Below are 72,089 nucleotides of genomic sequence, written 5' to 3'. Positions count from 1 at the left end.
GAAATCACAGGCAATCAAATCACATAAAACAAGCAGAATATATAACATAAGCTAAATAATAAACTCACATCAATGAAATAACTCTGGAAATTTCTGTCTCATATCTGATTCAGTTTCCCAAGTAGCTTCTTCAATGCCATGACGACTCCACTGAACTTTCACAAGCGGAATAGTCTTCGTTCTAAGCTGTTTTTCTTTACGATCTAGAATCTGGATCGGTTTCTCAAAATAACTCAGATTTTCATCAAGTTCTGCCTCGTCTGGCTGAAGAACATGAGAAGCATCAGGAAGATATTTCCTCAACATAGACACATGAAAGACGTCATATATCCCAGATAGAGAAGGAGGAATAGCGAGTCGATAGGCATGAGTACCTATCTTCTCAAGAATCTCATACGGCCCAATATAACGAGGAGATAATTTTCCTTTCTTGCCAAATTTGACAATGCCTCTGAAAGGATAAATCTTCAGGAATACTTTGTCTCCTTGCTCAAATTCCAACGGTCGACGTTGAATATTCGCATATTTGGCCTGTCTATTCTGAGCTGTCTTCATTCTCTGTTGAATCAGCTTTACTTTCTCAGTCATATCTCGAATCATATCAGGTCCAAGTTCAGGTACCACAGATATCTCATCCCAATAGAGAGGGGATCTGCATTTATTGCCATACAACGCTTCAAACGGAGCCATCTCTATACTCGTCTGATAGCTATTGTTGTACGAAAATTCACAAAGTGACAAAGAATCCTACCAACTAGTGCCAAAGTCTAGCACTACAGCTCTCGGCATATCTTCCAATGTCTGGATAGTCCGCTCTGACTGTCCGCCTGTCTGAGGATGATATGCAGTACTCAAATGTAATTTCATACCTAGAGCTTGTTGCAAACTGTGCCAAAAGTGCGAAGTAAATCGAGAATCACGATCTGATACAATAGACTTAGGACACACCATGCAATCTGACCACTTCTGTGACATAAATCACTGCCATCTGGTCGTGTCTGTATGTCATTCTGTAAGGAATAAAACATGCTGATTTGGTCAATATGTCAATAACGACCCAAATCGCATCACAACCTCTGAAGGATCGTGGTAGCTTCGTAACAAAATCCATGGAAATGTGATCTCATTTCCATTCTGGAATAGATAAGCTATGCAACAGACCTCCTGGTTTCTTCCTTTCTGCTTTCACCTGTTGGCAATTCAAACATTTGGATACAAACTCTGCAATATCTGCTTTCATTTGTTTCCACCAAAACTGTTTCTTCAGAATATTGTACATTTTTCTGCCACCAGGATGAGTACTCAAACGACTACTGTGCGCTTCTGTCAAAATCTACTATTTCAAATCTGAAACATCTGGCACAATAATTCGATTATTCACATATGATACATCATCACGAACCTGATATTCTGATTTATGCCCTTATCTGACCATCAAAATCGAGTTCTGAACATTCTGATCAACTTTCTGTGCTTTTTTGATTCGAAAAATAAACTCTGGTTCAACTTGAATAGCATAGAGTCTCAAAGGTTGACAATCTGTCTCAAATATCAATCCAGAAAGACAGCAATCTTCAATCAAATTCGAAACACCAATCCAGAAAGACAGCAATCTTCAATCAAATTCGACTCAGTGCATCAGCTGCTGCATTTGATTTTCCCGGATAATATTTGATTTTACAATCAAAATCTTTCAATAAATCAAGCCATATTCGTTGTCTCATATTCAATTCTGACCGTGAAAATAGATATTTCATACTCTTATGATCAGAATAAATTTCAAATTTCTCACCGTATAGGTAGTGACGCCAAATCTTCAATGCAAATATGATGGCATCCAATTCAAGATCATGAATCGGATAGCAAGTCTCATGTGGTTTCAATTGTCTCGAGGCATAAGCAATAACATGTCCTCGCTGCATCAAAACACAACCTATTCCTCTGTGAGAAGCATCACTATAAACAACAAAATCACCAGTATTTGACGGAATAATCAACATAGGAGCACTGGTTAATCTCTTCTTCAACTCCAGAAAACTTGATTCACAAGCTTCTGACCAAACAAATGGGGCATTCTTCTAGGTCAGTTGAGTAATCGGCTTCGCAATACTGGAGAAATCTTTAATGAATCGACGATAGTATCCTGCTAAACCAATAAAACTGCGTATCTCTGGCACTGATGTCGGTCTAGGCCAACTGATCACAGCCTCAACTTTGCTAGGATCCACAGAAACACCATCTCTAGATATAATGTGTCCCAAAAAGACAACTTGTTTAAGCCAAAATTCACATTTAGACAGCTTTGCATACAATTTCTCAATTCTCAGAATCTTCAATACGGTTATCAAATGCTCAGCATGATCAATCATATTCTTGGAATAAATCAGAATGTCATCAATAAAGATAATCACAAAGTCATCAAGATATTTCTGAAATATACGGTTCATCAAACCCATAAATACAGCTGGAGCATTCATTAAACCAAACGGCATGACTATAAACTCATAGTGGCCATACCTGGTTCTGAAAGCTGTCTTTGATATATCAGAATCTCTGACTCTCAGCTGATTATATCCAGATCTCAGATCGATCTTGGAATAAACAGAAGAACCCTGCAACTAATCAAATAAATCATCAATACGAGGCAAATGATATTTATTCTTTATCGCAGCCTTGTTCAATTGCCGATAGTCAATGCAGAGTCTCATTGAACCATCTTTCTCTCTGAAAAATAGTACTGGAGCACCCCAAGGAGAAACACTCAGTCTAATGTAACCCTTGGCCAGTAAATCTTCTAACTGATCTTTCAATTCTTTCAATTAAATCGGTGCCATTCTATATGGAGTTTTAGAAATAGGAAGTGTACCTGGTATCAATTCAATGCTGAAGTCTATCTCTCGGATTGGATGCAAACCCGGAATCTCATCTGGAAAGACATCAGCAAACTCACATACCACTAGCAAATCTGTCAATGACGGGCTCGATTTCAGTACATCTACTGAATACACAAGGAACCTCTATGCTCTTTTCTGTAATAATCGAGTCATAGACAGCACAAATATCAAAGGAATTCGAGCTCTGGAACCCTTACCGTAAAATTTCCAATCATCAGCCATCTCAGGTCTGAATATTACAATTTTCTGGAAACAATCTATGGTATCTCTGTACTTGGTCAGCATATCAATATCGATAATGCAGTCAAAATCAGACAAACCGAGTACAATGCAATCTAACTCAATCTCATTACCGTCATACTGTAGCATACAACGTTTAACAGACTTCACTGATATAAGACCTCTCCCCAAAGGTGAAGAGACAAATACTACAGTAGATAATGACTCAACAGGCAAATCATGTATCAAGGCAAATCGCTCAGATATAAAAGTATGGGATGCACCCGTATCAATCAATACATAAGCAGGATAACCACAAAGAGAACATTTACCTGCAACAACATCATTAGGTGCTTCCTGTGCCTGTTCTTCAGTCAATGCAAATACTCTGGCCTGCTGTCTCGGAGGCTGGCTAACAGTCTGGCTTCCTCATGGCCTCGGCTGTGACTGAGTAGTAGGTGGCTGGAAAGAGTGAACAGCAGATGATCGTCTACCAGTTTAAGCCACTGATCCAGATGATTCTGCTCCCTGTGATCGTTGAGAACCTCGCTGTGGACAGACTCTGGCAAAATGTCCTTGCTGTCGACAGATATTGCAACTACCAAACACTCCTTAGCATTGCTCTGTGGGATGTCTTCCTCCACAAGTTCTGCAATAGACCCCTGCATAACTCTGATTCTGTCGTGAACCACTGGAGCTAGATGAACTACTACCAGATTTCTTAAACTGTTTTCCTCGAGCTTTCGGATTATCTTTCTTTCCACTGCTGCTACCACCACTATCAAATTTGGGAGGGGATTGGTAGAACTGAGCAGAGGGTTGTTGCTGTTTCTGTGGCTGGGCAACATACGAGGCTCCTTTCTGTTTAATCAGGCCTGCTTCAGCTCCCTTTGCTCTGTTCAGAGCATCAGCAAAATTATTGGGTCGCCCTGCATTTATCATTGTAAAAATATCTGGATTCAACCCATTAATAAACTGATCAGCCACTATTTCATCATTCTCAGCAATATGAGGAGCAAATCATAACAAGGTAGAGAATTTGGCCACATATTCTTCAATATTCAAATGATCCTGTCTCAGATTAGCAAACTCTACACCCTTGTCTTTTCTGTACGATATTGGGAAGAATCGTTGATAGAATTCAGCTTTAAAGATCTTCCAAGTAATAACTGTACCTCGATGCTCCAACGCTCTCTTAAGTCGTGAGCCACCAATTCTTTGCAACGTCATGCAACTGGTGCCCAATCAGTCTAACTCTTTGTTCATCTGTGTAATCAAAGAAATCAAACAACATTTCAATATCATCAAGCCAACTCTCACAATCAATAGAATTCTCAGTGCCCTTCAAAGTCGGCGGTTTGAATGATTGAAATCTCTTCAGTAATGTTTCCATAGGTGCCGCTGTAACATCCATTGGATTAGTTGAGGTACTACCTTGTTCTGGGATTCTTCGAGGAGGTATATATGATTATCAAAATGGTTAGTAACCAAATATAACAAATTTGTCTCGGTCCTTCTCTGATCATCATACCTCTGATCAAGAATCGGTTCTGATTCATTCTTTCAATAATACACATTTCTAATCAAATCAGATAATTAGGTAAACATGTATTTTCTAAAGCAATAAAACACGTTGTCATGCTATGATGCTAGCATTACAAAAGCAGGAAAGAAAACTCAATCTACCCCACTCACTCGCTTCTATCTTTGTCTAAGGAACATACAACTATCACTCAGATACCACCTAGTGTGGGGACCCGGACGCTAACTCATTCTTTTCAATCGTCATTAGGATTTAATGGATCAATTAAATAAACTGGGTCGTAAAATTTTTATTTTTTTAAAAATGTTGAACACCTTATAAACAAGTGTACAAATTCTATAACAAGTTAGGTCCCATCTCATTCAAATTACAAGATCAAGTTTAATATCTACAACATGATCCAAAGTACAAGTCTTGTACAAAAGAAAATCATAACAAACTAGGGTTCAACAACTACATATCAAGTGTTGAAAGCCAATTCTACTTCTAGGCCCGGATCTCCACTCTAATCTCGCTCTTCATCCTCTTCTCGACCCTGATCCTGTCCCACCCGTTGTCATGCACACATGCAAACACAACAACAGCCGGATAACTCCGGTGAGAAATATATTCCCAGTATAAACAACGTATACATGCATTTCATATAAACATATACAAAAGCATATAACATTTATAAAACAACATGCATCGTAGTCTACGAAAGCATAAATCGATACAAAGAAATAAATCAAACTCTTGAACTCTTATTCTTTGACTCGACTCTTATCTAGGGATCCCGGTTGAATAAGAACGTAACAAGTCTCCCACCTACTCTCCCCAGCTAGATGATGGTACAATCTTATTCTCAAACATTGGCTCTCTATATCGAATCTCTACAATAGGAGCCGATCTACTCCTAAGCACATCGATATCCACCAAATGTCCAGTGACTTGGCACCTCTGCCAAAGACTCAAACTCATGCTTTGCTATAAATCAATAGACTAAGCATATCAATCTCATGAATTGCAAACATCAAAGCAATTACAATAAAGTATGTGGTTTTGGAAACTCAAGCTATTTCTTACTCGAGTCGTATCTTCCCGGTTTAACATTGATTTATACCTTTCTTTTCGTAGATCAGTCTGGTCAACGAAATCAAATATCAGTCTGGCTCTGTTATTTCTTCGAAGTCTTCAATACCAACTCTGGAATGACATATATTCGAGAAGTACAATATCAATATACAACTCAAAGCAATACTGAATATGATCAGAACTCAATCTAATTCTGTTTCGACGGCATAACAGCACAATCTCAATATATCCAGCAACTCGATATCAATAGATATCAATCCCAACTCATAATCAACAACAAACAAGCTGATATTCTCTAAATCTGCATAATCTCAATCAAATCAAATCTGGAAAATGATAACAATTTCATACGGTGTCTGTTCTTCGATTCGATTTCGATTATACGATTACTACAATTTCAGGAATACATAATATAGATCAAATTATTATTCCTTCAATACCATATTTTCAAACCATATTGAAAAGTAGTAAAACTTACATCCTCATGAAGCTCTTGACAAGAGAAGCACAGAACTCAACTCGGATCGAAATTCTGACGGTCGGATCTTGCGCAAATCAAATTCTAGAATATAAAAGCTTGAAAATTTCTAGGAAGAGCTCTCGGTTCTTTCATGTAATTCTCCATTATGAATGAATTGAAGAGATATATACATGTCTCCATGCATGGCAAGACAAGTGGCACAAGTTCATACATTACTACTCGCGCATATGCGCGCCCTGTCTTCGCGCATATGCGCGAGACCTACTGTCTTGGCACTTCTGCATTTCACATGCTCGCATATATGCGCGCCTAGTCTCGCACATATGCGCGAGGTCTTCTGCCTCGGCACTTGCTTCTCGCGCATATGCGCGCCTCGTCTCCGTGCATGTGCGCGGTGCCTACTGGATTTCACGCATACAAGACTCATGCCTTTCCAATTCTGGTCTCGGAGTGATCCTTCTATAATCATATCAATTTATCAATTAATAATCTCGGATTAACAGAACAAAATCTCGGGCATTACAATCAGAGAGTCGAACTTTCCCTGTTCTGTAATTTCTGGAAGATTGAGATCATGTCGCATTTGAGCGACTCTCATAGCAAGTGACAAAGCTTCCATCTCAAGTTGAGAGATGACGGCTGAATCATCCTTGGCCGTAGGACAGAAAGGATCAAAGTTTTTCCTTTTCAACTGTATGATGATTCGGAGAGTGCTTTCTTTCATCTGAAGTTCCAGAAAGTCTCGTCGACGAAGAGCGGTTTGAATATTAGCTGTTTCTGTCCATTCCAAAATGGACCATTCAAGCTTAGCGGGTGCTTTTATTTTGCCGGTTTGAAATAAAGAATCAAAAGTTACCGCAGTCCGATATTGAACCCATTTATCGAACATCTTTATTTTCTTCTGGACAGCCTCATTGACACGCTCGGTTGTTAGTACTATGGCTGTATGAACTGAATTGTTTTGTGGTGGATTTTCAATCATTACCTGTTTACCCTTATCTGAGGAGAGAATAATAGGTACTCCGGAGTAAGAGGACTCAATCTGTGGTTCTGTAATTTGAATCCCTTTTAACTTAGTGACTGATATTGCAGGGATTGGGGCAGGAACGAGCGGTGCAGAAAGATGTTTCACCAGTATGATCTTTGTTGGTTTTGAATGTGTAGTTCTGTCTTCTTAAAAACTTGAGCGACTGGAACGTCATCCTTGGACTCATCATCGAACTTGTTTGTAGAACCAGCTTCCTCTTGGTTTCTTTGGCTGTCGAAGCGGTTTTGGATGTTTTCTTCTGTCTCACAAATTCTTCCCCGGTTTCGGTCTTGATGGAGATTATTTCCTCATCTGCCGGTCGATTCTTTTTGATAAATTTTTCAACTGATACCCAGTTGAAGAGCTTAGTTTTTCCCACTTCTATCATATCAACCGGTTGAAGCCCGACATCAATCAGCATATGGAGCGATTGATTTTCTTTGTTTATCATGGCCACCAATATCCTGAAGAGAACGTCAGACCAGTTTACTCGCAATTTGGATGAGATAGTGGCCATAACAAGAAATTTCTCCAAAGTGATTTTATCATAAGCACTAGCTTTGGCAAGAAGTCCTTTTGCAATGATATCTGCCAACAGTCTGAATTCAATTTTTAAGTCGTGTTTTTGACATGTTGGATGAGAGATTGGAGAGTATGTGTCTGAGAAGGCACTACGCCAGATGTCAATATTTTCGACCGGTAGTGAGGAGAAATCAGTAATTCCTTCCGTGGGTAGGCTGAACAATTCAGCAAACATCTTCTGTGTGAACAGGAGGTTTTTGTTTTGAACGGCACAAACAATTTCTCCGTTTTTCATATATGCGGAATCAAAGAATTCCTTCAGTAGTGTGTCGGAGTAGCTGTAGCGGCAGCCCAGAAAAGAGCGAAGCCCAGACTGTTCTATCGTGCGAAACATGGCTTGCATCAATTTGTTGGGCATGGAAAATATTGACGCGAAGTTAACAGCGACTGTGTTCTGAGCAATAGAGGCATCCATTTCCTTGATTTACCGAGAGGGTTTGAATTTAGCACCTGCAAGTTAGATGAAAATGCGATCGAGTGTAATAGCAAGGTAAACTCAATGAGGTTGCAAATGTAGAGTATGTATGTGCGGTTCAGATAATCACCAGTCAGTCCATGTGGAGGACTGTTAGTGGAGAGAATTTTGTAAGTTTTGAAAAAAATTTGGGCGGCGGTAAACTCATTGATTTTGAAAATTTAAAAATAAAAATTTTCACGTCAATCAGAGACAGTCAAAAAGTTTGAGTGATTTTTACGAAATGACATGGGAGTATCATGCCCAAGTAAAATGAACCGTATGAGTAATGTAGTTAGGAGGAAACGGTCGAGAAATCTATTTAATTAATGACTCAACCATTTTTCCCCCTAAGGATATGGATTGAAAACTAGAACCGTCGATGGCTTAGACAGAAAGCCTCTTTAAATCTTAGTGTCTGTCAATATGAGACAGAGACCCTTCATATGTTATCTCATCTATAAATACAGGTAGAGGGGTTAGTTTTACAAACAACAGAGATAAAAACAACAGATATCAAGATGGCGAAGGCAGGCAGTTCAAGTGAGCCAGATCTTGTGAAGGAGTTTATGGAATCGGTGATAGCTTCCCGCAAGGCTGCTCTTGAAGATAGCATATTTGAGAAGACGCTGGCAGTCTGGACAGAGGTCCAGGAGCTTCAGTTCTCCCTTGAGGGAGGACTAGGTGTTACCTCTAAGGAGGTGGCACTTCTGATGAAATATCAGCGACTTCTTTATGTCGCTGATGCATCATACTTCTTCTTTGATGATGGCGTATAACTCCTCATGCTCCTAAAAGAGCAGAGGACTCTGAGAAAGATTGCTTCCTCAGATGACTTTTTACGTACCTCCACCGGTAGGCTGACCGCTTGGTTGGATAGCTGGTCGAGGGCGGTTGAAAATGAAATTAGGGATGTACGTTGCCGGCTGTTTTAATGAAATATTTCTATTTTGAATTGCTGACTGTCTCTTTATATTTCCGTTTATTTCCTGCACAATAAGCGGAATATACGCAAGAAATAATTATATCAAGATAAATAAATTAATCAAGCATATTACGGAAATGTAAAAACTTAGCCTCTGGTAATGGTTTTGTGAAAATATCGGCAGTTTGTTGATTTGTATGAACATATTCAAGCCGTATTTCTTTCTTCATTACGTGTTCTCGGATGAAATGGTGTCTGCTGTCAATATGTTTTGTCCGAGAGTGCATAACGGGGTTGTATGTAATGGCTATTGCGCTGGTATTGTCGCAAAAAATGGGCGATTCAGCAGCTTGGATGCCATAGTCTTTTAGTTGTTGTATCCATAGCATCTGAGCACAAAAACTTCCAGCCGCAAGGTACTCCGCTTCAGCAGTTGATGTAGCAATTGATGTCTATTTCTTACTAAGCCATGATATTAGTCTTTCGCCCAAGAACTGACATGAACCGCTCGTACTTTTTCTATCGACTTTGCAACCGGCATAATCTGCATCTGAGTACCCTACAAGATTGAGACTTGAATCTTTGGGATACCAAAGACCCACATTAGCAGTACCTTTAAGATATTTAAGGATACGCTTAGAAGCAATAAAATGGTATTGCATAGGTTTAGCTTGAAACCGTGCACATAAACAAACCGCAAACATAATATCTGGTCGACTTGCGGTCAAATATAACAAAGAACCAATTAACCCTCTGTACATTTTTGTGTCCACAGAGATTCCTCCTTCGTCTTTATCCTGTTTAATTGATGAACTCATTGGGGTGGAAGCAGGAGAGCAATTTTCCATGCAGAATTTCTTTAGCATATTTCGAGTATATTTGGGTTGATTGATAAATATACCATTTTCGGACTGCTTGACTTTCAGTCCTAAAAAGTAATTTAATTCGCCCATCATGCTCATCTCAAATTGCTCCTGCATCATCTTAGAGAATCTTTCATACAGCATTAGGGTTAGTTGATCTGAAAATAATATCATCCACATATATTTGCACAAACAGTGAATGATCATTTTTGAGAATTTAAACAACGTTTTATCAACCGTCCGATTGTGAAGCCATGCTCAAGCAAGAAGTTGGTTAAGGTGTCATACCATGCTCTTGGGGCCTGTTTTAGTCCATATAGAGCTTCGTCAAGTTTGTAAACATACTCAGGAAATGTGTGATTAACAGAGCCGGGTGGTTGTTCTACATGAACTACCTCATTTAACAATCCATTCAAGAAAACAGATTTAACATCTATTTGATATACTTTGAAATCTTTAAATGCTGCAAATGCTAAAAATATTCTAATGGCCTCTAACCTGGCTAGTGGGGCAAATGATTCATCAAAGTCTATACCTTCTTCCTGTCTATAACCTTGAGCTACTAGTCTAGCTTTGTTTCTTATAATCAAACCGTTTTCATCCATTTTGTTCCTAAATACCCACCTAGTTCCAATCACATGAGTGTTATTAGGCCGAGGGACTAGATGCCAGACCTTACTCCTTTCAAACTGATTAAGTTCCTCTTGCATGGCCTCTATACAATTTGTGTCAAGTAGTGCATCATCGATTTTCTTAGGTTCTATCTGAGAGACAAACGCAGCATGCATAAATTCATTTATCATTTGATTTCTAGTTCTAGAGGAGCAGTAGGGTTACCGATGACCAGCTCGAGTGGATGATCCTTTTTCCACTGAAGACATGGTCTATATGGATTTAGCTCGATTGGATGAGTGATTTCTTCTTCTTGTTCCAGTGCTCCTTCTTTTATTTGTATGTTTTGCATTTGTTGGTTTTCTTTCGGTTCGTTCACCAGTGGAGTTTGTTCTTGAACGGTTGGATTTTTTTTTTTGAAATGCTTCCACCTGTTTTTCTCATATCTACCTCATCATCACTGCTTGTTTCAAGGTTAGTAGCATCAAGATTATTTATTAAATCATGTATACTGCTACTACTATTGTCATGACATATAGAAGATTCATCAAATACAATATGCGTGGATTCTTCAACAGTGAGAGTTCTTTGGTTATAAGCTTTGTATGCTTTGCTCACTGCTGAATATCCTAAAAATATGTCATTGTCAGCTTTTACATCAAATGCAGTGAGATGTGTTTTCCCATTTATATGAATAAAACACTTACAACCAAAAATGCGAAAGTATCCAACTTCTGGTTTCTTGCCGGTCCAAATCTCATATGGAGTCTTTTCATGATTTTTATTGATCATGGACCGGTTTTGAGTATAACAGGCAGTGTTAATAGCTTCTGCCCAAAATCTTTGTGAAATACTAGATTCGGCTAGCATAGTTCTAGCTGCTTCCTTTAATGTGCGGTTTCTTCTTTCAGCAACTCCGTTCTGTTGCGGTGATCTAGCCGCTGATAATTCATGTTTTATTCCATGATCTTGAAGATAGGATGATAGGAATTGGTTTAGAAATTCAGTTCCTCTGTCACTCCTGATTCTGTCAATTGCTTCGCTTTTCTCGTTCTGAAGTCTTTTGTACAGCTTGATTAGTTGATCGGTTGTTTGATATTTGGAGTTTAGAAATGTGAACCATGCAAATCTGGAGAAATCATCAATTACTACGAGAGTGTATTTCTTTCCCCCTAAGCTTGTTACGGGTATTGGCCCAAATAAATCCATATGAAGAAGTTCCAGACATCTTGCTGATGAGTTTCTTCCTCTGCTTCTGAATGTAGAGCGAACTTGTTTTCCTAATTTACAGGCATTGCAAATTCTATCTTTGGCAAAGTCAATGTTAGGCAAACCAGATACAAGTTTAAGTCGGCTAATAGTAGCAATGGATTTAAAGTTGAGATGGTTGAGTCATTTATGCCAAAGCCAATTTTTATTTCCATTCAAAGCAATAAAGCATGTAGGTGCATTAAGATAATCATCATTCCATTTGACTTTATATGTATTTTGCTCTCTATGACCAGTTAACATGATATTACCAGCTGAGGTTTTAACAGTGCATAAGAGTTTTTGAAACTCAACGGTGTAACATTTGTCACATAGTTGGCTTATGCTTATCAAGTTATAACACAGATTTTCTACAAGAAGTACGTCTTTAATGATGACTTTGCCGTGGATAATCTTACCTTTACCCACAGCTCTACCTTTAGAATTATCACCAAAGATGATTGTTGGACCTTTGTAGTTGACTATTTCTGATAAGAGATATTTGTTTCCAGTTATGTGCCTAGAGCAGCCACTATCCAAGAACCAGATGGATTCTTCCAGCCCCTTTTTCTTTGTTGCCTGTCATTATTTAAATAAGAGATTGGTACCCTTTTCTATTTGGGTCCTGAGTTTATCAGTCCTTTAGGGATCCACACTTGAATTATCCTGAAGTATTTTTCATGATGTGTCCGAAATTAGGTGCAGTTGTGTGCATAATCAAGTGGTGTATGCAGCCCTTTTTCTTTTCTAGTATGTTGTTTCGACCGTCTGTCATTGTCACTCAATCGATATCCTCTTTTGAATAGGTCGGCTGTTGTGGTAATGGTTAGGTCTAGTTTTTGAATGATTTTCAGTTGACCCTGACTTTCTGCTGGCCCAATCTGAACCGTTGTGAGCGGTTTTGTTTGGCCTGCGTCTGAGCCATGATCTGTTGGTTTTAGCATTCTCAATTTCGACGTATCCTAAACCATGTCGCCTTCTGTTATTTTCAAGATTTGCATTCTGAGTGCTTTGATCTTCAGTCTTATCATGTTCATATACCATACTAGATCTGACAAATTTAATTGGTTTTAAACTGTCTTTCTCTAGTAGCGGTTGAGTTGATGTTTCAGAAGTACTACATTCATTAATGCTATAACCTATTCCGGTTCTGTCTCCGGCTGGCTTTCTGCATTTCATGCATCTTGTTAAGAGAAACAGAGGACTTGTTCCAAGTGTTGACTGTATTTATCAACCGTTTGTTTTCTTTCAAAGTAGCATGGAACAATCTTCGCAGGTCATCGTTCTCAGCCGTTAGCAGACTTAACTTTACTCTCAAACCGTTAACCTCTTTTTGCTGCGAACAGTTAGAGAGAGTTAACTTGTTTTCCAAGTTTGTTTTTCTGTTTTGGCTTCATTGAACTGCTGTGATAGCCTCTTCAACTCATTTACCATGTCGTGAAGTGCGGTGACAAGATCTTCTCGTGTGAATTCATCAGAGTTAAAGTCAAATACCATTTCATCAGTAGATTCTTGATCTTCTTTGGCCATGAGACACTCTACTTTCTCATCTTCACTTTCACTTGAAGATTCTTCAGAAATAGATTTTTCAGATTCTGATTCAGCCCATTTGCCTTTATCTTCTTCTGCAATTAAGACTCGCTGACTCTTCTTTTTGATGAATCTTTTGTTGTCTTTAACTCGTCTTCTGTCACTTGATTTCTTTTCATCTTTTCTTGGCCGGTTGCATTCTGCAATAAAGTGTCCTTTCTTTCCACAGTTAAAACAAGCTTGACCATCATCAGTATGGTCCTTGTTGAAGTGAGGTTTATTCATCTGTGATTGATTATTACGCATGAATGTACTGAATTTTTTAACGAATAAAGACGTGGCTTCATTGCTTAATTGCTCAGGCCGATTTCTTACTTGTGGACTCTTCGATCGGAAGAGTCACTGTGGTAGCTGCCAATGCCTTTGTTTGTTGAGAGGTGGATGGTTCTTCTTCAGTTCGTATCCCAAGCTCGAACTCATATGCTTTAAGGTCGGCGAAAAGGTCATGAAGTTCCAGCTTGTTTAGATCTTTGGATTCTCGCATTGCTATAGTCTTTACATCCCATTCTCTGGGAAGAGCTCGCATAACCTTTAAGGCAATTTCACGATTAGAATAATCTTTTCCTAATGAAATGAGTTCAATGATAATACCACTGAACCGTTCATCAAATTCTGTCAGAGTTTCTCCTGGCTTCATTTTCACATTGTCAAACTTCTGAATGGCGACAATTAACTTGTTTTCTTTTGTCTGATCGTTGCCTTCACATAATTGAGTGAGTTTTTCCCATATTTTCTTAGCAATAGTGCAAGTTTTGATTTTGGCAAACATATTTTTGTCCAAAGTCTTGTAGAGGATGTCTTTGGCAACGTTATCCAGATTTGCCTTCTTTTTGTCTTCAGCTGTCCATTCGGATCTGTTCTTTTCTACCATTTGAGGAGCACCTTCGATTGTAGCGGCAGCTGTGTTAACTTTCAAGATTTTCATCGGCCCATCAGTGATAATATACCACATATCATCATCTTGGGCTGCTAGATGTGCCTGCATACGAATTTTTCAATCATCATAATCTTCTTTACAGAACATCGGAGTTTTATTGAAAGAAGCCATAAGTATTCAAAGAGAATATCAGTGTTTGAGAAAACCCCGCTCTGATACCACTTGTTGGGATCGAGAAAGAGTTTAGAGGGGGAGTGAATGAACTCTTTCAAATTTTCTCGTGTAAAATATTGGTTTCGACCGTTTTTAGGCGGTTGAAACAATTTTTCTCTAACGGTTGGAAATGTGAATCACTATTTAGTGTTGAAGACGGTTCACACTTTCCAATAAAAACTTGAACACGTTAACAGGCTTATTCAACAATTAGAAACAAAGAGAATGCTTGCGATAAGTAAAGTGACACAATGGTTTTTATGGATGTTCGGAGAATGAATACTCCTATGTCACCCCTTCTTCCCCTTGGAAAGGTTTCCACTAAAAGACTTTGGCTCTACAAATTTTTTGCAACCGCCCACTCCAATCAGGACTTATCACACTTTCTGTTTTGGAACTCTTAGTGATCACTTTACACTACTGGATTTTAAGAACACTTTGTTCACCAGAAACTGAGACTAAATCAAATAACCAAAATGTTAATGATATGAACAATTCAGTTTGCTTTGAGTAACACGAAATTGATCCTTATGAGATCGAATGCAACTATGTTTTAAAGCGTGCTGAGAGAGCGATGAATTATGTAAGCTTGTGATAGCGCTCTGAGATCTTTGTGTATACTAGCAACAAGATTTTTAGCTGTTGATCCAGAGATAAACTTAGCTAGCACACCCCTCCGTTAATATATATATGATCTTCTTAACGGTCGGAAAAGATGTAGCAAAGTTAACCTGATCCACTGAACAGATGAGTTGCTGTCGACTTGATGAGCATTAAATGATCTTTCATAGAAGCATTTAATGTTCCTTTTGCTCGGCATAGTTCTGAAGCGCTTTACCTGAAGAGTTCCTTTTATGGTAAATATCTTCTTTAATCAGAATTTGAAGTCTATACTTGGTCTACCTTTTTTGGGATAAAGATATAAATGCAGATCATTCTTGTAACTGATGAAAGTATACGTTGACTTCAAGGCGGTGTAATATTTTGAATGTATCAAGCCGGTCAGAGAATGTCGTTGAGCAATAAATAGTTCTCTTTGATGATCCGGTTCTGAGAATCATTAAAGTCCAAGCTGAATCTGCTAACGGTCTGAAGTAAGCGGTTGAGATTTCTTTGAGCTTTAGCCGGTTAGGAAGATATACCAACTGATGAGCCGAGCGGTCGAACTGATGCATATCTCATATACGAACCGCAGCTGATTTCGAGCTGACTTGTTTTTGTTATACACCAAAATTCTTGGGAATAATATTTTCTTAACAGCATTTTTACTTCACAAATGTCATCATCAAAGGCCACTCAATATTACCTTGAAACTATGTATTTTTGACATAAAAAATTGAATTTTAGTATTTATGGAGTAAAATCAAGTATTGATATACTCGAATTAGATACTCATTTTATCAATTTAGGAATCACATTTTAATTTCACAAATAACACATCAAATTTCACTCAATATTACTTGAAACTAAATTTTTTTATATGCCAAAATAATTAAAATTGAGTCTTAAAAAGGTAAAAATCAAGTATGTGTAGGATCAAATTAGGTATTATTTGTACCAATTTAGGTACCACATCTTTAATTTATGAATATCATCATCAAAAGCCACTCAATATTAACTTCAAATTATATATTTTGACATTATTGAATACTCGAATTTGAGTATTTAAAGGATAAAATCAAGTATGTGGACTCGAATAAGGTCTTATTTGTATTAATTTAAGTATCAAATTTTTACTTCATGAATGTCATTATCAAACTATATTTTGACATCCTAAAATAATTGGATATGTGTATTTAGGGAATAATGTCATGTATTTGTAGAATCTAATTAGATACTCTTTGTACCAATTTAGGTATCACATTTTAACTTCACAAATGACGTCATCAAAAGCCACTTAATATTACTCGAAACTCGAGTATTTTCTTACACATTTGAAGTATTCAAATAGCCAAATCAAATATTTAAAACCCCAAAATATGTACTTTATCGGCCAAAACAAGTATTTTTTTTAATTCCATGATTAGTGAGAAACTGTGTTTTTCAAAAATTAGATGACATGAATAAGTCATCCTAACGCAATTTCAATGAAAAGACTAACAATTACAGAATTTATGGTGATTGCTCGAAGACCCATTATTTTCCTACACATTTGGAGTATTCAAATAGCCAAATTAAGCATTTGGAACTCCAAAATAGGTACTTTCTAGGTCAAAATAAATATCTAATCTTATTTCATGATGAGTGGTGAACTATGTTTTTTTTAAAAAAATAAAATGACATGAATAAGTTATCCTGATGTATTTTTCATGAAAAGACCAACAATGACCGATTTGTGGTGATTATTCGAAATATAGTATGTTTCTTATACATTTAGAGTATTCAAAGAGCGAAATCAAGTATCTGAAATCTCATAGTAGGTACTTTGTATGTCAAAATAAGTATTTACTCTTATTCCATGATAATTGAGAAATAATATTTTTTTTAACATTATATTTTAGATGGAGAAGACATATGTAATTTTTGTGAATAAAATGATATATTTTTTTAAGTAATAAAAGGGCAAATATTAAATGTTATTTATTATAAATTTTATTTATTATTAATGATTAATGGAATCCAGAAGATCAAATATGCATAATTTAGATTTGTTTCAGCACAAAACTTTTGTGAGATGGTCTCATCAATTAATTTTGTGAAACAAATTTTCTATTTCAGTTATCTATGAAAAATATTATTTTTTATTGTAAATATGGTCGGATAACACTTATATATTAGAATAAGTATTTTTTGAAACAATCTTATATATTTATATCCATGAAATGAGTTGACATGAAACGATATTATAAAAGCTTATATATATATATATATATATATATATATATATATATATATATCACTAACGAAAATAGTTACGAAATTAGTTCTTTTCAAGCATATATCAAAGTCGATAATTTAAAATAGTTTGAGTGATAAGATGGTAATCTAATATTCTATTAAAATGATGAGTTGAATTATGCATTTTTTAAATTGTTTTTGTGCTTAATTTATTGTCTTAAATTGGTGTTTAATTTGTGTTTGATTTATTGTGTATGTTAAATTGAGTTTAAGTGCTTAATTTATTGTGTTTATTTTCTAGATTATTATTAGTTTTAAGTTTTATTTATTTTGTTTATTTTAGATTATTATTAATTTTAATTTATTGTGTTTATTTTTGTTTAATTTATTGTTATAATATAAAATGGTGATTTATTGTCTGTACCAATAAATATCATCATTAATGTGGATGTACTTTATGTTTAATTTATTGTCTTAAATTGATGTTTAGTTTTGTGTTTGATTTATCGTGTATGTTAAATTTGTGTTTAATTTATTGTGTTTGATTTATTGTGTTTATTTTTTATTATATTATTAATTTTAATTTATTGTGTTTCTTTTGTATTTATTTTATTGTTCTAATATTACCTTTAAAATAGTGATGTATTTATGAGTTGTGTATTTTCAAAATTATCTTTGTGTTATTGTCTTAAACTGGAGTTTAATTTGTGTTTGATTTATTGTATGTGTTAAATTTGTGTTAAATTGTTTGATTCATGTGTAAATTTCCTTAAATCCCTCAAATCCAAATTTAAATTTACATTCATTCTATGTCAGGAAAAATATATGTTTTCATTTGCAGATAGACAACAAAATGTAATTCCACTATCTGTGTCATATATTTTTTCTCGGATGAAAATCGATAAACACTGAAAATATAGTAATAATTTATGATATACGAGCACCAACTTTTTCAAATATGGCATTAATATATTATTTTTGGGACTCAAATATGTATGCAAAAATTGATAATAATGACATATTTGTATTTTTTGGATGAAAATCGGTACAAAACATTAGAAATATGGTATTAATATATTATATTTGAGTACCAAATATTTTAGATATTGTACTAACATATGATTTTTAGAACCCAAACCTTAATTGCAAGTGTTGATATTAATTAAATTTATTCAAAATTTATACTCCAAATCTTATATTTTGTATCTGTTTTAAATTAGTTATTGTTCAAATATCATATATTAGCATCATATTTTTAATATTTTGTATTGATTTTAACCTGTGAAGTACGTGTGGGTTCAGGAAGTGCATAAACATTTTTTGTGGATCAGTGAGTGCAAACACATATTTTTTCTGACAGAAACTGAATGAAAATTTGAGTTTTGGGATTTAAAGAAAATTTACCTTTGATCTATTATGTTCAATTTTTATATTATTATTATTATTATTAAGTTTGATTTATTGTATGGTGTTTGCAAGATATTATTTTAAATATTTCACTGATTCAAACCAATGAAATATTTGAAAATTGAACATAGAAGATAAAAAAAAAAACATCACTAAATGTTTTATTCCAAAAAAATAGTTTTATTGTTTCAAAATTCATGAGTTTTAAATTTTTTCATCTATATTTGACGTAAAAAATGATCATTTTTTATTTGAGAAGCACGAGTCTTTAAAACATTAAGCATGCTCCAAACCTTCTGAAGTTTTCGTGATTTCATTGATGTGTTTTCAATCATTATTGTAGCATTAAATAAAAATCCAATTAAATAACCATTATTATTTTATTTATTATGATATTTATTATTACATTTACTGTAAATTTATGTCTTTTCATTTTTCAATATCTATTTTTATTTTGTGTTGTTATATTCGTGTGATTGGCTCTATTTTTTCGTTATGTTATTTTTGTTCTTGCCCTTGTTTATGCTATACGGGGTCAAAAGTGGTCTTCTGTGTAATGTGGGGATTGCAGTTTTTGTTGCAAGCAGAGGACTACTTTGAATTCAAGTTTAAATTTCATTGCTATAAAATAAAAAAATTTACAATTTCATCGCGCACTAAGATAAACAGAATCTGAACTAAAAATATAAAATATTAACATAAAAATACTCTTTAGAATATAAACATATAGACATGCAAGCAGAGGTGGACCGAATATTTTATCTTCGTGTATGTTAAGTGTAACATCCCAAAAATTTGAGGGTTCACGTGAACCACATATGCAAGTTATCAAAATTTCTTAGGTATTTTAAGTAATTATTTTTAATGCATAATCGTGATATAAATATGTGTTTTAATTCTTGGCACATTAAGATTTCATTTACTAGGGCTTTTAGCAGTATTTCACGCTCGAACGAGGAACGAAGATCGGGCACAGTCGAAAATGAGCCTTGTTAAGATATTTTTACTCAACGAGCCATATTTTAAACCGATACGCAAAATTTTGCAAGTCGGGGACTTTTTGAGGATTCAGGCAATATTTTCAAAAACGTATCTAAACGAAATATTTTACGGGAGTGTTTTAGGGTTTAATGAGATTATTTTATTGCATAATGGGTCCAAAATTCTACTTAACCTCATTAATTTTAATTAAAGGCCCATTATACTACTTATATTATATACATCCCAAAAACCCTAATCTCCTACACTCACCTTCGGCCGCCCCCTATCCCAACTTCAGTAGCCATCTTCGAAATTTCAGCGGCTTTCTCCTTAGGTTTTCTCAAGTTTCTTTCAAGGAATCTCTTCCTCGTCTTTCCGGTGCAAGTTCTACGCGAATATCTCAAAGGTTTCGAGTGTAATTACGCAAAGACACGCCCTGAATCTCGTTTTTCTCATCATTCACATCATTATATGCTGATTTGTGTGTTTATGCATGAGAAATTCTTAGACCTATTATGTTGCATCCGTTTGGCAAGGTTTTGTCACGAAATTTGCATACTATTCTACATGTACCTCACGTTTTCTATGGTTTTGTACAAGGGGCTGCTAGATATAGGTCCTAAAGGGCTGTCCACGTCGAGAACTAGGAGGACGAGGGCCGAGAACACGTCGAGGCATATTTAGACAAGGGGGCCGATCGGTTTGGCTTGGGAGCGTGCGGGTTGGCTAGATAGGGAAAATAGGAGGGTACCGATGTATAGGACATGCTAGGGACGTGGAGTAGGCCTTGGTGGGTCTGAGACATGTCCTAGAGCAGCTCATGCAAGGGTGGAAGGAAGATCGAAGGGGCTAGCCGTGAGTTAGGGTTGTGCGATCAGGTTTCGGGCTTGCATCTTGTGGATCTCGTTCGCTGCGTGCATGTGGCTGAGGGCAGTGGTTAGGTCAGTCCGGTAGGGTCCAGAGGTGGGCTTGGAGTGGTTGGTTTGAGGCTGGTCCGATCTAGTTTGGGCTAGGATCTAATTCTTGAGGGTTAGGTACCGTAGGGTTTGAAGGAAGCAAAGCGTAGAAAATTCCAGCAAGTGGCAGCTATGCTTAGAGCGATCAAAATGGCCGGAATGGTGTTTTTTATGGGCTGGTAGAGTGTGAATAAGTTGTGGTTAAAATTTGGAGAATTTTGGTTGAGTTTTGTTGATTAGGGTTAAAACCGGGATCTCGGTCTAGGTTTTAAAACGAATCGTAAAAGTTGCGGAACGGGCTCAAGTTTATGTATAGGAAATGATTGTAATTATGTTTTGAGGTGTTTTAAGGAGTTTGGTTGGCTTTAGGTCGAAATTTTGAGGTCCAAGGGTAAAATGGTCAATTAGGCCTACAGGGACAAAACAATCATTTTGCACCCTGGTCGAGTTAGTAGTCCTAACAGCGCCCTGAACACTAATATTGTATGTTAAAAATGTATATGATATTATGAACATGAATTTCTATAAAAAAAATACGAAAATACGTTACATGCTTAATTTTAAAGAAATTTACGTATATGCATAATCTTTGTAAGTGATGAATATGATGATGTGTATTGAAGGATGAGAGTCGACTGTGACTAACACGAACATGAACATGTAAGGTCAAGGCTCAGTGGATGGGTAATACTGTCGCTGATATCCCCGTCGCCGTGTACCGCGTTTATACGTAGACAGATCCATCGAATTAGAGCTGATACGAAAGTTACAACTAATGATCCGAACTCAATTAAGGAAAAGAATACGTATATGATGACAACGATATGACATGATTTGATATGAATATGTTTACGTTTATGTTCATGCTTTGAAAGATCATGAAAGTTACTTTGTTTACAGTATTTTTCACTATTGCATGATATGTATACGTATTTGTTATAATGATTCAGGTGTGTTGAGTCTTTAAACTCACTAGGTATGAATGGTGCAAGTGAGCAATTTGTTGATGAGGAGACTGGAGGCGCTGAAGACTGAGTAGGTTGAGCTGCTGGTGCACATGTTAACCCGATGACCTTGCATTCTTCCGCATATTATGATCACGAGTCATGGGTGTAAACAATATTTTAAATGTTTTTACATCTCTTTATACGTTGATAATTTTGACAAACGTTGAGTTCTTTTAAAACAGTCGACTAGGAGATTGATTTCATTTTAAGATTTAATTAATTGTAGTTATTTTTATTTAGTGGTTGGACGACTTTTTAAAATGCATGATTGACTGCTTTTATTTCATGCATGTGTGAGTATTTCCAAAAAAAAAGCTTTTAAAAAAATAAGAATATTTCATTAAAATTTTAAGCAGTAGACATTTCATTAAGAAAATATAATTTTAAACTTTTATTTTTTAAAAAACCAAAATCATTTTAAAATTTAGTATATCAACAAAAAAATATAACATGTCGTAATTGATAATAATGTTTCAACTAATATATATATTTCTCTTAATATTTTAAATATGAAATATCATAATCACCATTTATAAAAATTAATGATTAAAATGTAAAATTCATTCAGTAGTTGAAAGAAATAATTAAGTAAATGATAGACAAAAATTGAATTTCAATTTTTTTTAAAATATTATAAAATATTTGTCAGTTGAGTCGAACCTGAATTAAAAAATTATTGATGAATGTATAATGAACCCAAATGCATTATTGCCAGCATTTTCGTGAAAATAATGTTGATTCAAATCTTTTGATGACAATGAAAAATTAAACTTACCCAAATAGACATAGGCCTTAAGAACTGATTCATCCATTTACTTAACTGAATCTGCAGAGTCCATTTAATATAGAAAAAGAATTTGAATTTATAAAAACATATTTTATTTAACTTCATTGGTGTTAAAATTGATAAAATATTGAAATATTCTAGCCTTGTAATTTATACGTGCAGAGTATCAAAACAGATATTTCATACCCTTTCACCTATGAAGTCTGATAAATACAGACCAAATCATTTACATTTTTTTGGATATTAGAATTCTTTCAACTGTGTTTAGTAAGCTAGAAAACAAGAGTTTATTCGTGTTATATTTAATTTTCTCAATATTATGTGTGGAACAAGAAAACAACAATAATGTGAAGAAAATAAAAGGATTATTGTCTGGTTAAATTTCACAAATCTGATGGAAGGTGAAATATATTAAATATTAATATATCAGATGACTTACATCAGTTGATTATTTGTTATTTGTTAATTGTTGTATTTGTTCAAATTTTAAAGATGATGTACATAGAAGAAGTCTATTATAATCAAATCATAATACTTTTAAATGTTTAAATGAAAATTGTATATTTCACATGACTCATATATTGAGAAGGCTTTTTGCATGAAGAAAGTTATTGTACAATTTCAAATCGGTCTTGCTAAGTTGTTGCATAGAACACAACTGATTTTATAGGATGAAACATCAATGGCCAATCACTTAACAATTGAAGCCATCGATAGAAGCTTACAAAAAATAACTAAAATTCGAAAACCATTTGGTGAGAATTTTTTGTTTGGAGGTAACTTCATGTGAGTTTTATTAGTTATTCCAAAAACAACATGTTTGCATAGAAAATTTGTGGACGTTCCAAGCACGTGATCATGTCAAATGTAAAATGATCTGACTTCTATTATCAAACAGTACGTGTCCTGATTCGACCGTTCGTTATAATTCCCTTGGTATTACTTCAAAGCTAACAATTTGACCAATAAATATAATGAAAATTGCATAAAAGATATGTGAACAACATCAATTTTAATTATGTTATTGTTAGGTTGACAAATACAAGAATCTTGATTTTGATGATTATAAAAGTTGTTATTGTGTTTCTAACATATTTACTCAAGTGTAAAAATTGCTAACTCAAGTTAGAAGCTAAAACTCGAAATCAACCAAGCTGAAAATCTGGAGAGCTACAATATTTCGATGATATCCAACAGCTCAGTGATGCAAATGACAAGTCGTCAAAACGATTGAATATAAAAATCAATTTTACACAAGTCATATCTTACAACATATTATTTGGTTCGAAGGTTGTCTAAGAAAAATATTAGTAGCACAATTGAGCTGAAGGAAACGGAAACAACAATCAGCTTGAATGTAGTAGTTCTGGTATTTTGGTCATATATCTCATATCCGTTATTCAAATGGAACGATTCAATATGCATTAAAAAAACTAAGTGAACAATCTAAAAATCATTTTCATAAGTCAAAGTCTGAATTGTCTAATAAACATTATGATAAACCATGATGAAGTTGCTAGTTCTGCACAGAATGGAGAACAAGTTTCAGATTGTTAATAGCCTAATCTGTCAAGCATATTATCTCGTAGAAACTTGGAATTGAGTGATTATTAATTCCATGGAAATCTAAGAGAAAGGGATACAATTTCATGCTCATCACTTTTCCTAGAAATCGATGAATCAAGAACTATAACAAAGAAAAACTAACAGCTCAACTTGTACTAGCTTGGCAAAAGCTCAGTTGGAACAGCTCAGATCAAGCCAATAGCTCAAGCTCATAAAAGACCAGATCAGACCATCAGATCAACACAGTTTGATCAGCTTGATCTTATAACAACCCAGTTTTATAAAATGGATAGAAACAAACAGTTTCACAAAATGGATAGAAACGTAAATTTGACTGTTGCAATGTCAGAACCCGTAAACAACCTTCTCAAACGGTCAAATTATTTTTTATAATAAATATATCACTCTTCAAGGCCATAAATACAACAAATTGAAGATCAATACAAGCTTTAGAAGGGGATTCAAAGTATGGCATTTGCATGAAGAAATTAGCTAGAATGAGAGCAATTGCATATGTGAGGATACATTTGATATATATAATATAGTAGAATTTATCACACACAATCACTCACACATATATGAGAGTTGATCTTCAAAGTTTGGATGAACGATTCTTCGCACAAAGACATCAATATTGTGTTTGTAGTATTGGAATAAGAGACATTAAACATTAAGCAGATTGTAAGGTTGCGGCCTACAATAAAATATGCTAGGAGTTTAAATTGGGCAATGGAAAAGTTCTAAGTTGAAATAGGTTTGTACAAGAAATTATATAAATCAAAGTCTTCTAGTGCATCTTCCTATGTGGAAGAATGTGTGATGTAGGATTTGTTAATTTCCGAACTTTCATAAAAAAAATTGTGTCTATTTTTTTATTGTAATTTATCTATTTCCTATTGTTCTTAAGATGCATTGTTGATACATTTTATATGTTCTTCAAATACCTAAAATATTGCATATCAAGTGTTTGATAAAATGCTTCAGCTAAAAATGTTTTTTACACACCCAACTTGCATATATTTTAAATGCTTTCCAAAATGTTTATTTGACTTTTATAAGAGATTATTTTGAGTTTCAACCAAACTCGATTTAATTTCTCGTTATTCAATATTTCAATAACAGAGTTATTATAGCACAATGCTTGTCCCTCAAACGATCCTATCAGCTATAATGAAATTGAGCAATATTTTTACAAGAAAGTTGGAGGAATATATCAAAATTTAAAGAAACTAGAGTACTAGCAATTGAAAATAAGGGAAAAAATAATAGATATAATTTGCATAATTTTTTTTGTTGATAAGTTTGCGAGAGACTTTTCTCTGATGACTCCTGTTTGTTTTTGTTCCTTTATTCCCAGTGGTTTATCCATTTTCCACGATCGTCCATCATGGATCGTGGGTCAACTTCCTCAGTCACGCTCCTTCTCAAACCAAAATGCAGCTCTAGTGGACTTTGACAACATTTGGTTTCCTCATTTGATGGGCTTTTGTTGTCGATGATTTTTTTTTTTTTTTGTATAATTTAGGTCCAAGAAATGCGAGCCAATTTCTCCAACGGGTCAATTTGGCTACATTTAAGCATATTATTCTTATCTTGCCTCTACTGATCCACACAATGAGGACCAAATTCCCATTTTCAGAGTTGGAGGAAGAAATAACTTAATCTCCAGTTTCTTTCCTCTTACACATCCACTTGTATAATCAAATTCACACAACTCTTATTTCATTGCACTTTTCTTTCGAACCTTTCAAGCTCCAAGTTTCTCCTTCAAGCCCAAAGTTGTATTCTTATTCCCACACCCGTCTTTCTTTCGATTCATTGTTTCGTTCCTCCGTCCACTAGCAAGTCGTCGCACTACCACCTCTCTTGCCATTGACCACAACAATACCACCACAGAATCTACCTCTCCCACGTCCAGTCGGAGAACTCCAGGGAACAAGTAAATTCATTATCCTTTTCATTTTTGGATGGAATATATGAAGCTTAAATTTTCAACATGTCTTCGTCGACTTGCTTGTAAGGTGTTTGATGCATTGTTTGATATTAATGGGCTTGAATATTCTATACTTGATGGTTCAAAGTTTGGCCAAAGATATTTGATTAATTCATTATCTTCTTGTTTGATCATGCTTGTGCTTCTGTGTACCTGCATATGTACTCAAAAAAAATTCATTAGCTTCTTGTTTGATCAGGCTTGTGCTTCTATGTACCTGCATATGTACTCAAAAATTCCAATTTTTCAGGATAAGCTTCATACCAGAGATTATGATCTTTCCCGGTCTTTGATGGCCATTATCTGTGATATTTGTGCCCTATGTTTTTTGTTTTTCTCTGGAAATCTTGACATTATTTATTTTCATGTACCTTCATTCAAGTATACAAGGTGTCTTTTGACTTGATCTATGTTTCACTTTAAAGAGAACCAACATCTTGCTTAATTGATGGCTTGTTCAATAGCCATTACTTGGCTGTCGACTGAGGATGACCTCTTGACCATTTTATTCAAGTGTATTGATTAATTTTTTTACTTGTAGAAATGGTTAATGATCCTCTGTCTCCCAGCTCAAACCCTTCGAGTCAACTCTAATCCTCCTTTGGCTGCCAATACCACCTTTGTTCATAGGTATGTCTTTTACCTTGTCTGCCTCAAAAACCAAATCAATGTTTCTTTATTATGATATTGTTCGCACTCACAGGCTTTCACCTTATTCTGCTAAAGATTCCGACATAGTGGAAGTTTTCAATCCAACTTTTGATATTTCCTACAATTATATCCATCTATCCTCTGAAACTATCAATCTATCATTCCCCCTTATCTCATCTTTCAAATATTCTAGTTCCACGTGCTCAGAAACTTAATACAACTTGTAAATTTCAAGACAGAAAAAAGGTTGGATGACATGATTTCTGAGAGGAAGGTCACTTTATCTCTGACAGACTCAAAACAAAAACCCAATACCTCGTTAATAACATGTGAACCAAAAGAAAGCATATCAATAAGGGTTAGACACATTGAAGGATGTTGAACAAGTCCGAGTAGATTGTCATTTCAAATGGGAGGATTTATGCAACTTGGACCTTTTTTGAACACTCGTTTTATTGCCCTTGCACAAATTAGAATGATTTTCATTTGTTTTTTGTTGACATGATCTACTTCGGAATATGTCACTTTACTTTCTAGGCTATAGCTAGATATTCTGATTTCCATTGCTTTTGTTTTTTTGTTGGTGATTATGATTTGACTAACCTCTTTTGATTTGAAAACTTAAGAAAGCGACCTGAAAGCCAAAGTTTGTTATGAAAAACAAGTTATTATCGTATTTATTGCTTGGGCTTTATTTATAGGTATTTGTATTTTTTGGCATGTCACATTTACAGGGAAACTCTGCCCAAGTTTTCTCAAAACGGCTAACAAACCTGTTTTCTTGAACATTGTACATAAATGTTGAAAACAACACAATTTGCTACAAAACAAGCCATCTAATTTCTCATAAAAACAACAATCATCACATCTTTTTAACAACACTCATTGATGTTTCAAGGATCGCAGCAGAAATTAAAGCCCACATTACCCCTAATTTGGCCAACAAAACCAAAAAATCTACAAATACACTCCCAAGAATACAACTACTACAGAAAAAGTCAGTGAGTGATTATTCTTATTTATTCACAAGTGATCAACTACTATTTACAAGCATGTTCTATACGAAATGGCCTATAAGCATATTGTAAGGACCGTGTATCATATTATCGTAAATCCTATGTGATTATCGATAATTCATGAATTTGATATGTGATTATGCAATTGATGTATATTATGACAATGAAATTGAGAAAATAAGTATTGGATATGAATTGACGTTGTAAGAGCTCGAGTGGAGAAGCCGGACGCCAACATAATACCAAAACCAACATTTGGTACAGAACATGTGGCGCTCGGGCGGTAGAAAATGACCGCCCGAGCGCCAGTGTGGAATAAGGGGTGTGCTCGAACAGAACATGCCGCGCCCGAGCGGTAGTTTTTGACCGTCCGAGCGCGGTGCATTTGAAACTCGGGGGCAGAACCTCTCGCGCTCGGGCGCGAGAATTCTACCGCCCGAGCGCGTAGGCGGTGAAGATAAGAATGAGTTCTTTCATTCGTTTTCTTCATTTTACATTTCATAGAATTCGAGAGACACGAGAGATTCGATTTTTTTCCGTCCAAATCGACTTCGAAACGCTGTCTAAACGCGAAACAAATTATATATTTTTGATCTTCGCGTTGAGGGCTTCTGACTGAGGTAATTTTCTTCTGGTTCCAGCAGCTTGAAATATCAAAGTGCTGGAATAGCATGTATTTGAAGTTGAATTTCCTATATGTAGTAGAATAACCGACAAGAAACTTATAATCGAAGTCGGAATTGAATAATGATATGATTTGGATTTGATATGAATTTTTGAAGTTTCAAATGATATTTGAAACTCATATCAATGATTTTGGATTATGTTATTGACTGGAATGAGTATGTTATCGATGTAGATAAATGTAATATCAATACCTTCAGGCTACATCAACTGGAAACGAAGAACTGAGGTATGTTGCGACCGGGTAACATACGACATGTATCTGTATTATATGATATATGTTGGATTGATTTGACTTATTGGATTGAGAATATGTGTCTATATGCCTTATTTGTTGATTGATGTGGCATACTTGGCATTGAGATTGAGATATCGATGTATAAAATAAATGTTTTGTTAACACACATCGTTTGATGCATACATCGATACATGACATGCACGTTGAGCTATGATCCTTGGATACCCTGATATGATTTGATTGGATTCTGGGGTTTGTGAACACAATGCTATGTTTGGTATTATGTGACCCTTAAAAACATAGACATTAGTGGCCCCGATGATTGGATATGAGATTTGAGATTTGATGGCGCTTTATCGACGCTATCATACGAGTATCCCTTATTGAGGCCGGTGTGCCAGCTCGAGCATTGATTTGATAGCGATTCGTTTGATTCTGACATGTGCTCAGTGGATGGGCATATGACCTGATACCTCCACGACATACATGCATTGCATACCATATATCATTGTCTAGATATCTGTGGTATATATGATTGGTTGTTCCATACGGAGCTTTGCTCACCCTCAAGGGGGGCTGTTGTTGTCTTTGTGTGTGGACAATGGCAGGTACTCCAGGTTATCAGGAGACCGGAGAGGGTACTTCTGGAGGGAGTCACAGTTTGAGTTGAGGTTTATGTTTTGTTCTCAGTATATATGTATATGTATTTATATACAGGGGCATGTCCCGAGGATATGCGTTGTTTGTATATGATTGGTTTTGATTACGTGTTGGCATGTTTATTATGTGAGATGAAATACTATTTTTAGTATTTAAATTATAGAAGAAATATTTTGGGCTCATTGTAAAGGAAATTTTAAACTCGTTTTCCGCTGTAATTAGTTAACTCTAATCAGAGTGCATTGTAATAACGATTAGGAGTTAAGGGCCCCACACTAGATGGTATCAGAGCATAGCTGGGAATGCTCGATTGAGTCTTGCGTACACGTGAATAGGCAAAAATGAATTGTGCGCGTGTGTTTGATTTCTTTGTATTACTTGCTCTTACTTGATTTGATTCGAGTAAGTATCTGATGAGATTGATGATATGAGATGATGATGATGTGAAATTGATACTGAATTGTGATATTCATCATTTGATTTGTAGATGGATCACACCAATGAAACTGCGAGTAGCAGTATTCCCCTCCATCCTATTATACTTCTCAGGAGAATGAATTTAATAATCTGCAGCAGGGAACGATGACTGTTGCAAAATATGCTTTGAAATTTTCTACTATGTTGAAGTATGCACCTCACGTAGCTGGGAATGCGAAGGCAAAATATAACAGGTTTGTGAATGGATTATATCCTGCTATATATACTTATGTTGTTTCTGGATTGCCTACCAGCTACGCAGAGGCAGTTGAACGAGCTATAAGGCAGCCGAGGCTGGACTTAGGCGAGGAGGTCCACAGTATACTCCTCCACCTCCAGTGTCAGCTCAGCAGCCTACTTTGCGGCCGAGAGTTAAGAAGTTCAAGAAGACTGGTACTGTTTCTTCGTCTTCTTCGAGTTCGAGTGGATCACAGAGAGGGAGTCCTGTGATTGCTCCTTACTGTAGCCATTTTGGGGGTAAACATACTATCGAGCAGTGTCGAGGTATGTTTGGTACTTGTTATCAGTGTGGGCAGGAAGGCCATTTCTCTAGAGTATGTCCGAACAGGGGTACGACTTCTTCCCAACCCCAGCCAGGATTTAGAGGTGGCCCCAGTATGATGAGACCTACTGTTCCTGCTCCATCCTTTCAGCAGTCGAGTGTCCCACGATATCGAGGACCGGGTGGTTAGAGTGCCCAAGTTCCTCCTCAAGTGAGAGTGTACGCCATAACCGAGGATCAGGCGAGAGAAGCTCCTGGTGGTGTGATTGCAGGTATTTGCACGCTTTACGATTATCCTGCACGTGTTTTATTTGATACAGGAGCATCTCATTCATTCATATCTCATGCATTTGTTGCATCTCACGATATTGAGTGTACCTCGTTGTATGATACTTTGTCGATAGCCACGCCAGCAGGGAAGATTATTTTTTCTGAGAAAGTTATGCATAATTGTGTATTGATATATGAGGTTAATGTGGTATTTCTGAATTTGATTGTCCTCCCGATGCACGACTTTGATTGTATTGTTGGCATGGATATATTGACGACAAATCGAGCTACTGTTGATTGTTGTCATGGAGTGGTTTGATTTCGACCGATTGATGGACCCAAGTGGAATTTTTATGGCAAGGGCTCCCAAGCCAAAATTCCATTGGTATCTTACTTGGAAATGTCTCGACTTTTGACTAGCGGAGATGAGAGTTATCTTATCTACGCTATTGATATCTCTAAGAAGGAGCCTTCCTTATCTGAGATTCCTGTTGCGAAAGAATTCCCGGATGTATTTCCCGATGAGATTCCTGATTTTCCTCTTCATCGAGAAGTTGAGTTTAGTATTGATCTTGTACCGGGAACTGCGCCTATTTCGAAAGCTCCTTATCGCATGGCACCATTAGAATTGAAAGAATTGAAAGAACAATTACAGGATCTTCTCGATAAGGGATATATTCGACCGAGTGTATCACCTTGGGGAGCTCCAGTTTTATTTGTTCGAAAGAAAGATGGTACTATGCGAATGTGTATCGACTATAGGCAATTGAATCGGGCTACTGTGAAAAATAAGTACCCACTTTCTCGTATTGATGATTTGTTTGATCAGCTTCAGGGTACTTCTGTATACTCGAAGATTTATCTTCGTTCTAGGTATCATCAAGTACGAGTTCGAGACGAAGATGTGCCCAAAACTGCTTTTCGTACGATGTATGGCCATTATGAATTCTTGGTTATGCCTTTTGGTCTCACGAATGCTCGTGCTATCTTTATGGATTTAATAAATCGTGTCTTTCGAGATTATCTTGACCGATTCGTTATTGTATTTATTGATGATATTCTTGTGTATTCGAAATCGAAAAAGGAGCATGCTGAACATCTGAGACTGATACTTCAAATTCTTCGTAATGGACATTTATATGCTAAATTGTCCAAATGTGAATTTTGGATGGACAAAGTTGTATTCTTAGGCCACGTCATTTCGAGACATGGCATATCTGTTGATCCTGCGAAGGTCGAAGCTGTATTGAATTGGCCGAGACCTATGAATGTTCCTGAGATCCGTAGCTTCATGGGTTTGGCTGGATATTATCGTCGTTTTATTGAAGGATTTTCGAAAATAGCTAAACCTATTACTCAACTGACACAGAAGAATCAGCGATTCATTTGGTCAGATGAATGTGAAGCTAGTTTTCTTGAATTGAAGACGAGATTGACCACAGCACCTGTGCTTACTATTCCCTCAGGTACCGGAGGATTTGTGGTGTGTACAGATGCGTCTGGTAAAGGTTTGGGCTGTGTTCTGATGCAACATGGCAAAGTGGTTGCTTATGCGTCTCGTCAATTGAAATCTCATGAAACTCGTTATCCTGTTCATGATCTCGAATTGGCCGCCATTGTATTTGCTCTGAAGATCTGGCGCCATTATTTGTACGGAGAAAAGTTTGTTATATATTCGGACCATAAAAGTCTGAGATATCTCTTTTCTCAATCTGATTTGAATATGAGGCAACGCAGGTGGATGGATCTCCTAAAGGATTTTGATTGTGAGATTCAATATCACCCTGGATCGGTGAATGTTACTGCGGATGCCCTTAGTCTGAAAGTTTATGATTCTGTTTTAGCCTCTGTTTGTGTCGCCAATGTACATGAGGATATATGTACTTCTGGTTGGACTTTTCACTCGAATTGGTATTCTGTCACTGTCTCAGCATTGCAAATTGAGCCTAATTTGATATCGAAAATACGAAAGGCCCAACGAAGCGATGCTCAGATCCAAAAGTCGAAAAAACTTGTATCTGCAGGATATCAGTCTGGATTTCAAATTTCTTCTGTTGATTCTTTACGACTTAATGGTCGGCTGGTAGTTCCTGATAATTCTGATTTGAAATATGCCCTTCTTCGAGAAGCACATTGTAGCAAATACAGTATTCACCCTGGAGGTCGAAAGATGTATTTGACATTGAGACCTCAATTCTGGTGGAAACGTATGAAGAAGGACATTGCTGAGTTTATTTCTAAATGTCTTGTCCGTCAGCAAGTGAAAGCCGAGAGAATGAGACCTGGAGGATTACTCCATAGTCTTGAAATCCCGAAATGGAATTGGGAACATATTGCTATGGATTTTGTGACTCATTTACCTCGTTCGCCCAAGGCTGTGATGCTATTTGGGTCATTATTGATCAGCTTTCGAAATCTGCACATTTTATTCCGTATGAGCGGACTTATCCTTATAAGAGAATGACCCGTTTATACATCGAGAATATTGTGAGACTGCACGGTGTGCCAGTCTCAATTGTATCTGATCGTGATCCCAGGTTTGTTTCTAAATTCTGAGGTAGTTTCCAAGAAGCTATGGGTACGCGTTTGGCTATGAGTACTTCTTATCATCCTCAAACTGATGGCCAGACTGAGCGTACAATTCAAACGTTAGAGGATATGTTGCGTGCTGTTGTGATGGACTTCAGAATAGGATGGCAAGATGCCTTACCATTGGTTGAATTTTCTTATAATAATAGCTTTCAGACGAGTATCGGTATGGCACCTATTTGAAGCTCTATATCGGAGACGATGTAGATCACCATTATTCTGGGATGAAATTGGTGAAAGACAATTAACTGGACCTGAAATGATACAGGAAATGAACGATAAGGTTCAGTTGATTCGGCAGCGGATGAAAGCTGCTCAGGATCGTCAAACGAGTTATGCGAACAAACGAAGACGAACCTTGGAATTCCAGAAAGGTGACAGAGTATTTTTGAAAATATCTCCCTTTAGAGGCACTGTTCGATTTGGCATGCGAGGGAAGTTATCTCCTCGTTATGTTGGGCCATACGAGATTCTTGATCGAGTTGGTGATCTTGCTTATCGATTGGCATTGCCACCAGCTCTATCTGCTATTCATGATGTGTTTCATGTTTCTATGTTGAGGAAATATGAACCAGATCCATCGCATGTACTTGCACCTGATGAGGTTGAACTGGATCCTTCTCTTTCCTATGTTGAACAACCTGTTCGCATTATGGATCGAAAGGAAAAGAAATTACGTAATAAATCGATTCCGTTGGTTTGAGTACAATGGACACGACATGGTGTGGAAGAGTAGACTTGGGAATTGGAGAGCAAGATGCGAGATTCATATCCGCACTTGTTTGATTCTATTCCACATGTTCCATTGTATTCAATGTATGATGATCCATTTACTGATTTTAGTTTTGATATGTACTATAACTGGTAACATATTATATGTTTGCCAATGTTATGTATATAGAGATGTTTGAGATTCGAGGACAAAATCTTTTAAATGGGGGAGAAATGTAAGGACCTGTGTATCATATTATCGTAAATCCTATGAGATTATCGATAATTCATGAATTTGATATGTGATTATGCAATTGATGTATATTATGACAATGAAATTGAGAAAATAAGTATTGGATATGAATTGACGTTGTAAGAGCTCGAGTGGAGAAGCCGGACGCCAACATAATACCAAAACCAACATTTGGTACAGAACGTGTGGCGCCCGGGCAGTAGAAAATGACCGCCCGAGCGCCAGTGTGGAATAAGGGGTGTGCTCGAACAGAACATGCCGCGCCCGAGCGGTAGTTTTTGACCGCCCGAGCGCGGTGCATTTGAAACTCGGGGGCAGAACCTCTCGCGCTCGGGCGCGAGAATTCTACTGCCCGAGCGCGTAGGCGGTGGAGATAAGAATGAGTTCTTTCATTCGTTTTTTTCATTTTACATTTCAGAGAATTCGAGAGACACAAGAGATTCGATTTTCTTCCGTCCAAATCGACTTCGAAACGCTGTCTAAACGCGAAACAAATTATATATTTGTGATCTTCGCGTCGAGGGCTTCTGACTGAGGTAATTTTCTTCTAGTTCCAGCAGCTTGAAATATCAAAGTGCTGGAATAGCATGTATTTGAAGTTGAATTTCCTATATGTAGTAGAATAACCGACAAGAAACTCATAATCGAAGTCGGAATTGAATTATGATATGATTTGGATTTGATATGAATTTTTGAAGTTTCAAATGATATTTGAAACTCATATTAATGATTTTGGATTATGTTATTGATTGGATTGTGTATGTTATTGATGTAGATAAAGTGTAATATCAATATCTTCAGGCTACATCAACTGGAAACGAAGAACTGAGGTATGTTGCGACCGGATAACATACGACAGGTATCTGTATTATATGATATATGTTGGATTGATTTGACTGATTGGATTGAGAATGTGTCTATATGCCTTATTTGTTGATTGATGTGGCATACTTGACATTGAGATTGAGATATCGATGTATAAAATAAATGTTTTGTTAACACACATCGTTTGATGCATACATCGATACATGACATGCACGTTGAGCTATGATCCTTGGATACCCTGATATGATTTGATTGGATTTTGGGGTTTGTGAACACAATGCTATGTTTGGTATTATGTGACCCTTAAAAACATAGACATTAGTGGCCCCGATGATTGGATATGAGATTTGAGATTTGATGGCGCTTTATCGACGCTATCATACGAGTATCCCTTATTGAGGCCGGTGTGCCAGCTCGAGCATTGATTTGATAGCGATTCGTTTGATTCTGACATGTGCTCATGGGATGGGCATTTGACCTGATACCTCCACGACATACATGCATTGCATACCATATATCATTGTCTAGATATCTGTGGTATATATGATTGGTTGTTCTATACGGAGCTTTGCTCACCCCCAAGGGGGGCTGTTGTTGTCTTTGTGTGTGGACAATGACAGGTACTCCAGGTTATCAGGAGACCGGAGAGGGTACTTCTGGAGGGAGTCACAGTTTGAGTTGAGGTTTATGTTTTGTTCTCAGTATATATGTATATGTATTTATATACAGGGGCATGTCCCGAGGATATGCGTTGTTTGTATATGATTGGTTTTGATTACGTGTGGGCATGTTTATGATGTGAGATGAAATACTATTTTTAGTATTTAAATTATAGAAGAAATATTTTGGGCTCATTGTAAAGGAAATTTTAAACTCGTTTTCCGCTGTAATTAGTTAACTCCTAATCAGAGTGCATTGTAATAACGATTAGGAGCTAAGGGCCCCTACACATATTCTCCATACTCTCGAATAATTTCTTCATACACCATTAACTTTATAAACAAAAGAGTACAAAATTAAGTAAAGCAGTTGTACGACCTACTTTATACAATATGGATTGACCCTAAAATATCTCATATTTTCTTATAATTCTTCTCCAAGAACTTTCTTCGTCTTGTACTCACACCCAACTACTTGGACTAGAAATGTTTCAGTTATTTTCCGCAAATACACCTTCTATGTGGCTTGTTACTCAACCTACTCACAACAAACACAACATTGAAACAAATGAGGCAGACAATTTAAAGGCATAATTTGGCCAAATTAATGCATTTACAAGAAAAAGTGGCTCGACAGCCTACAATAGAGTTTCAGTACTCAAAACCAACTCATCTACAATTTAATATAACACACTTCTCCAAAAAATTTTATTAATTGGACTAACATCTCCCTAGCATAAATAACACATTAAATCAAAACATGGATACATCACGAGCTAGGTAATGAACAATAGTTGTTATTTGGTCATTAAAAAAACAATTTGAATTGACAGTGGCTCGAAAGCCTACTTTTAAAAATTGTATCCATCGAATTTTATATAGATTGCCATTAAAACTTAAAATAACTTAATCACATAGACGACTATGATCCTCCATCAAAGTATGAGCTATAAAAAAATTCTTCTGACTGCAACTCCATTCCTTCCTCTTTGTCCTCACATGCTTTCTCACATATTGTTTTCGTCACATAAATGTCCCATAACTCTATGTTGCAATGTGGGTTTTCATGCGGAAGTTGCAGCCACTTCCATTTCCTCCTTGTGGTATTTAATTATCGACCTCCTCAATTATGGATCAAACCATCGGTCTAGGAGAGACCATGGTTTTAGGTTTGATAACTTCTTCAAATTCTTCCTTGATCTTTTGAGTGTCTATGCACATTGTTTCTAGTTGTCCTTTCAATTTGGAAGGATGAAATTTAATAAAACCAAAAGCTTATCATAAAATACCTAGCTTCCACGACATTATAATTACATTGGTATGACAGAGAATCAATATGTACCAATTCCATATCATCTCTTCTCGACATTAACAATAATTAGTGCATGGATGATGGCACACAATGATTGGTATGAATCCAATCTCATTCTAAAAAAAAAAAGCTAATTGTTAGGAATCAAGCAATTACCACTAGAGCAAAAGCTATAACTCCAAGCTAAGGCTCAACTTTATTTCCTTATAATTGTGATAGCACAACACCTACTTGGGTGCTAATGGGTCAGCCTGTTAGTTCCATGAGTCTGAGAAAGTGTGTGTCTATCTGATGGTGTTGTCTCATATATCTTAGAGACCAGTACCATTTCCCTACCATCGACAATGTCCCCAGCAGAGACAGTATTTCTCGTTAAGATCTGACGTCATTTTTTTACGATCCACCTAGCCAACCAGATCAAGCGGCACAGCTTCAGCAGCATGACACTGAGAAAATCTCAGGAGGTCCCACATCACAGTAATGTTCTCACTCATGCACGCTTAACACAACATTAGGGATGACAACTTTTTCAACGGGTTTGGAGCCCAACGGGGAAAACCCGAAATGGGGATGGGGATCCCCGATTTTGTCGGGTTTGGGTTTGGGTTTCGGGGACTTTTTTAAGTCCCCGATGTATTTCGGGGAGGGTATCCAAAAGATTCAAAAATTCTACATTTAACCTTGTTGACTATTCAGATTTAGTCTATGCAGGTTGCAAGTTGGACATAAAAAGTACTAGTGGCTTCTGTCAATTTCTTGGTGATAGGACGATCTTCTGGTTTAGCAAGAAGCGGACTTTTATTGCTACTTCTACTGCAGAAGCGGAATATTTAGCTGCTGGAATTTTTTGTTCTCAACTACTTTGGATTCAACAATAATTAAAAGATTATGGAGTCAACACTTCTGAATCACTTATCTCCTGTGATAATACAAGTGAAATATTCATTACTTATAATCAAGTACTACACTCCAAAACCAACACATTGACATCAAGCACCATTTCATCAGAGTTCATGTGCAGAAGAAAGATATTGGTCAGGAATATGTATCTACTGATCTACAAGCATCAGAAATTTTACCAAACATTACCTGAGGCTAAGATATCTTACTTTCGCAATATGTTAGATTTCATTGATTTATATTATCCATTAATTCAGGGAGAACATTATTTATTATGGTTAAGTTCCTATAAAATTTTGGTGTAACATATTAATAGTTGTTATATTGATAAAACAATGTCTCTGCTATTTGGTGTTACTAAATTTTTTTGTAGTGGTTTTTCAGTAGACCTTATCATATAATATCTCAAATTCATGCCTCCCTCTGCTTTCTATTAATAATCATTGTTTGAACAACTATTGATTTTCTTTTAATATCTTTTGAGCTTTTATACATTGGTAACTCTGACATACCGACCTTTCAAAATTTTGAAATCAACCACAAACATACTGACACGTGTCTTCATGTTTCAAATATGAGGCTGTATTATAAATGACATTTCAAATTTTCTAACAATTACCTTGCAACTTTTCACCTTCAAGTGTTTTGTTTTCTCTACAAACTTTGCATTCGATCTTTCTAATTATTCAATCGCAGAAATGGCAAATGCATACAACTTGAACGCTTATCGGATCTACTTTACATTTCTTTACACAGTACAAGATATTCATCTGGTAAATATGTTCAAAAGCTTGGCGACATCTAGTCTCTGGTCCTTTCTGGAATCACCAGCCATCATTTACAAGACTACGTTGTTGGATTTCTTTGCCAGAGCCTCTATAACAGAAGATGGGAAAATCATCTTCACTCAAAGTGATACGACTATTATCATCGATGCAGATTTACTTAGTTCCATATTTTCTCTTCCCACTTCTGGGATCAATAATTTCTCTGTCATATCTAAGGAAGACATGGATGCTGCTATGAATAACTTCTCTTTTTCAGGAGAAGAAACTATCTTCGTCTTGATTCAAGAAGCTTTTGAATATGGAATTTAAAATTCTTGTGGATATTGTTGCCAAAGCCATTCTGGTCAAGGTAGGAACTTTTGATAGATTTACAAAATAAAAGGTATAGGTGATGACGGCTATCACGTCTGGAACCAAAGTGAATTGGACAGTTGTTATTTTCAAAATTATGTCTGAAATGATTCTGAAGAAAATCACTAGCTTTCCTTTCAGCGTAGTAAACTTCTGAAATGTGAGGGATTTAGTTTTACTGGGAAAAAAGATGGTACTTCTACCACTATGGTCGATGCTGAAAACATGGTTGCCCTGCAGCCAAAGCCCTCTGTTTCTGAGTTCATTGAGTCAAAGAAGGAAATAGGATCCAGGAAAGAGGCCACCAAACCTCAACACAAACCAAGGACAAAGAGGAAGCTCACCTCTATGATCAGTGACACTGACCAAACTGCTTCAGAAGAATCTATTGCTCCGACTCAACCACTACCCAAGCCAACCCCAACCAAAAGGAAAATCAAGCCAACTATCTGAATCAAGAAAACAACAGCCATCACTGATCTAGATGATGTCCCACTCCAACAAGTTTTTAAAATTGTTGCCATACCAGATCCACCTCAAGCACCACCCAACAGCCTTTCACCTCAACACATTTTGGCTCCAGTTCCTATCCCAGCTCCACGAGAATCATTAGTGGCAGGCTCTAGCACTGTACCTCTCTCTTTCCCACATCATTGAAGAGGAATGGTCATTCGAGATCCTCTTCTAGAATCAACTAACTACGACATCAAAGTACTCATTTCCACTGAAGAAGGTAAAGTGAAATTGAAAGTAGTCTCTATGGAATTAGAAACAGTCCTACCCTTATCAACTGATCAAACTACAATTAACCTACACATTGAGGAGTTCGAAAGATTTTCTTATGAAGAGATCGCCTATTTTGATGAATGGGTTCTTATTCGAACCACTCAACATCTCTCTTTTTTCAAGGAAAACAAGGATCTTATACTGCAGCAATAAGAGTAAAAAGAAGAGTGTTTGATGAATCTCAAATTCAATCGGTGGTTGAAGCAATGAACATAAGGAACTAGAGTCTTCTGAAAATCAAGATCAAGAAGCCAATTGATGTTTTAGCTGTTCTGAGATCTAATTATGATTTTCGAAGCCCAACATCATTTCATGATCATGCCATATTTCCTCAACTTTCAAATGATTTAAGGACTTTGGAGTGTTTTGTCTCCTCATCGAGCAAAATTTGAGATAGGATACAGTTGTTGGGATTCATGAGCAATTCAAAGTTAAGCTAGTTGAGGAACAGACCAAAACCCTTCCCAGGAATGAGGTATCTAGCAGTCCTACACATTCACTGTACGTATTACTAATGTTGTGAATCAACCTCAGCCCACTTCTTCACCGCTTTCTGTAAGCGATTATTTTGCAGTAAAAGAAGTGATCAATTCCATTGCCCAGGAAGCCTTTGCCCAAGTAACTGTAGTTGTTCCTGCTCCTACCGTGGTTAGAACCCATTGTTCCACCCTCTTTCATTATTGCAAAAGAGAATATTGTTGTTGCTACTCCCATTTCATTCGTCCACGAAGATGCGATTCCTGATCTTGAGATGTTCTCGTTTGAAGATCAACAAGAAATGAAGGAAATTATGTATGCAGATCAACAATCTAGTCAACTTGTGACTATTGAAATTGTTCCAATATCTGTTGCAACAGCACCTCTTATTGATCCATCTTTTGCACTGGTTCCATTTAATGAGAATCCAGTAGAATATCCTTCTGCTGAGATTCAATTAGTTTTAGAAGTTGAAATTGAAGAATTACAAGGTAGCTACACGAAGCTAACATATATCACCAAACATATTCTTTTGAACAACCTGGTGCAAAAGAGACTTTTGAATTGTTTAAAGAATGTCTAATGAAATAATTCGTTCGTATTTATGAGGATGTTTCTCGTATGTTTGTTCAGCTCACTTTCGCTTTTGTGTCCGGGATAGAAGCTTTGGAAACTCTGGATGCTCTATAAGTTGCGATTGTACATCGGTTTGTGTCATTGGAGGAAACACAAACTGAAGTTTTCTCACCTCATTTTGATGAATGACGTAGGGTGGCTTTTTCCGTGGTGAGAATGTCCATTGGTCAACTCTTCTTCCATGATTCATTGTTTTAGTAGAGGGACTTTCACCGAGGTATTGGTTCACCGGTCTTTTGGTTATGGATCTTTCATCTTACCTTGCACTCCTCCATCTGTTATATATATTTCCCCTAGAATATTGATGATCATTCATTTAACTTGGCACCCAACATTTCCTTATAACACTTCTCGGCTTGACGGATTTATCTCCCACCACATTCTTACTTCTTTCATTGAGAAAAACAAGCAAATCGGTGTTGGAAGCTTATGATATGGAGGATAACCTGCCCGCGGGTATTAATCCCTGAATTGGGCACTGACATTTGTCGTATTCCTCCAACTCATACATTCGAGGCAGCATATTAGGAGATGTCACATAAAAAACTTGATTAACCGTAAGGTTGTCATTATTGCAATTTTTGTGGCTTGTCCAATACCCATCATCTCTCTTGTGTGTAGGAGTATACTTGTCTTCCTCGGGAGACGCAAAAACTGGTGATTCCCCCGAGCGGAGAGCTTCGCCTGCTTGAGAATTCCCCAATCCTTGGCCTTGATCCATAAACTGCTTAGTCTCTATGTTTTTTAGTTTTTCATCCACTGATGGTTTATTCCCCGCTTTTGGAGATATACTCTACTCTCTCATTTCTGTCATAAAGTTTTTCATGACAAAAGTAAAGGTATCAGTAATTCCTATGAGTTCATTGTTCATGTTTTTTCTCCAGAGACATCATAAAGTTCACAGGAATTTCATGGCCAATGGAAGATGCAACTCCTTCTTTCATAAATTTTTTTTGAACTTGTGTACAAATTGTTCGACTGATCTTCTGGCACCATCAATATCTTCTACCTGTGAACGATAGTCCTTCCCCTGAGACTGGGGAATTCTTTCATGCTTCAGAGTATGCTTTGGAGGCATTGGGTCCCATCGGGTGTGCCAAAATCTGTTTGCACAAAAAAATTGCGGGTGTGCCCGTGTCAAATGTGAAATGATCTAACTTCTATTATCAAACATTGTGTGTCTTGATTGAAAAATTCGTTATAATTCTCTCGGTATGACTTCAAAGCTAATAATTTGGCTGAGAAGTATAGTGAAATTGCAGAAAACGATCCATGAACATCATCAATTTTAATTATGCTATTATGAATTTTATTAACATTTCACAAGAAAATTGGAGGAATACGTCGAAATTTAAAGAAACTAGACTACTCAAAATTGAAAATAAGCTAACTATTAATTGAGAAAATTATTACTTATGTTTGTTTTTGTTCCATTCTTCCCATCTGTTAGCCATCTTCCACGGTCGTGGGTAAACTTCCTCAGTCGTGCACCTTCTCGAACCAACTGCAGGTCTAGTGGATTTTTACAGCATTTGGGTTTTCATATTTGATGAGCTTTTGTTGTCGATGGGTTTTTTTGCATAATTTGGGTCCAACACACAACTATTCAAGAAACAAGTAATACGAGTTTAGTAAAATCATATTTGTACTAATAGATGCATCATATTATTATCTAAAAACTTTATAGTCAAGTCTGAATCAATGTGGTTAAAAAAACATATTATTAATTATTTTTATTCTAGAAGAACATTAACATATGTGTACACTTTTAATTTATATTTACTGTTACGAAACTTTAGGTAAACTAATTCTCTAATTTGGAAAATCAACACAAAAAAATCATAATATAAATGGAGAGAGTAGTATCAAATGAATTGTTTAATCATAAAATTAGCTAGATGGTGCAACTTCTTAGAATCTTTTTTTCATGATGTGAGAACTCGCAGCCACTACCATTCCTTGTGCATTGGGTAAATTCTCGGACTAACGCAATATCCTGCTAACCATGCTAGACAAGTAAACCGTACTAGGCAAGTCTTATGCGAAAAGCTCGCTCGAAAGTGTTTACGGGAGAAATTGAGCACTCACCTACTTCACAAACTCGGACATCTCTTAGGAGAAACTTCTTGTAATTTTGTTTTAGCTAAAAGACACCATAAATATAATATCTAATATTATGTCATATTTGTGTTATATTTTTTTATTGTCATTATGTTCAACTATTTTTTGTTGAAAACAGTATAACGTGTGAGAAACTCTTTTTTGGTCATCGAGATATAAAGATGTACTCTAAAAGAATTTTCACCTAAAACAAAAGATGACACATAAAATATGGAACCAACTACGTTGACATAAATATGTCTCCCACATACAACACACTTCATGATACTCACGGGAAATTTAGGGTCCGATTCCGGCAAGCTTCACTAGTACAGACGCAGGTTTTTGAAATTGTCCTGAGCCTGAAATCACGAAGAAGACCGTTAGAAGGGGGCCAAGAGCACCAGTGTCCTGGCATAGCCCCTCCGACGCTCAAGTCAGTGACTGAAGATATATGGGGGGAGCAGCTAAGGGTGCTGCTGAAAACAATATAATGAATCCCTCAACTGAACGCTCAAACCTGGTATTTATAGGAGAATATCTGGGCCCTTGACGGACCTGTCTTCCATTTGGGCTAGGGATGGGCCAGGGGTAGTGGGCCCATCCATGGGGTATCACCAGTCTCCCCCTCCCGAGTCGAACTGAATCGTAGGTTCGAAGTTCGATTAATTGTGTTGTCCTTGGTTCATCGGGCGTGAGTTGTGTATTTTCTTCCTACCGCTCGTCAGTATCCAAAACTTTGGAAACAAATCAAGTCGAAATCCTGCTATGCTGGGGAAAGATTTGATCTAGGCTTCCACCCTGCTCTGGTCACCTCCTTACTTGATTCTCACTTCTCCCATACAGAATTTCCACTGCAATTCATTCACCAGCTCTCCATCGCCTGGTAACAGCACGCTCCTAGATACACTCGCCTCACCCTCGCCCAACCACCTAGCCCTCAGGCCCTCGCCCAACAACCTAGCCCTCTCGCACCCGCGCCACACCTTCATCTCACCCTCGACGAACGCCCGCGCGCCTGCCCCTTCGAACGCTCGCCCCACAACCTAGCCTCGCCCACAGCCTCTCACCCAGCCGCCTCTCCCCCGCCGAGGGCTCGCCCAGCGCGCATACCTCGCGCTTGTCAGCAGCTTCGTCCAGCGCCTGCCTCGCCCTCGCCGAGCGAGCCTTCGCGTCAGCCACGCTCACCCCTCGCCTCGCCCAAGCCAAGCTCGCCCCTCGCCTCGCCTCAGCCCCATCACCTCGACAGCGCACAGAGCCACGCTCGCCCCTCACCTCGCCCAAGCCAAGCTCCCCCCTCGCCTCACCTCGCCTCGCCTCAGCCTTCGCGTCGCCTCAACCACATCGACGCGCCTCTCGCCTCGCCTCAGCCCCTTCGCTTGCGCCCGCTCGCCTAGCGCGTACGCTCGCCCAGCGCCAAGCTTGCCCCACGCCTCGCCTACCTCACTCAAGCAGCGCGCTTGCCTAGCACAGCGCCTCACACTCTCCCTTCGCTCGCAGCCCTTGGTTCCTGAAGTCGATCCCCGTAATTTTCGCAGCGGCAAACATAATTCGTTATCGACGAACCAAATAAATTTTTCTAACACCTTCTGCCCTCGTCACCCCTATATTCAAGGTCATCTATTAAGCTTTTGCAGGAAAATAATTTCCACGTCCCTGCGCCCTTGACTCATCTGCTAAAATAGTCCTTAGCAGGAAAAATAAAACTTCAACCTCCTCACCATCTAACTCCTCTGCTGGGCGATGCCTCAGCAGGAAAATAACTTGATTTCCAACTCCTCGCCCTCTGACTCCTCTGCTAGGCGATGCCTCAGCAGGAAAACAAAAGTTTCACCTCCTCAACCCTGACTCCTCTACTAGGCTCAGCCCAAGTAGGTAAAATTTAATTTCTCTTCATCAACTCTTCTCATCCATTAGGCGCAACTTTAGTAGGAAAATAAAATATTTTCTCCTTCCCAACTCTGTTCCTCTACTAGGCAATGCCTTAGTAGGAAAATGAAGTATTTTCTCCTTCCTAACTCTGCTCCTCTACTAGGCAATGCCTTAGTAGGAAAAATAAAATTTCTCTCCTCAACTCTGCTCCTCTACTAGGCGACGCTTTAGTAGGAAATAAAATATTTTCTCCTTCTCAACTTTGCTCCTCTGCTAGGCGACGCCTTAGCAGGAAAATAAAAATTTCACCTCGTAACTCTCTGACTCCTCTGCTAGGCGATGCCTTAGCAGGAAAAAAAAAAGATTCTTCACCCTCACCCTCTAACTCCTCTGCTAGACGACGCCTTAGCAGAAAAATAAAGATTCTCCACCCTCACCATCTAACTCCTCTGCTAGGCGACGCCTTAGCAGGAAAATAAAAATTTCACCTCATCACCCTCTGACTCCTCTGCTAGGCGACGCCTTAGCAGGAAAATAAAGATTCTACACCCTCACCCTCTAACTCCTCTGCTAGGCGACGCCTTAGCAGGAAAATAAAGATTTCACCTCATCACCTTCTGACTCCTCTGCTAGGCGACGCCTTAGCAGGAAAATAAAGATTCTCCTCCCTTTCCCTCTAATTCATCTGCTAGGCGACGCCTTAGATGGAAAATAAAATTCACCTGATCACCCTCTTACTCCTCTGCTAGGCGACGTCTTACCAGGAAAAAAAAGATTCTCCACCCTCACCCTCTAACTCCTCTGCTAGACGACACCTTAGCAGGAAAATAAAGATTCTCCACCCTCACCCTCTGACACCTCTGCTAGGCGACGCCTTAGCAGGAAAATAAAAATTTCACCTCATCACCCTCTGACTCCTCTGCTAGGCGACGCCTTAGCAGAAAAATAAAGATTCTCCACCCTCACCCTCGAATTCCTCTGCTAGGCGACGCTTTAGCAGGAAAATAAAATTTCACCTGATCACCCTCTGACTCCTCTGCTAGGCGATGCCTTAGCAGGAAAAAAAAAATTCTCCACCCTCACCCTCTAACTCCTCTGCTAGACGATGCCTTAGCAGGAAAATAAAGATTCTCCACCCTCACCATCTAACTCCTCTGCTAGGCGACGCCTTAGCAGGAAAATAAAAATTTCACCTCATCACCCTCTGACTCCTCTGCTAGGCGACGCCTTAGCAGGAAAATAAAGATTCTCCACCCTCACCCCCTAACTCCTCTGCTAGGCGACGTCTTAGCAGGAAAATAAAAATTTCACCTCATCACCCTCTGACTCCTATGCTAGGCGACGCCTTAGCAGGAAAATAAAGATTCTCCACCCTCACCATCTAATTTCTCTGCTAGGCGACGCCTTAGCAGGAAAATAAAATTTCACCTGATCACCCTCTGACTCCTCTGCTAGGCGATGTCTTACCAGGAAAAAAAAGATTCTCCACCCTTACCCTCTAACTCCTCTGCTAGACGACGCCTTAGCAGGAAAATAAAGATTATCCACCCTCACCCTCTGACTCAATCTGCTAGGCGACGCCTTAGCAAGAAAATAAAAATTTCACCTCATCACCCTCTGACTCCTCTGCTAGGCGATGCCTTAGCAGGAAAATAAAGATTCTCCACCCTCACCCTCTAATTCCTTTGCTAGGCGACGCCTTAGCAGGAAAATAAAATTTCACCTGATCACCCTCTGACTCCTCTGCTAGGCGACGCCTTACCAGGAAAAAAAAGATTCTCCTACCAGGAAAAAAAAGATTCTCCACCCTCACCCTCTAACTCCTCTGCTAGACGACGCCTTAGCAGGAAAATAAAGATTCTCCACCCTCACCCTCTGACTCCTCTGTTAGGCGACGCCTTAGCAGGAAAATAAAAATTTCTCCATCCTCACCATCACCCTCTAACTCCTCTGCTAGGCGACGCCTTAGCAGAAAAATAAAAATTTCTCCACCCTCACCCTCTGACTCCTCTGCTAGGCGATGCTAAGAAAATAAAAATTTCTCCACCCCCACCGTCTAACTCCTCTGATAGGCGAGGCCTTAGCTGGAAAATAAAAATTCTCCACCCTCACCCTCTAACTCTTCTGTTAGGCGACGCCTTAACAGGAAAATAAAAATTTCTCCACCCCCACCTCTAACTCCTCTGCTATGTGATGCCTTAGCAGGAAAATAAAAATTTTTCTCATCCCAAACTCTGCTCCTCTACTAGGCGATGTCCTTAGCAGGAAATAAATGTTTCTTACTTTCATAATATACCAACATTCATGAATTGAAAAGAAGACATTGATTTTATTGAATTCCAACGGATTACATGGGAAAATGCAAAGATGAAATAATCAACGATAAAATCCAAAATGATATTCCCTAAGGTGGTAAGCATTCCAGGGATTCCTTAAAGCCTTGCCTTGAGCATTCTCCAAGTAATAAGCCCCAGAATTAAATTTCTCAATCACTCTGAAAAGACCATCCCACTCTGGGTCCATCTTTCCCCCTGCTCTTCTTGTACCTTCAACAGGACACCGTCAGACACTTCTTCCATTCCTAATCATGTTAAGCTCCACACGCGCTCTTTTTCCCTCCTCCCTCACTACCCCTTCATAACACCGACGCGTGACTTTTTGGTCCCCGCACAAGACTCCAACTCCTTTTTTTCACAGGAACCTTAAGCTTCTGATAATAAGTGGAAGCTACGGCTCTGAAATCCTTCAGGGCTGGCCATCCTAGAATTCCATTATACGCTGACGGGGTATCTACCACGATGAAGGCTATCATCTTTGTTACCCGCCGAGGATCAGTTCCCAAGGATAGGGGAAGCACACTCTGACCCAAAGGCGGGATGGCGTGTCCTGCAAACCCATACAGCGGGGTGGAGACTAGCTCAAACTCAAATCCTTCCAACTTCATTTGATCTAACGTGCTCTTGAACAAGACGTTCACGGAGCTTCCATTATCAATAAATATCCTCGCCACATCATAATTGGCAATGGTATCCGTCACCACCAAGGCATCGTTATGTGGAGTCACAACGCCTTGAAGGTCTTCTGGCCCAAAGCTGATGATGGGGTCTTGTGATAAGTCTGCACCCCTAGATATCTCAAAGTTTTTCAACCTTCTCCCATGTGCTTTCCGAGCTCGCCCAGAGTCTCCATCAGTAGCACCGCCCGAGATCATATGAATCATTCCTCTCGTAGGGTGGTTATCCTTATTTGTTCCTCTCCTCGGTTCGACGGGCTCCTGAAGGACATCTTGACCTCGACCTTCTCCTCTCTTTCCCCTTCACCCCTCTTCCTTCCTCCTTTCTCCGTTCCCTCAACTCTACTTTCTCCGGGCCGGTTCTCCATCCTTCTGTACCGTTGGGCATATTCCAAGTTTACATATTTCTCAGCTCGAGTCAACAGATCATCATAGCTTGACGGAGGCTTCTTGACCAGTGACTTGAAAAACTCTCCTCCCCTCAGTCCTTGTATGAAGGCACTTATCATGATGTCAGGGGTAGCCGCTGGTATTTCCAGCGCTGCACTGTTGAAACGCTGGACAAATTCTCTCAAAGTTTCATTCTCTTGTTGTTTCATCACGAACATGCTCAAATAATTGTTATGGTACCTCTTGCTGCTAGAAAATCGGTGCAAGAAGGCAGCTGAGAAGTCCTCAAAAGAACGTATAGAGTTTGGCCGCAAGGTGTTAAACCACTGCTGGGTTGACCTCACCAATGTGCCTAAAAACACCTTGCACCTGACTCCATCCGAATATTGGTGCAACATAGCCGCATTCTCAAATCTCCCCAAGTGTTCTTCAGGATCAGTATGTCCATCATATTCTCCCACGTTTGACTGTCGAAAAATTTGGAGGAAGCCCTTCCTCCAAAATGGCAGGGGAAAAAGGACTCTCCTTCTTGGACACTGGAGCTATGTTTCCCAATTGTTGCCTCAACATTCTTATCTCCTTCCACATCTCCTGTATCTCAGGATTCTCCCCACCTTGGAGGGGTTGCGTCTCTTCAGCTTTGCTCTGATGACCCTCAGCATTCTCCTCTCGCTCCTGGTGAGTGGCTTGTCCTTCAGCGAACATAAATTCTTGGTTCCTCTTCATAGCCTCATCCACTGTCCGAGTGATGAATTGACCCAACTGCTCCAGGGTCAAATTCCCCACATTTTCATTAGGACGGGGTTGCTCGACCCTGGTCTCTTGACGAGGTTGTTCGGCTCTTGTCTCAAGATGAGATTGTTCGGGTCCCCTCTGAGGATGCGATGATGCTGAGGTAGCTCTTCTACTCCCTCTCTTAGCCTACCATCTCTACGTCTCAACTCAAACTTTCCCACAGACGGCGCCAAGTGATACTCACGGGAAATTTAGGATCCGATTCCGGCAAGCGTCACTAGTACAGACGCAGGTTTTTGAAATTGTCCTGAGCCTGAAATCACGAAGAAGACCGTTAGAAGGGGGTCAGGAGCACCGGTGTCCTGGCGTAGCCCCTCCGACGCTCAAGTCAGTGACTGAAGATATATGGGGGGAGCAGCTAAGGGTGCTGCTGAAAACAATATAATGAATCCCTCAACTGAACGCTCAAACCTGGTATTTATAGGAGAATATCTGGGCCCTTGACGGGGCCTGTCTTCCATTTGGGCTAGGGATGGGCCAGTGGTAGTGGGCCCATCCATGGGGTATCACTTCATATTTTTAAAAAAGAACTTGTTATGTAAGTCTATAAACTTGGCAATTCGAAAGTTAGTAAAATATGATGTGTGAAGTATAGATATATATAATGATGTGAAACTAAACTTTCAAATTTTAGAAATTCCTACTTGTTTTTACTTCTGAAGTAAAGAATTTAGAAAATGGTGTCCAAAAATTTAACACAATTCTCTGCTATATTATGGACAAAAGACAAAAGCAAATAAAGCCCAAAATCCAAATCTCTTTGCATTTCACTTTCTAAGCGAATATATATATATAATAACTTTGTATTTAAGAATGATGGTGAAATTTTGAAGAAGGAAATAAATGATAAAACACAATAACTGTATTCCATATTTGACAAAAACAAATTGCGTGGCATTCGGTGCTCTGAATTTGGACACCGCTCAACTTTTTTTCATTGGATTCTTCATCTTTATATACAGTTTTGCAAAATTAAAATATATACGGTTTCAGATATTTATATTCGTGAAACGAGTTGATCTGATTCATTTTTATAAAAAAAATTAAATATTTTTAGCATAAAAATATTATATTTTCATGAACGGATCGAATTAGAGATCTGTCTCGCAAAATTGAACATAAGAATTTTTGTGATATATAAAAGAGTCTCAATCCTATTATGCTAGTAGTAGTCATGGTCTTTTTTTAGTTAGGGAGTGGTTTAAAATAATCAAATCTTTAATTTGAAAATTCGTTCTAAATTTAGGATCTTGATGTCGATCGAGCCGCACCGCATCGGTTTTTTCAACAAATTTTGATGCGATGGACACTTCATTTTTTTTTTTTGGGTAAATACAATTCACCAATGAATATCTTCTGTTACCAGTTTTCTAACTATTGAATTTATAGCCGAAATCAATTAAACAAGGACTCAACTTGGTTGGGAGCAATTTAATTAATCAAAATCCATGAAGCCCAAGCCACAACCCAATAGATGAAGCCCAAGAAAAGTTGCAGTTGGCCCAGTAAAGGAACGTTGCTGCCAGTTACGGCCATTACCCAAGGTGGAAGATCGTGGGATGATCGTGGAAAGGAGCAACTGATGGGCAGAGTGTGTCAAAAGAGAAGGGAAGGGAATTAGAAAAAGGACCGACAAAATCAATTCACAAAAATCTACAGCATAATTTCTCCATAATTCCATCAATTCTATGTTCATTTATTTCGATTTCCAGTAGTCAAGTATTTGAATTTTTATGTATTCCTCCGACTTTCTTGTAAGAATGTTGGTCAAATTTCATAACAACACATTTAAGTTTGATGTTGTTTATGGATTCCCTGTATAATTTCTTTATTTCCCCAGTTTATGCGTTTTAGTTTGGAGCCATTTCGAAGGAATTATAACTAACGGTCGAATCGAGATTCGCAACGCTTGGTAAACGAAGTCAGATTATTTCACAAATTTGGCACGAACACGTGCCTGGCACGCCCGCAAATTTTCGTAATAAACAGTTGGCACGCCCGGTGGGACCAAATGCCTTCCAAAGCGTACTGAGAAGAGTGAAGGAATTCCTCCATCACAGGGGAAAGATCATCGTTCACAGGAGGAAGAGACCGATGTTGATGGAAGATCAGTGGAACGAGTGGTACACAAGTTCGAAGAAGAGGCTGTGAAGGAAGGAATTTCATTTTCTGGTGGTGAGGAACTTCCAGCAACTATTATGTTGTCCATGGAGAAAAATATCCGTGAGGATCTCAATGAAATGACCAAAGTCTTTCTTGCTGTTATGATGGAAGTTATGGCAGAAATAAGGGAATGGAGGAAGTCTTTGAAGGAAGAGAATAAGTCACCAAAAGATGATAAACCTAAGGAAACTTGAACTAAATTGTCTGAAGACCAACGCCAGGGATCAGGGAATCCTCAAGCAGGTGAAAATCACCGTTTGGAGGAATCACTGACCCTCGGGTTTGTTGGGGAAGGAAGGTATACTCCTCCACACATGAGGGAATATGAGTTGGATCCTAAACGGCAAAGTTACAGTAACGGTAAACAAGTAACATGGAATATGTTCGCTGTCACTTCTCCTAGAAAGCATCCAGAGATGTATGGTGATGGCGGAATGCATGGGTGTTCAGTTCCAGGTTCGGGGAATAACACTCGGGGGGCTAATTATTCCCCGCACCCATTGCGAAAAACTCCAGTCTTGGACTCCGAGACTGTACATGATGTTATTCAAGAGTTGTATGGCCCGGGAGTGAGGCCATTCAACCGACCAGAGTTTTATAAGCCATACCCCGATGTTGTTGATCGTGAAAATCCCTACCCACGAGGATATCACATTTCAGACTTTACTTTATACTCGGGGGAAGACCGTCAATCTAACGTGGAACATGTGGCGAGGTTTACAATACAGTGTGGGGAACTAGCAAATTTGGATAATTTTTCCAACTACAAGTTACGTTTGTTTCCCAATTCATTGACTAGTACTGCTTTTATTTGGTATGCCATACTGCCTCGGAAAATGATGTTTGAGGTATCGGAGAACAAGACAGAAACTTTTCATGGAAAAGGCCGTTGTCACAGTGGAGATGATATGTATTATAGTGGGAGGAATATGAGGTACAGTAGGGGATCCATGGCCAAAAGGCCGGAGAACCAGCATCTCGGAAAGGTTTCATTTCATGGGTCAATGAATGGCGAGGGAAGGAGTGACCGACAGTTATTCCAGAAGCTAATACAGAGGCCACCACCTCTAGACACCAATAATAGATATGAAAGAAAATCTCGTTTTGTTATTCCTCCCAGAGCAATCCCTAATGGTGTATGGAAACGGGTGGAGCATCCAAAGTTCCCAAAACCGCTTTCTCGGACCCAAAAACGACGTTTGTTGAGAGAAAAAGCTGTTGAGCGCAGATCTAAGGTGGAGGAATCATTCAAAGAAAAGAAAATATTTGAGGAGGAATATGGAGGTAGCAAGGAAGAAGAGTTACAAATGGAGGATTTAATCTTAGCTCCGACTCAGATGAAAGATCGACAGCCGAAGACAGATGTTTTATAAAGATGGAATAGATGAGAAGTATTGTACAAAGTAGGCTGGATAGCCACTTTGGCTAATTTTGAGATATTGACTCGTAGAAAGTTTCTGTATTATGCGAGGAATAGGCTTTTAAGCCATTCCCCGCTGAACTTGTTTGCAAATAGTGATGGACCATCTGTGAATAAATAAAAAGAAAATTTGCTCATGGAATCCTTTGCAGCTGATGTGATTTTAATAGAATAATGTATTGTCTTGATAGCCGAATTGATGACGTATAGAGCACGTTTATTACATATTTCGACACTTTAATGGTGTTTGGAAAGTATGGGTGATAATGAGCAATGGTGATAACATGTTGTGATAATATTGAAGAAAACAGGCTATTTAGCTGTTGTTCTTAATTTATTTTACAGAAATCCGGGCAGAGTTTCCCCTGTAAACGTGACATCCCAGAACTACAAATACATGAAAATAAAAACCAATCAGCATGTATAAGGTAAACAACATGTTTCCAACAACAAAATTTGGCTTTCAAGCTACTTTTCCAACTCTACACATCATAAAAGACACTTGCCAAACAATGGTAAACAAGTGCAAAAAAGATGTTCATCAAACTTGGCAATTTTCTTTTGGATTGGCCGGCGGCACTACCATGAGGATTTTTCATCTCCATTGATCTTTAAGAAATCCAAAAAATGGGATCTCATCCTCAGTGAATTTGGTGGAGCATCACAATTCCTTGTGCTGGTGCATTTCTTGTAAGTACATGGAAGATTATATAAGTTGCACAAGCTATAGACCAAGCTCTGAATATGCACAACAAGGAAGTTGCTCTGTTGAGGTGCAAGCAGCGAGCTCGAGTGACATAATTAATGATGGTCCAGAGAAATTGTTGGAAGCTTCTGAAATAGTGGAAAAGTCCCAAGAGAAAGAATGTGCAAATTACGAAATGCCGATTTCAAGAAACATGTTGGAAAATATTGAAGACGTTGACGGTGGTGCTCTCTGAGATATTTTTAGAAGGCAAGATGTCTCAAAATTGGAGGAATATGTGAGGAAGCACTACAAGGAGTTCAGACACATCTATGGGAATCCCTTGCCACAAGTGTTGCAAGGTGTTGCTCATCAAAAAACTCATTCAAACATAGACACAAACACCTTGAGAGCAGCATGAAATGTGGCAAATTTTACTGTGTTTTTGTGATAGATGATTGAGAAAAATGGTGAAATATACCTATCTTGAGAAGGTGTGGCTTGATGTAAAGAAGTTTGATGATGACAATTTTCAGAAACTTGGATGCCATCATAAAGGCGATGTATTCGGTAGTGATATGGGACATGAGATCTCCATGAGTGGTTGAGTAGTTGTCTCAAAGTGAAGGAAGATTGGTTGTGAAAGGCTGTGAAAATGGGAAGATTTTGGGGGAAGAAGGCAAGGAAGAAGTTTACAAGGAGGAAAACCACACTGCTACCTTTTCTTTTTTCTCCTCATCTGTCTCCTCATCATATATGTCGTGTTAGTATTTGAGCCCAACTAATAAATGGGCCAATACATTAGAATTATTACACATATAGCCAAATTGGCCCATGGGCCAAATTGGTTACGGGGGGCAATTGTTTAGCCCAAATCAATTAAACAAGGACCCAACTTGGTTGGGAGCAATTTAATTAGCCAAAATTCATGAAGCCCAAGCCACAACCCAATAGATGAAGCCCAAGGAAAGTTGCAGTTGGCCCAGTAAAGGAACGTTGCTGCCAGTTACGGCCATTACCCAAGGTGGAAGATCGTGGGATGATCGTGGAAAGGAGCAACTGATGGGCAGAGTGTGTCAAAAGAGAAGGGAAGGGAATCAGAAAAAGGACCGACAAAATCAATTCACAAAAATCTACAGCATAATTTCTGCATAATTCCATCAATTCTATGTTCATTTATTCCGATTTCCAGTAGTCAAGTATTTGAATTTTTATGTATTCCTCCGACTTTCTTGTAAGAATGTTGATCAAATTTCATAACAACACATTTAAGTTTGATGTTGTTTATGGATTCCCTGTATAATTTCTTTATTTCCCCAGTTTATGCGTTTTAGTTTGGAGTCATTTCGAAGAAATTATAACTAACGGTCGAATCGAGATTCGCAACGCTTGGTAAACGAAGTCAGATTATTTCACAAATTTGGCACGAACACGTGCCTGGCACGCCCGCAAATTTTCGTGATAAACAAATATATAGTTGATGTTTAAAATAATAAATTCCTGATTTTTTATTGTAATTTTTAGATAAGGGTTAAATATGAAAATGTAAATATAACTTTGGAATACTTAAAATCCATAGAATAATAAGCATAAACCATAGTTTTAAAGAAGGTTTTATGAAAGCAATTTTGAATATTTCGATCACTTTTATGAAGCTTAATATAATATTAAATGAATTAAATCGTAATAACTTTCAAAATATTATATTTAAAATTTTAGTGGTTGGAGAATGGAATGGGATAAAACGTGTAGAATAAATAATTAAACAAAATGTTGACTTTTACAAAATTATTGAGACTTTTTCCTATATTTATTTGGTCTCCGTACAATGGCTCCCTTGTCCATCACATCTCAATTTTCTCCAAAAACATCGACAAATAATGTTTGATTTTCAGACACACTTTTTATTTAATTTTTTCACACAATACAAATTAATTTTAGAGTAAAAAGAAAAAGAAAAGAATCAAACTATTTCAATTTTTAGAATTTGTTTAGAAGCAGTATCAATTATGTACAACATTTCACTCCATTTTAAAAGAATTTTCATAGATGACTCAAACAAGATATCAATCTCACAAAATACGACATGTGAATCGTCTCACACAAGTTTGTCTTTAAAAGGTTAATAAATAATTGAGATGGATTCAATATTCATCATCCATCACAAAAATGTATTAGCCTATCCGTGGAAGTAATTCTCTTCGTATCCTACTACCATTATATTACGTGGATATATCACATTTTAATGAAAAATGACATCGTATGTTGGTTATCCAACGACTAAACTTTTGTCACATAATTTAAAGAAAAAAGCATTTCAAATATAACATAGAAAAATCTTACAAAACTCGACTACTTTATCGACCCAATATATCTAGATCCATAAGTCACCTATCAAATGCTAATTGATAATGTGTTTGGTCATCGATTCGAAATATTTATGTAGAGATATTTGGTCGAGTAAAGGAAGATCATTGACTTAATACTGTGAATGTATGACATAGTGGCAAGGTCGTGAGTAGAGATGTCAAAACGGGCATACCCGACCCAACTAGCTCCACACACCTGAACCCGTCATTAAATAGAGCGAGCCAGGTCTGCAAATTTTGTGGGTTGAAAAAAACTCAGCCCAACCCAACCTACCATGATCTGCAAGTCTGGCAGACCAACTCGTAAAAATTGGGAAAATTGCTAAATAAGAAACTAGCCCCACACATATTTATAATACATATATTTTTTATTACATTCAATCAAATAATTCAACAATAAATATTATTAACTTAAGAGTGCCTAAAATCTAAAAAAATAGATAAATAATATATAAAATTATTCATTAACCATCATATTATTTTTCATCTTTATGCTTTTTCACTTCATCATTAAGCTCTAGAACATTCGATTATTCAAGAGAAATTTTTATTTTGATATTTGCATAATTTTCGGTATCTGCAAATAAAATATTCAAAGACAAATATAGTTAAAAACTAAATCACAATAAACTAATATATCAACTACGTAAATAACATAATTATGGGCTAACCCGACCCAACATCTAACCCAAACAGGCTAACCGATTTTGATCCACTCCCAAATGGGTTGATAAAACCTTAACACACCCTTTTATCATGGCTGGTGGGTTGGTCCGGCGGCTCAAAGACAAATTGATATCTCTAGTTTTGGGTAATATACATGGATATGGGTCTAAACAAATTCAATCCAGTTGAATATCATAAAAATTTAAGGTTCGAAATCGACATGTAGCTGATAACATCACAAATTTTAGTGGCTGATGGCGCAGGTAGCGAAATCTGATCAATCAGGAATGAAACATTTTCGAATCAAAATTCTATAACAAAAGTAACACTGCGAATGAAAACAAATCTAGGATATATAAGCAAAAGGATTTAACCTACGTAAAGACGAGTGGACTACAAAAGTCGAAAAGGGCAAGCAAGATGATCATAACTTGATCAGCATTCGAATAATTGAAATTATCTCCTCCTCCGGATTGGCACCAATTTATGTTTTAAATTGAAGGCCAAGACGAGAACAGCATCAACTTAACAGAGAAGCCAAATATGAAATATAAATAGAGAACCAACACCTCCGCTCTCTCTCTCAGGCACAAACATCTGCATCATAGTCTCTCTCTTACAAGACCTTCATGCTTCAAGATGGCACTACAAAACGCAGTAAATTGAGAAGTTAGTTAAATCATTCACGTGACAGATTGACCGACACTTTTCTTGACAAACAAGGAACATATCTGTGATAACAGAAAGGCACTCAAAACAATATCAAATGTGTGACAAAGGCAGAAAAGTTTCGACCAATGCACTACCTGAAGGGTTATAAGCTTACATCATATTATCAATCAAACAAAATAATAAAGCAAATGTATAATAAAAATTAACCATTCATAAATCCATTGTGAAATATATGGATGCAAACCCATATGTTCAAAACAAAAAGAAAGACGGCACGGCTTATTTGTGTATTTTCTAGAAAAAGAAACAAACAACTCACTGTATGTTGATGTATCAATCTGCTCTGGTAGCTCTTTGATGTCAACTTCAAATCTCTCCTGAACCTGTATGCGCATAAAGGTCATGTCATAAAATGCAAGCAACCAGGAGCAAGTTCACAGATAATTCATCTACCGCTTATGGCAAATTCACAGATAATTCATCTACAGCTTATAAATACCTGATTAAGAACATCTGAATCGGATGCAGAAGAAACAAACGTGATGGCAAGTCCTTTGGTTCCGAACCGCCCAGCTCTACCCACCTAACATTTCGAAAATAATGAAAAACTAATTGAAGGCACTTGTTGAAGAACATCGTAAACATTAAAACTGAGGTTGAATGCCAGTAACTTATACCCGATGAAGATAAGTGTCAGCTGAATCTGGCATATCATAGTTAATCACAATATTCACCCGTTCAATGTCTATTCCTCTTCCCACCAGATCTGTCGCAACGAGAATTCTCTTATGCCCTTCTTTGAATCCCTTGTAACGAGTCAATCTGCAAAACCCAAAATTTAGAATAACTCTCAGAAATTGGAGATCTAGCACACAAAAACTCGAGCGAATCAAACCCATCCCATTAATGCACTACTAACTTGGGGACAGGAAGCTGAACTTTTTCAAAAAAGAAACAAAAATATCAAAATAGTAACAGTCTATAAGAGTCACAAACCTTTCTTCCTGGGGCAGCAAGCAGAACTTTTTCAAAAAAGAAACAAGAATATCAAAGTAGTAACAGTCTATAAGAGTCACAAACCTTTCTTCCTGGGACATGCCCGAGTGAATGCAAATAGATGGAAAATTACACTCCACAAGCAACTTGTTAAGCTCGGCAGCTCTGTTGACGCTTTTGACAAAAATGACAACTTGATTGAAGTCCAATGCATCGAGTAGATCATTCAGCTTCCGGTTCTTCTCCAGCTCACTTAATTTGATGTAGTGCTGCCATAGTGGAAGTCAAATTTGTGAAACTTTAACACGAAACGAACAAGACATTTAGCAATTCCAAGATCTAACCTGTACAAGACCATGGAGAGTCAATTTGGCCTCATCGTCCACATAGATTTCCATTGGCTGAAAGGAAGAAATGTCACAGTAAAGCATATTAGGAGAGCTCATGTGAAATTAATGGTATCCACTATGAAATGAATTGATGGATGAACTCGGCCAGAATTGAGGTTGAGATCCATCTGAATTTTCTTCTTCCAGCTAACTATACCTCCAAGACCAACTCGTGTCACCACTGCCGATCAAAATAACTTTGATCTACGCTAACTGATGACATAAATAAATTAAATTTCCTTCCTATAATATCTTTCATTGACAATTCTCTCCTTAAACGACCCTGGAATGAACTTGACCAACCAAAATAAAGGGGAAAGCACTATCCCAAAATGAACAGAATTTCTATAGGACCATACAGAACCCTACGATCATGTTCCCCGAAGCTCCCTAAATTTAACCATCTAATGTCTCAGGTTGACAGACACAAGTGAAATAGCAAGCATAGATCGCTTCAATCACTGCATTAATGACCAAAGACTTCCTGCAGAAGGCTGGAACGACCGAAACAAGGTAGACTTCAATATTCAAATAGGACTGGCAACAGGATATTACATCTTGCATGAATTTCTTGCAAACCGGTCGAATCTCCTTGCTGAGTGTGGCTGAGAACATCATAACTTGTTTATCATGAGGTGTCATCTTAAAGATCTCCTGAACATCTCTTCTCATATCTGGGGAGACAGCAACAGGTAATGAGTAAATTTAAAACAAATTTGGCCTCTCAGATGCAGTGAGGGCTGTCATTGTGTTGATTCTAGGACATAATGTACTTATTATCACAGATATGTCAGCATGCATACCAAGGGACTCGAGCATCTTATCACATTCATCCAGAATAAAATGCCTCACATTCCTCAAAGAAAGATCCTTGTCTCTTGCGAGAGCAAGTATCCTTCCTGGTGTTCCCACGACAATGTGAGGACATTCATTCTTCAAGAGATCCTTGTGGATTTTAATGTTGACACCACCATAAAAAACAGCAACTTTGATATCAGGTAAATATGTACTAAACCGCTCAACCTCATGGCAGATCTGCAAACGAGAGAAACATAAAAGGTAGAGTAAACAGAAGATACGTATTCAAATAGACATAAAGCAAAGACACTTCGCTGTAGACTACATGCCTGGTAAGCCAATTCCCTTGTATGACACAGAACGAGGGCAGCAACTTGACCTGCAATAGGTTCAATCTGCTGCAACGTTGAGAGAACAAACACAGCAGTTTTCCCCATACCGGATTTCGCTTGACAAATAACATCCATTCCCAAGATAGCTTGAGGTATGCATTCGTGTTGCACTGATGAACCACAGAAATTTGATCCAAGGAAGCCTCAGTTTTCAATAAAAAAACGTTTTATTACCATTCAACTACTCCAAGGCAGAGCTTTAAAAGTGATTTACCTGAGAAACATAAGAATACAAACAGATTTAGCTAAAGAATAACCGTGCCAATTTCTATAGAAGGTAAAAGGTACAAAATAAACAACATAAAAAGAACTATACCACCTAGTATTCAACAATGAGAGTGGATATTACTACATCGTGAGTTAAGTATGCCAGAAATGAAGAGCAACATTCTACTCACCATATATTTCGATCCACACAAAAATGAAAAACATTTGCAAAACCAGTTTTCTAAAAATCGGCCAAGGCGCCACCCGACCGCAGCGAAAAAGTGCAAGTCTGCGGCCCTGGGCAGCTAAGTGGACTTAAGGCGGCCAAAAATTACTTTTTTGGGGGATTTTTTTAAAAAAAAATTTGAGCTTTTAATTTAAATTAAAAGACCAATTAAAAAATGAAAAGTAAACTTTTTATAAGCCTTAAACCAAAGTCCAACAAAAAATGTGGTTCGTTGGCTTGCCTTGGTACACAAAACTTCATCTTATCATGTTGAAACCTTGGAATCCACCTAGTGACAACCACTCCCCTCCTAGGGGCTGGTCTTGTCCCCGACTAGCGCTTACCGAATTTTAAAACCTTGGCAAAACCAAGTTTAATTGTCATAATAACACCCCCCGCAAAAAAAGTAAAATATATGCGTGTGTGTATATACATATATACCAAATACCTCATGATTGGGCAGCATGGCAACAAGAATTCAGACAGCATAAATAAACTAAAACCACATAGAAGAATAATGTCAACAGGGCTACAGAGCATTTGGTGCAGGCATACAAAAAAAGAAAAGTTATGGTGTGTCACACAGGGCATGCATGCACCAATAACAGTGCTAAACAGTTGTAAGATTTAGTAAGTGGAAAGTAACTGCAATCACTAAATCCTACAAAATATGATAAAATGCATGTATACACTACTCAACCAGAAAAAGCATGGTACCTTCGGACGGATGCTCAAATCCAGAATCCACAATAGCCCGTAAAAGTTCTGGCTTCAAGAGGAAATCTCTGAATCCTGAACTGTGAATGCCTACATAACCCCTGAAATTGAATAGGCAGAATCCCACAAGTTATAACTGGGTGCATAGATAACATAGCAAAGTAATACTTGCAAAAAAGAAGATGTTTGCCCATCAATTACTCTAAAACGACAAATCCCACTACTCTATCAGTCCCTCTCAAGTTTAAAAAAACCGAAATATCTGTGGAATTTGAATACTAAACCACAACTCTAAGATGAGGGAAAAAAACAGACTTGCCTTAAAATAACAGCATACACTGAAATACAGTCTAAAAGAGTAAACTGAGAACTAACAATCACATTGATAAAAAGAGATTCGACGCGCCATAAAGTAGATCTTAAGCTAGCAATAATTATTAAAATATAACAGGGCCTTACTTTTTGGCGGACTCGCCGTTGACTTTGGCGGTGACGGAGTCGGTGACCTTCTCGTCTTCGTCGTCGTAGTCGAGAAGCTCCTCTTCGTAAGCGTCGTTCTCCTTGGTCTCTCCCATTTGGCGTTGCTGAAGTTGCTGCAGTAAAACAACAGATCAAGAAAATCGTTCCAAGTCCCTTCAAACCCCAAATCCAGGTCTAGATTTAGCGAAGACAGGCACAATTTCGCGAAAACATGCAAGAGGAGCAACGGAATGGTTCCCCAAGGAATTCACCTGCTGAATCAGGAACAGAAGATGGATTGGTTTCAGAGTGGACGGACAAGCTGCAGTGCGGAAATGAAAAGGCGACGAATGAGCTAGGGTTTTAATGGATACAGACAGTAACTTATTGACGATTTTACCCTTGAAGGAGCGTGTTCGATTTCGATTTCGCTTTCGCGAGGTGAGAATTGGGCTTGGGCCTTTTCAAAACCAGATTTTGGAAAAAATTAGCAATATTTTTATAATTATTTATTTAAGATTATTTTCTATTTTAACATTTAATAAGATCTTTTTATTTTGATGTCTAGAGTGATAAAGAGACTTATAAATGGTTATTCTAATATTAGCTAAATAATATAAGTAACAAAATTATATTATTCTAAAGTCCGAGACTATTTCAGAACCAATAATTAGTCAATTTATTACAAGATGGTATAACTTGTTTTCTCCTTCAGAAATACCGTATACGAAGCTTAAAAAAAGAAAAAATTGTAGCTCGCCTTGTTCCTCTTTTCATAGTTATACTTTATATAATAAATTTTATCTCGTTTATAGACTAATAACAGTATTTTTAGAAGCTAGTTTAGCTACTACTCAAAAAGACGAAAATGTGAAAGAAAATTCAAATTATTTGTGACAATCAATAATTTTGAATTACAAAGTGTTGAATTGGAGTTCTTTAAGTGTGAGTTAATGTTTTCATAACTGGATCGATGATCGAACCGGTTTACATTACAATAACAGTTTAACTAGTCAGGCCGGAACATTGTTATCATATAAAATAATAATACAATATAAATATATATATATTTTATATTCTAAAGATCTTGAATTTGTATATAAATAATAGAACATATATTTACAAAATTTTAAAAAATAAAATAAATCCTAATATTACTAAAATAATATTTTTAACAAAATTCAAAATCTAAATAATTATATATTTATATATATAACCAAAAATTAAATTTTAAAAAAAAATGAATCGATCCAACCAATTTTTAATTGGTCACCTGTTAAATGTTGATTTGACCAGATCTTGATAGTTGGTTTTGTCTGGATCAGACCCATGACCGGATCTCAATCGAACCGACTGGTCCAGTTCTAAAAACACTGGTGTGAACCGACAGTACAAGATGACCAGAATCTTTTGTTGCTTCATTATAGCAGCGAGCAAGTATATAGTTTTAGAGATGAGCCGGATTTTGGTAGTTTTAAATAATTCAAGGGCAAAAAAGTCTTTTCAAAGATAACCGCATAATATTGCAATGAAATTTTCATTTGAGATGTGAGTTTGACATAGCTAATAGAAGAAAGAGGCGCCGACAAGCGAGTGCGACTGTAGTAGCAAATATGTTGGTAGAAAATTTCAGATGGTAACAAAAAATTCCTCCGTTGAAATCACTAAGAACAATGATGCATAATATGAGTGCTCAGGTTAGCTATTTCAAAGCATGGAAGGGTAAGTACCTTGCTATATACATCAAGTGAGTGGAGATTCGGTTGAAAGTTTTAAACTACTTCCCACATATTTGTACATGCTTAAGAAAGTAAATTGAGGGTCAACAAGAAATGTGAAAGTCAACTCAGATGATAGCTTCAAATACATTTTTTAGGCATAATAAGCATGTATTACATGATTTACATATATAAGAAAAGTGATATCAGTCAATGATACACTTTGACAAGTAAATACAGAGGTATTTTACTTGTAGTAACGATACAAGATTAAAATCATCGTCAATAGCAGTTGTTGACTCAGAAAATGAAGCATCACGGACATGATTTTTTTAAAAGTTGCATGTCTTGGTACCAGATGATGATGAAATAATTTATATTTCTGGTAGACATAAATGAATCATCAATGATCTTGCTACAGTATACAAGCGAGCACGACATGAGCATTGTATGTGGAACCTTGGACAAAACATCAAGACAAGACTAAGATCCAGATTAAGTGGAGTTGTATTGTTTATGCGTACTGCTGATGCTTGCACAACACCGATTTTATTGAGTTGTATGATGAGATGAGGAACACTTATTCAAGTATCACAGTATATCTCGAGGCCAACATGTGGGGCCCTTAGCTCCTAATCGTTATTACAACACAATCTGATTATGGTTAATTAATTACAGCGGAAAACGAGTTTAAATTTTCTTTACAATGAGCCCAAAATGTTTCTTCTATAATTTGAATACTAAAAATAGTATTTTATCTCATATCATAAACTCGCCCACACATAATCAAAACCAATCATATACAAACAACTCATATCCTCGGGACATGCCCCGGTATATAGATACATATATACATATATATATATACTGGGAACAAAACAATAAAACCTCAGCCCAAATTGTGACTCCCTCCAGAAGTACCCTCTCCAGCCTCCTGATATCCTGGAGTACCTGCCATTATCCACACACAAAGACAACAACAGCCCCCCTTGGGGGTGAGCAAAGCTCCGTATGGAACAACCATCATATATACCACAAGTATCTAAACAATGATATATGGTATGCAATGCATGTATGTCGTGGAGGTATCAGGTCAAATGCCCATCCACTGAGCACATGTCAGAATCAAACGAATCGCTATCAAATCAATTCTCGAGCTGGCACACCGGCCTCAATAAGGGATACTCGTATGATAGCGTCGACAAAGCGCCATTAAATTCCAAATCTCAATCAATCATCGGGGCCACTAATGTCTATGCTTTAAGGGTCATGTAATACCAAACATAGCATTGTGTTCACAAACCCCAGAATCAAATCAAATCATATCAGGGTATACAAGGATCATAACTCAACGTGCATGTCATGTATCGATGTATGCATCAAACGATGTGTGTTAACAAAACATTTATTTTATACATTGATATTCAAATCACAATGTCATGTATGCCACATAAACTCAACAAATAAGGCATATAAACATGTATTCTCATTCCAATCAATCAAACCAATCCAACATATATCATATAATACAGATACCTGTCGTATGTTACCCGGTCGCAACATACCTCAATTCTTCGTTCCAGTTGATGTAGCTTGAAAATATCAGTATAGTAATTTATCTACATCAATAACATATTCATTTCAATTAATAATACGATCTAAAATCAATAATATAAGTTTCAGATATCTTTTGAAACTTTGAAAATTCATATCAAATCAAAATCATAATATAATTCAATTCCGACTTCGAATATGAGTTTCTTGTCGGTTATTCTACCACATACAGGAATCTCGACTTCAAATACATGCTATTGCAGCACTTTCATATTTAGAGCTGCTGAAACTAGAAGAACTTTACCTCAATAGAAAGCTCTCGACGCGAAGATTCCGAATATATAATTTGTTTCGCGTTTGGACAACGTTTCGAAGTCGATTCGGACGAAAGAAATCGATTTCCCAACTTTCCCTCGAAGTTTGCTGAAAAAAAAATGAAGAAGGAAAGAAGAAAAAGCTCATTCTTATCCCCACCGCTCTCGCGCTCGGGCGGTAGAATTCTCGCGCCCGAGCGCGTGACATTCTGTCCCCGAGTTCTACTTACACCGCGCTCGGGCGGTCAAAAACTACCGCTCGGGCGCGGAGTGTTCTGTCCGAGCCTCAATTTTACCCACACTGGCGCTCGGGCGGTCATTTTCTACCGCTCGGGCGCCACAAGTTCTGTCCAAATATTGATTTTGCATTGTATTGGCGTCCGGCTTCTCCACTCGAGCTCTTACAACGTCAATTCACATCCAATACTTATTTTCTCATTTTCATTGTCATGATATACATCATATACATAATCACATGACAATTTCATAAATTATCGATAATCAACATAGGATTTACGATAATACGATACACGGTCCTTACATTTCTCCCCCACTTAAAAGATTTCGTCCTCGAAATCTCGAACATCTTTATATATATAACATTGGCAAACATATATATGTCACCAGTTATAGTACATATCAAAACTAAAATCAGTAAATGGATTAGTATATATTGAATACAATGGAACATGTGGAATAGTATCAAACAAATGCGGATATGAATCTCGCCTCTTGCTCTCCAATTCCCACGTTGACTCCTCCACACCATGTCGTGTCCATTGCACTCGAACTAAATGAATCGATTTGTTACGCAATATCTTCTCCTTTCGATCCATAATGCGAACAGGTTGTTCAACATAGGAAAGAGAAGGATCAATTTCAACCTCATCAGGTGCAAGTACATGTGATGGATCTGGTTCATATTTGCTCAGCATAGAAACATGAAATACATCGTGAATGGCAGATAGAGCTGGTGGCAATGCCAATCGATAAGCAAGATCACCAACACGATCAAGAATCTCGTATGGACCAACATATCGAGAAGATAACTTCCCTCGCATGCCGAATCGAACAGTGCCTCTAAAGGGAGATATTTTCAAAAATATTTTGTCACCTTTCTGGAATTCCAAGGGTCGTCTTCGTTTGTTCACATAACTCGTTTGACGATCCTGAGTAGCTTTCATTCGCTGTCGAATCAACTGAACCTTATCATTCATTTCCTGTATCATTTTATGTCCAGTCAATTGTCTCTCACCAATTTCATCCCAGAATAATGGTGATCTACATCGTCTCCCATATAGAGCTTCAAACGATGCCATACCAATACTCGTTTGAAAACTATTATTATAAGAAAATTCAACTAATGGTAAGGCATCTTGTCATCCCATTCGGAAATCCATCACAATCGCACGTAACATATCTTCTAACGTTTGAATTATACGCTCAGTCTGGCCATCGGTTTGAGGATGATACGCAGTACTCATACCCAAACGCGTACCCATCGCTTCTTGGAAACTACCCCAGAATTTAGAAGCAAACCTGGGATCACGATCAGATACAATTGAGACCGACACACCGTGCAGTCTCACAATATTCTCGATGTATAAACAGGTCATTCTCTTATAAGGATAAGTCCGCTCATACGGAATGAAATGTGCAAATTTCGAAAGCCGATCAATAATAACCCAAATAGCATCACAGCCCATGGGCGAACGAGGTAAATGAGTCACAAAATCCATAGCAATATGTTCCCAATTCCATTTCGGGATTTCAAAACTATGGAGCAATCCTCCAGGCGTCATTCTCTCGGCTTTCACTTGCTGGCAGACAAGACATTTGGAAATAAACTCAGCAATGTTCTTCTTCATACGTTTCCACCAGAATTGAGGTCTCAATGTCAAATACATCTTTCGACCTCCAGGGTGAATACTGTATTTGCTACAATGTGCTTATCGAAGAAGGGTAGATTTCAAATCAGAATCATTAGGGACTACCAACCGACCATTAAGTCGTAAAGAACCATCAGAAGAAATCTGGAATCCAGACTGATGTCCTGCAGATACAAGTTCTTTCGACTTTTGGATCTGAGCATCGTTTCGTTGTGCCTTTCGTATTTTCGATATCAAGTTCGGCTCAATTTGCAATCCTGAGACAGTGACAGAATTCCAATTCGAGTTAAAAGTCCAACCAGAAGTACATATATCTTCATGTGCCTTGGCGACACAAACAGATGCTAAAACAGAATCATGAACTTTCCGACTAAGGGCATCCGCCGTAACATTCAACGATCTAGGGTGATATTGAATCTCACAATCAAAATCCTTCAAGAGATCCATCCACCTGCGTTGCCTCATATTCAAATCAGATTGAGAAAAGAGATATTTCAGACTCTTATGGTCTGAATAAATAACAAACTTTTCTCCGTACAAATAATGGCGCCAGATCTTCAAAGCAAACACAACTGGCAGCCAATTCAAGATCATGAACAGGATAACGCGTTTCATGAGATTTCAATTGACGAGACGCATAAGAAACCACTTTGCCATGTTGCATCAGAACACAGCCCAAACCTTTACCAGATGCATCTGTGCACACAACAAATCCTCCGGTACCTGAGGGAATAGTAAGCACAGGTGCTGTGGTCAATCTCGTCTTCAATTCAAGAAAACTAGCTTCACATTCATCTGACCAAATGAATCGCTGATTCTTCTGTGTCAGTTGAGTAATAGGTTTAGCTATTTTCGAAAATCCTTCAATAAAACGACGATAATATCCAGCTAAACCCATGAATCTACAGATCTCAGGAACATTCGTAGGTCTTGGCCAATTCAATACAGCTTCGACCTTCCCAGGATCAACAGATATGCCATGTCTCGAAATGACGTGGCCCAAAAATATCACTTTGTCTGTCCAGAATTCACATTTGGATAATTTAGCATATAAATGGCCATTGCGAAGAGTTTGAAGTACCAGTCTCAGATGTTCAGCATGCTCCTTTTTCGATTTCGAATATACAAGAATATCATCAATAAAGACGATAACGAATCGGTCAAGATAATCTCGAAAGACACGATTAATTAAATCCATAAAGACAGCAGGAGCATTCGTGAGACCAAAAGGCATAACCAAAAACTCATAGTGGCCATACCTCGTACGAAAAGCAATTTTGGGCACATCTTCATCTCGAACTCGTACTTGATGATAACCAGAACGAAGATCAATCTTAGAGTATACAGAAGTACCCTGAATCTGATCAAATAAGTCATCAATACGAGGAAGTGGGTACTTATTTTTCACAGTAGCCTGATTCAATTGCCTATAGTCGATACACATTCGGATAATACCATCTTTATTTCGAACGAATAAAACTGGAGCTCCCCAAGGTGATACACTCGGTCGAATACATCCCTTATCGAGAAGATCCTGTAATTGTTCTTTCAATTCTTTCAATTCCAATGGTGCCATGCGATAGGGAGCTTTAGATATGGGAGCAGTCCCCGGCACAAGATCAATACTAAACTCAACTTCTCGATGAGGAGGAAACTCAGGAATCTCATCGGGAAATACATCTGGAAACTCTTTCGCAATATGAATCTCAGATAAAGAAGGCTCCTTCTTAGAGACATCAATAGCGTAGATAAGATAACCATCATCTCCGCTAGTCAAAAGTCGAGACATTTCCAAGGAAGATACCAATGGAATTTTGGCTTGAGAACCCTTGCCATAAAAATTCCACTTGGGTCCATCAATCAGTCGAAATCGAACCACTCCACGACAACAATCAACAGTAGCTCGATTTGTCGTCAAGATATCCATGCCAACAATACAATCAAAGTCGTGCATTGGAAGGACAATCAAATTCAAAAATATCACATTGTCATCATATATCAATACACAATTATGCACAACTTGCTCAGACAAAATAATCTTTCCTGCTGGCATGGCTATCGATAATGTATCATACAATGGGGTACACTCAATACCGTGAGATGCAACAAATGCATGAGATATGAATGAATGAGATGCTCCTGTATCAAATAAAATACATGCAGGATAATTGCAAAGCATGCAAATACCTGCAATCACACCACCAGGAGCTTCCTTCGCCTGATCCTCCGTCATAGCATACACTCTTACTTGAGGAGGAACTTGAGCAGTCTGACCACCTGGTCCTCGATATCGTGGGACACTTGACTGGTGAAAAGAGGGAACAGGAACAGCAGGTCTCATCATACTAGGGCCACCTCTAAATCCTGGCTGGGGTTGGGAAGAAGTCGTACCCCTGTTCTGACATACTCGAGAGAAATGGCCTTCCAGCCCACACTGATAACAAGTACCAAAACATACATCGACACTGCTCGATAGTATGTTTACCCCCACAATGACTACAATAAGGAGCAATCACGGTACTCCCTCTCTGGGATCCACTAGAACTCGAAGAAGACGAAGAAACAGAACCAGTCTTCTTGAACTTTTTACCTCTTGGACGCAATGTAGGCTGCTGAGCTGACACTGGTGGTGGAGGAGTATACTGTGGACCTCCTCGCCTGAGTCCAGCCTCGGGTGCCTTGGCTCGTTCAACCGCCTCTGCGTAGCTAATAGGCAATACAGAAACAACAAAAGTATATAAAGCATGATGCAATCCATTTACAAACATGTTATATTTTGCTTTTGCATTCCCAGCTACGTGAGGTGCATACTTCAACAGAGTAGAAAATTTCGAACATACTCTGCAACAATCATCGTTCCCTGCTGCAGACTATTGAATTCATTCTCTTGGGCCGTATAATAGGAAGGAGGGGAATACTGCTCCAAAAACTGGGCCTTGAAGACATCCCATGTGACTTCAATCCCGGCTTCTTTCAATCCAATCTCAGCGGCTTCCCACCAAGATTTTGCTCGTTCTTTCAACTGATAGATAGCAAGTTTCAGTCTCCGAGCCTTGGAATATTCAACAATATTAAACAAATGCTCGATATCCTTTAACCAGGCCTCTGCTCTTTCTGCACTCTCAGTGCCAAAGAACCTCGGTGGTTTCAGATCCTGGAATCAAGCCATCACTATATCCATGGACAATCCTTCAAATTGTCCGACTATTCTCTCAGTACTGCTACTCGCAGTTTCATTTGTGTGATCCATCTACAAATCAGAGGATGAATATCACAAATCAATATCAATTTCACATCATCATCATCTCATATAATCAATCTCATCAATAACTTACTCAAACTAAATCAAGTAGGAGCAAGTAATACAAATAAATCAAACACATACGCACAATTCATTTGTGCCTATTCAAGTGTACACAAGACTCAATCGAGCATTCCCAGCTATGCTCTGATACCACTCTGTGTGGGGCCCTTAGCTCCTAATCGTTATTACAACACAATCTGATTATGGTTAATTAATTACAGCGGAAAACGAGTTTAAATTTTCTTTACAATGAGCCCAAAATGTTTCTTCTATAATTTGAATACTAAAAATAGTATTTTATCTCATATCATAAACTCGCCCACACATAATCAAAACCAATCATATACAAACAACTCATATCCTCGGGACATGCCCCGGTATATAGATACATATATACATATATATATACTGGGAACAAAACAATAAAACCTCAGCCCAAACTGTGACTCCCTCCAGAAGTACCCTCTCCGGCCTCCTGATATCCTGGAGTACCTGCCATTGTCCACACACAAAGACAACAACAGCCCCCCTTAGGGGTGAGCAAAGCTCCGTATGGAACAACCATCATATATACCACAAGTATCTAAACAATGATATATGGTATGCAATGTATGTATGTCGTGGAGGTATCAGGTCAAATACCCATCCACTGAGCACATGTAAGAATCAAACGAATCGCTATCAAATCAATTCTCGAACTGGCACACCGGCCTCAATAAGGGATACTCGTATGATTGCGTCGACAAAACGCCATCAAATCCCAAATCTCAATCAATCATCGAGGCCACTAATGTCTATGTTTTAAGGGTCATGTAATACCAAACATAGAATTGTGTTCACAAACCCCAGAATCCAATCAAATCATATCAGGGTATCCAAGGATCATAGCTCAACGTGCATGTCATGTATCGATGTATGCAGCAAACGATGTGTGTTAACAAAACATTTATTTTATACATCGATATTCAAATCACAATGTCATGTATGCCACATAAACTCAACAAATAAGGCATATAAACATGTATTCTCATTCCAATCAATCAAACCAATCCAACATATATCATATAATACAGATACCCGTCTTATGTTACCCGGTCGCAACATACCTCAATTCTTCGTTCCAGTTGATGTAGCTTGAAAATATCAGTATAATAATTTATCTACATCAATAACATATTCATTTCAATTAATAATACGATTCAAAATCAATAATATAAGTTCCAAATATCTTTTGAAACTTTGAAAATTCATATCAAATCAAAATCATAACATAATTCAATTCCGACTTCGAATATGAGTTTCTTGTCGGTTATTCTAACACATACAGGAATCTCGACTTCAAATACATGTTATTGCAGCACTTTCATATTTAGAGCTGCTGAAACTAGAAGAACTTTACCTCAATAGAAAGCTCTCGACGCGAAGATTCCGAATATATAATTTGTTTCGCGTTTGGACAACGTTTCGAAGTCGATTCGGATGAAAGAAATCGATTTCCCAACTTTCCCTCGAAGTTTGCTGAAAAAAAAATGAAGAAGGAAAGAAGAAAAAGCTCATTCTTATCCCCACCGCTCTCGCGCTCGGGCGGTAGAATTCTCGCGCCTGAGCGCGAGACATTGTGTCCCCGAGTTCTACTTACATCGCGCTCGGGCGGTCAAAAACTACCGCTCGGGCGCGGAGTGTTTTGTCCGAGCCTCAATTTTACCCACACTGGCGTTCGGGCGGTCATTTTCTACCGCTCGGGCGCCACAAGTTCTGTCCAAATATTGATTTTGCATTGTATTGGCGTCCGGCTTCTCCACTCGAGCTCTTACAACGTCAATTCACATCCAATATTTATTTTCTCATTTTCATTGTCATGATATACATCATATACATAATCACATGACAATTTCATAAATTATCGATAATCAACATAGGATTTACGATAATACGATACACGGTCCTTACACAACATCTATCAACAAAAAAACGTTAGGGCATACTTTCATGGTATAATATCATGACAAAAACTAGATCTTAGTCAATTAATGCAAAGTTGGTATTTGCACATGAACTT

General features: G+C 37.7%; 1 protein-coding gene and 1 long non-coding RNA gene across 4 annotated transcripts; one reads left to right on the top strand and one right to left on the bottom strand.

Annotated features, from left to right (window-relative positions):
• Positions 1-25,771: 25,771 nt before the first annotated feature.
• Positions 25,772-38,293, top strand: LOC142525321 (uncharacterized). Of its 2 annotated transcripts, XR_012815051.1 has the most exons (4): positions 25,772-26,083; positions 26,679-26,767; positions 37,696-37,917; positions 37,993-38,293. It is a non-coding gene; the product is annotated as an uncharacterized LOC142525321 (long non-coding RNA). The 2 variants fall into 2 exon arrangements; XR_012815050.1 differs by having other exon boundaries at positions 37,696-38,293.
• An 18,365-nt stretch (positions 38,294-56,658) lies between these two features.
• Positions 56,659-61,671, bottom strand: LOC142524244 (DEAD-box ATP-dependent RNA helicase 15-like). Of its 2 annotated transcripts, XM_075628132.1 has the most exons (12): positions 61,524-61,671; positions 61,252-61,385; positions 60,793-60,893; positions 59,580-59,752; positions 59,256-59,487; positions 59,008-59,126; positions 58,408-58,464; positions 58,148-58,332; positions 57,745-57,889; positions 57,567-57,650; positions 57,387-57,450; positions 56,659-57,040 (listed from the first exon to the last, which is right to left on the bottom strand). In XM_075628132.1, the coding sequence occupies exons 2-12, from the start codon at positions 61,365-61,367 to the stop codon at positions 57,030-57,032; spliced, it is 1,287 nt and encodes a 428-aa protein (XP_075484247.1). In that variant the 5' UTR covers positions 61,368-61,385; positions 61,524-61,671; the 3' UTR covers positions 56,659-57,029. The 2 variants fall into 2 exon arrangements, with proteins under 2 accessions (XP_075484247.1, XP_075484248.1); XM_075628133.1 differs by having other exon boundaries at positions 59,580-59,856; positions 61,252-61,600.
• Between the last annotated feature and the right edge of the window lie 10,418 nt (positions 61,672-72,089).

The sequence above is a fragment of the Primulina tabacum genome, chromosome 14 (assembly GCF_025594145.1).
Source record: "Primulina tabacum isolate GXHZ01 chromosome 14, ASM2559414v2, whole genome shotgun sequence".
Classification (NCBI taxonomy): Eukaryota; Viridiplantae; Streptophyta; class Magnoliopsida; order Lamiales; family Gesneriaceae; genus Primulina; species Primulina tabacum.
Note: the sequence above shows the minus strand (reverse complement) of the source record. Positions and strands in the feature narration are given on the sequence as shown.

What these genes read in the sequence shown, in the direction of transcription:
- LOC142524244 (XM_075628132.1), bottom strand. Translation starts at nt 61,367, where the DNA reads ATGGGAGAGACCAAGGAGAACGACGCTTACGAAGAGGAGCTTCTCGAC. An exon ending in AACGGCGAGTCCGCCAAAAA is followed by an intron (nt 60,894 to 61,251) that starts GTAAGGCCCTGT and finishes ATTCAATTTCAG; the next exon opens with GGGTTATGTAGGCATTCACA. An exon ending in CTGACACTTATCTTCATCGG is followed by an intron (nt 57,651 to 57,744) that starts GTATAAGTTACT and finishes TCGAAATGTTAG; the next exon opens with GTGGGTAGAGCTGGGCGGTT.